This window comes from Spinacia oleracea, chromosome 4 (assembly GCF_020520425.1).
Source record: "Spinacia oleracea cultivar Varoflay chromosome 4, BTI_SOV_V1, whole genome shotgun sequence".
Taxonomy (NCBI): Eukaryota; Viridiplantae; Streptophyta; class Magnoliopsida; order Caryophyllales; family Amaranthaceae; genus Spinacia; species Spinacia oleracea.
In genome coordinates, this window is record NC_079490.1 from 40,488,535 (window position 1) to 40,560,623 (window position 72,089).

The following is a 72,089-nucleotide window of genomic DNA, read 5'->3' on the forward strand; positions in this document are numbered from 1 at the left end:
AACAGGTCGGTCCACGTGGAAGTTCACCAAGAGAGAAGCATTGACTTGCTACCCACCACAGTATGCAGTTTACGTACCGAACCCAGCTGGATGGACGCAGTAGTTGCATACAAAGAAAGGGGAGAACTTCCCGAAGATAAGCTGCAGGCGAGAAAACTGAAGAGATTCAACAAATGGTTCATCATCAGCGCCGAAGGAGAGCTCATGAGGAAATCATTCTCTGCTCCGCTGCTAAAATGTGTGGGTCCAACAGACGCTGACTACATCCTAAGGGAAATCCACCTCGGGATATGCGGAAACCACATCGGAGGCAGGACATTGGCACATAAAGCCCTTCGGGCTGGGTACTGGTGGCCCACTATGGTTTCCGAGGCAAAGCAGATGGCAAGGAAATGCGAGAAATGCCAAAAGTTCGCACCAGCCATCCATCAACCAGCTCAAACCCTACAATCAACACTGTATCCCTTACCATTCGCACAGTGGGGGTTAGACATCATTGGTCCCTTCCCCTCAGCGACGAACCAGAAGAAGTGGTTGATTGTAGGAGTCGACTATTTTAGCAAATGGATCGAAGCCGAAGCTGTCTCCTCCATCACCGAACCTCAGGTCCGCAAGTTCATATGGCAGAACATCATCACAAGGTTCGGCATACCAAGACTGATGGTCTTCGACCACGGGAAACAGTTCGACAACACCCCGTTGCAAAAGTGGTGCAAACAGTTCGGCATACACCTAGCTTACTCGGCAGTCTGCCACCCACAAAGCAACGGGCAAGCCGAAGCTGTTAACAAACTCATCCTCAATGCACTCAAGAAAAGAGTCGAGGATGACAAAAACAAGTGGTTAGAAGAGCTACCCGGAACGCTATGGTCCCTTCGGACCACTGAGAAAGAAGCTACCGGGCAAACACCGTTCCACCTTGTATATGGATCCGAAGCTGTAATCCCTGTGGAAATCGGAACATAAAGCCTGAGGATCCAGGCATACAACAGGTATGATGGGCTCCAGGGAGAAAGCAACAACCAACTTCTGTCTGAAGCTCTCGATCTACTGGACGAAGCTCGGAACGATGCAAGGACACTCAACGCAGCCTATTTGCAGAGGGTCAACAAATATTATAACCGAAGAGTCAACGCCAGACCCCTAAAAGTCGGTGATCTAGTGCTCAGAAACGCCGCCTCGGTCCAGAAAGGACGGATCCATGGCAAACTCTCAGCCACTTGGGAAGGACCATACATCATCCATTCCGAAAAGAGGCCAGGCACGTTTATGCTGAAACAGTTAGATGGGACAATTTTGAAGAACCATTGGAATACCGATGTTCTCAAAAAATATTTTGTATGATCTCTGTCTGTAGACCAAGTAAGTTGATTAATGAGAAGAGGAAAGCCATTGGCACCATGTGTTTCATTAAACTTATCTCTATATTTATGGTCCCCTTATATATATATGCAGCCTCGGATCTGATCAATCCGAGACTAAAAACAGGTCGACTTTGCCCATTCCTTGATAAAATGCAAGAAATGACCAAATCATACACTTCAGGGAATCGTCCAGAATCCTCGGATTCGCGATAACCAAATAAAACTTGTTCGCCACAAACAGTCGCTCGAATCAACTTATAAAACTCCGGCTCAGATCCACGGATCGCCGAAGGCATAACTAAGAGGCAGACTAGCGATCTCTTGCCCAGGTTTCCGAACCACAAGAGATCGGAAGAACAATCCAGACCTCTGAGCAGATCGACGGATTTGAAGAGTCTGGAAACTAAAGAGTCTCTTAGCAGATCTACGGATTTGAAGAACTCGCAAAACTAAAGAGTCTCTTAGCAGATCTACGGATTTGAAGAACTCACAAAATTAAAGAGTCTCTTAGCAGATCTACGGATTTGAAGAACTCACAAAATTAAAGAGTCTCTTAGCAGATCTACGGATTTGAAGAACTCGCAAAGTTAAAAAGTCTCTCAACAGATCTACGGATTTAAAGAGCTCGCAAGATCAAAAGGTTTTTAGCAAGTCTACAGAAAAGAGGAGCTCGAAAAATCTACGGATTCAAAGACCTAAAATTGCGAAAGTACAAAGTTGAAAAGAAGCAGCCAAGTAACAAACATTCATTTTTTATTCAATATTTGGGGGGAGTACAAATACATTGAAAACCTCAAAAATTGAAAACAAAATGAAACAGTTAAAATCGGCAGCCATCAACAGACAATACCGGCCTACCGAAGTACTAAAGAAAACAAAAAGAAATGAGTACAACGCAGCGCCGAGGCAAAAGGGGGAAAGGCAAGCACATGTTCGGAAGTCCTCAACTGGAACCGACCGACTCTGAAGAAGACGACTGCCCGAATCCCTAACTCTTGGGAGTCTCAGGAGCAGCCCCTAGGGGAGCATCCTTCGAAGAACCCCAGCAGTAGTGTCACCTTCGGAAGACGCCTTCTGGGCCCGAGCCTCTGCAAGAGCAGCTTGACGTTCAGCTTCAGCTTCGTCTCGATCGGCCTGGCACTCCACCAAGTGATCCTGGGCCCTCATCCAGAGCGGAACCTTCTCATTCCAAGGGAAATGAGGCATGTGCTTCGCAAACATGCGCCGAGCACCCAGGATGCCATTCCAGTATTGCTCTCTACACTGATCAGCAGTGTAGAGGTCAACTCTCTCTTGCTCCAACTTCCGAATGGCCGCATCCTTCTCTCGGATCTTCAGCTGGAGAACGGGCACCTTATCAGCTTGATTCTGAATAATCTCCCGATGCTTGACAAAATGCTGGAGCCTCGCCTCCGCTTCCTGGCTCTGCTTAATGGCCGCCTCAAATTTAGACGTCATCTCCTTGAGAAGACTGTCTTTTTCTTCAAGTTCGCTCGCAAACTTGGCGGCCATTTCTTTCCTCTCCTTGTCGAAGGAAGCTATCTTTTCAGCATCCTCCTCGACTTGGAAATGAGCTTCCCAACTTCGGCCCCGATCCGCTCAGCCGACTCCCTAGCCTCACGACTGTACTGAAGGTACAGTTGCTTGACCTCCACCAGCTCGGCGAAGAGCTGCCCAGCCTTCTGGTCCAAGATAGGGATATCACGAGCATAAGCCTCCTGATATCTCCTCAGTTGTCTCTCCTCAACCGAGCTACACTCGGAAGCGAACGAGGACCAGAAAACAGCCTAGGAAAGAAGAAAAGATGAGAAAAGATGAGGAAAGAAGAAAACAACAAACCAAAAACGGAACTCAAAAGATAATTTCCAACACTTACCTCATTCAGATAATATTGGGCCATCATAGCTGGGTTCCTCTCCTCAGCTCCAGGAACCCTCCACTGCGGGTTGGCCCGAAGAAGATTCTCCCGTGCAGCTTCGGGACCCACCAAAGATCCCACGTGAGCCATGGGGTTCTCCCCCAAAACCGGAGCTCTAGCATAGCGAGCCATCGCCTCCCTTACCTCCTCGAGGATCCGTTTCAGCGGAACATCCGAGCAAGGGTCGGCGTGGATCAGTCTATCCAGGGCCGAGGTCGAAGTAGAGCCCAAGGTCGAGTGGCGCCTCTTCCTCGTCAGACCCTGTTCGGGTTGCTCCTCCTCAGCAGAAGGGACCTCCTTCTCAGCTTCGGGAACCTCTATGTGAGCTTCGGTGAGATCCACCATCTCCTTATCTGGACTTTTCTCCCTTTCGAGAGAAACGTCAGCAGATTCCTCCTTCTGCTCGGCCACAATAGGGACATCCGAGCCAGGAACAAGGTCGGCTTCAATCGCCTCCATCACCTTGGTTATATCCTGGATCTCGATCCCTAAAGCAGCAGACGGCTTCAGCGGAGAGGGGATGGTATCTTCCTCAGCCAACGGTTGGTCCACGGGCGGCGGTTCCGCAACCACCACACTCTTCAACTTCTGCCCTGGCAAGGGCATGAAGTGAAGGAGATTTTTGGGAGGAGGCATGACTTCCGAAACCGCTTCCTACAGGGCAAACGCTCAAAGGTCAGTTTCGGAAAAAGAGAGAACGGACTACAAAAAGCTCCAAGTCAGAGCAAATACCTTCTCCGAGGACTGAGAAGCCTTCGCTTTCTTCGGATGCGCGGAAGGCCTCAAAAGAGTGCTACCCTTCCTTTTGCGCTGATCCTAAACAGAGGAGACCAAGGGTCAATAAATGTAAAAGAAGACAAAGGAAGGAATAAAGAAAAAACGGTGAAGTACCCGGTTCCTAGATAAAGAGATATCTATCCGAGCCGGAGATGAAACCGAAGGAACGGCACGCGGCACAGCGTCAGTCCCAGGACCCTAAAAAGATGGTCCAGGACCAAGACGTTAGCCGACGGCCAACCAGAAAGAAAGACAAACAAAAGACTTCGAGATATAGAAACACTCACCGGATCCGAGGTTGTCCTCAAATCAGGGAGCACGACCTTCACTGGAACAGCTTCGGGAGAAGAGGCAGAATCCCACGGATCAGCTCGAACTTCAGATATCCGAGCGACACGCGACGGAGACAGCACGTAATCCTTCAAGCGAGGATTACGAGGATTCTCTTTCCCGAACTTGTAATAAGGAGCCGAGTCGTGAATGGTCTTCAGATCCAAAGAAATGCCCAGAACCACAGGATCAACGCAGCTAAAGCCGTACTCTGCAGAAACAAAGCACGAAACAAAGTCAATAAAACGAGACAAAAAGGAGGAGGACAAACTTACTAAAGCACGGTCCCAGCCGAAGGACACCTACCCCTGTCAAAAATCCTGCTGAGACCGGCAACAGCAAGAATGTCCTCCCGCAAGATATAGTTGAGGTTCGGGAGCCAGTTGGACGGCAGTTTGTAGTTGTCCTCCCGAGCCAAAAACCACTGGAGGAGATCCACGTAGTGGTGATGGTTCCGATCCGGAGCAGCCACGCTTCGCATATCAGGATCAGGAGTCACAAACCACTTCGGAGGGCGGTAGAAATGTGGATGCTTCGGATCTGTCGGCACACGAACGAACAACCACTCCGTCTTCCAATTATGGTCAGAGCTGAGGTAAGGGTAGGCCGTAATGTAGTTCGGCTCCCCCTTTCTTCGGGACCTTTTGTTGATGATGGTCCACCAACCATACCCATCCCCCTTGGAAGCGTGATTGAAAGACAGATCGTGGAGATCCCGAAACACGGCAACAGAACAAGGAAAGTTGATAAAGTCGCACACCCATCTAAATCCGATGATGTGCCTCATAGATTTGGGGGTAAGTTGGGCCAAGCTGATGTTGTACGACACCAGAAGCTCGGAAATGAAGGGATCCAAGGGAAAGCGGAGACCGTTCTCCAAGTGATGAGTATACACAGAGATGAACCCCCTCGGCGGATGAGTCACCCGAGGACGCTCCTGATCGGGAAGCTCGCACCAGTACCCCAAGGCGTGCTGGATTCCGTATAACTCTTCGGCCCTCCGATGGTAGTTCCCCAGCTTCGCCTCCACCAACCAGTCACCACTGACCGATTTTTCCAAAGGACCATCGATCTTAGTGGTCTCATGCAGGATCGGGGCATACTTGCCCTGCGGATCAGCTTCAGTCCAATGAACTGGAAACTCAGGGTAAGGACGGCGCACACCCGAAGAACCAGCTTTCTTACCAGAAGTTGCGCGTTCAGACACGCTAGACCCGCCAACAACATCATCTTTGGAAGCATCCCAACCAGTCGAACGCCTCTCCGCCGGCCTCTCCGAAGGCCGACCCCTCGAAGTTTTCGGTAACCTGCCCGAAGGCACGTTCTCCCTCTCACTAGAGGACCCAACGACGAACTTGCTTTTGCCCCTATTCTTTGCCATGGTCGCGAATTCTCGGCCTAGGGTTTAGATTGAGGGGTAGAAGGAAAAACGAAGAGGAAAAGAAAATTCAGAAGCAAATTACCTTTTTCCGAAGCGGAATTCGCCGATAAAACGAATAACCCAAGTTCCCGAAGTCTAAAGCTGGCCGAAATTCGTAGATCTGAAGAAATTCGAAAACTGCGATCGCCGGAATTTAGAGAGAGAATAAGTTTGAAAGAAGGAGTAAAAAATTTGAAAGAAGCAAAGCACCCAGTATTTATAGAAAAGAAAGGGAGGCGCATCAACTTCCTCAACCCACGATCTCCACGACACAATACAACTCCCAACACTTGTCATCAATGCAAATCATCCCTTTTCAAAAAAGAGAGGGAACTTTCGGACTTCTGACAGCTGGAAACCCACCAATTTAATTCTAAATGGACCGGGTCTGGGGGGCATGTTGTTTGGGCTCCCAATTGATTCTCAATTGGGCCACTAAGTCCAAAGCCCAATGGCTCTAAACAAACAGCATCAAACCTACCAATGGCTAGCCAGCCATCCATCAAGGCCCAAGGCCCAGAAGCAATAAATGACCTATGGGCATTTATTATGCAAACACTATAAATAGGCCGCCAAGGCTCACACCTCAAGGTACGTCCAATTTATCGCCTTAAGACTACTCTTCTAGAGAACTTCTCTCTAGAATCCGAGCATCGTTCTTACTTAGGCATCAGAGGGGCTTTCCTCGGAAACACTCCCGAGACTAGTGACTTTGCTCTTGTGCAGGTGAATTCGGACTCTACTCATTCAAACAAGCAAGATCTTCAACACATACGAAAGAGCCTTCATTCGAAGCCCATTGTTTCCATATTTACAACACCGGAACAATTATCATCAACGAGAAGCTTTATAAATGACTCCGTAATTATCATCAAAGTAGGTCGGTAGTCATGTGTACGACATACCAAAATAAATTCGTTCTAAAATAGGATTATTTAAAAAATACACAAAACCCAAGTAAGTTCGGTAAATCACATTATTGACGGGCTTATTATAAAAACACAACTATTCAATCATGAAAAACAGTCCATCTTCCTCCAAATAGTAGAGAGAGAAAACGCAACCCAACAAACACAAATTTTAGAGAGAGAAACCACATAAAAAGATCAAACAAAACTAATTTCTATGCCATCGAAGATAGATCAATTGGATTCTAAGGGAAACTTCGTAATCAACGACCACAGCTTACAATTATTTGCAGAATTGAAAAATCCTTATGAGCTTATTTGATAAACTTCGTTGCTCTCCTCCTAATATTCATAATTGCCGCCTTATTGCTGGCATTCTTCTTTTTCTTTTGTTTCATTCTTCTCAATTGATTTCCAATTTCTTGCTTCCTATAAAACCCTAATCCAGATTAATCTTAGCATAGTTTTCATTTTATTTGATTTCATTTCATTAGATCAATCTCCCCCTTTTTTTTTGTTGATTTTGATTCGTCGAATTTCGTCTAATGGAGCATAATCAACCCGTCGATCACATTTTGAACGGTGCGTTTTTCTGTCTTTATGATTATTTTGTTTGAATTTTGAAGGAATTTTTGTTTTTGCGTTTGATTATGATTTTTTTATTGATTATTTTAGTTTAGATCAAATCTTGATTTTGCATTGTTGGTGGTAATTTTGACTAGTGAATTTACTAAATTCGTTAATGTTTTCGATTTAGGGGCCAAATATTATGGTTCTGTTGAACAAATCGCAACACATGAACACTTGGATATAAAGATGATGTGTGTGTTGTTTAAGAAGCTGGCATTGGAGTGTTATACAGATTACTTCTGTTTTTTGTTTACTTAAATATTGAAAATTTTACACCAATACACTATTGATATAGTTAGCTTCAAAAAAAATAAAAATAATAACATTATTGATATAAGTATGGTGGGTTGGGTTGTTGACCCTTTTGGAATTGGAGGGTAGGTGGGTTGGAGAGAAGGGGGTTGTTTTAACATAAGCTAAGAGGAAATTTTGTGAGTTAAATGATTTATCAGTTAAGTTAAGAGGAATTTGTTTAACAATTTTGTTATCCTTATCGTTCAATGATAAGAAGAGTAGTATGGAATCGGTTTGTTGAATTGTTTGATAAGATATGCCGAAACCGGAAAGTATGGGCTGTGTCCTGGATTATGTATGAATTGCATAGAATCTAGGAGTGGTAGGTTTATGGATATCGTGACTAATAATTTTCTAAATGGAAAAACTGAAACTTGAGTTGAGAATTTGAAATACATGTTGTATTATTGGTTTGTAAAGAAAAGGTTTGTGTGGATTGCTTTGTGATTGAGGGTCACTGGTTTTTGCTTATTATCAAGTCACTCTGGAACTACAGCAGAAGTGCTTCGTTATTTTATTATTCCTCATCTTGCTTGATTTCTGGTAGTATTTTGCGAAAATTTCTTCACATTCAAAGACTTCTTTACTGGTGATCACCTGCAGCTTCCAGTGATGGATGCATTGAGAGGCGAATTTGTGCAACTCCTTCTGTCATTGTCATTGGTGGTGGTATTTCTGGAGTTGCTGCTGCCCGTTTTCTCGCTAATGCGTCATTCAAGGTAACTTGTTCCGTAACTGGTGTTCTCCTTGCGTTTAGTCTTCCATGCGCTTACTCATGGTGTCCTCCTTGCTTTTAGTCTTCCATGCGCTTACTCATAGTGTCCTTCAGTCCTTCTGTTGCTTACATTGTTCCCTGATATTTTTTGTTCAGGTGATTTTGTTGGAATCACGTGATAGGCTTGGTGGCCGAATTCATACTGATTACTCGTTTGGCTGTCCAGTTGACATGGGGGCCTCATGGTTAGTTCCTTATCTACTCTACTATTCTTTTTGCAGCTTAATTTAGAAATGACAGATAGAACCTATGGGATTTATTGAACACGTAGAATTAAATTCTCCCCACTCATAGACCTCATGGATTTCACCATTTACACCCATGATAAAATTACTGGACCTGCAGCATTTAAGTAATACTGACATTCATCACAAGCTTACATCTCACAACAATTTTCTGGTATAAGGGATAGATTTCTGGTTAAAATATCCTAACATGTGGTTGCTGTACCTGGCTATACCTATAAGCTCCAAAAATTTGAGCAGCAGACATAATAAGTTCTTGTGTGTATGGTCAATCATTCATCATTATCATTACCCCATTGCCTCAAAGAGGCTCGCACAAGAAGCGGGGTAGTTGGGGTCGGACGTACGCAACCTTAATTGCAGAGAGGTTGTTTCCAACTGACCCAAAAGCGATAACGGGACGACCATCTTCTACTTAATGGAAAGGAAGCGAAGAGGTATTAAGAGCCATTTTGATTTAGTTCATTACATACCACAGCCAAAAGAACAAATCTTTGGCTCCATCGAAAATGGACAGATGTGTGTATGGTCAATCTTTGACTACATTTTGTTTGACAGTTTTTGCTGTCTTCCAAATAGGCTTATGTTTGTTCTTGCTTCGTATTTTCTTTTGGGATGATTCTGTAGATGTACAGTTAGGGAAAAGTTTGAACTTCCAACAGACAAGTACCTCTGAGTTAGTGTATGACAACTGATTTTTTAAAATTTTCTTACAGGCTACACGGTGTCTGCAATGAAAATCCATTGTCTCCGTTGATACGTTCTTTAGGGCTTAAATTATATCGTACCAGTGGTGACGACTCTGTGATCTATGACCATGACTTAGACAGGTACATTTTCATGTGCCGTCAAAATGGCATTTTTCTTTGACATGGTGCTGCTATACGTTCGGCAGTGGTTTGTTCCATATGCTACAACCATTGAGAATACTGCTGCAAGCATTTATTTGATCCTTGAATTTTATTACATTTTCTCGTCTATTCTCCATTTCTACCTGTCAAAATTTCCTGAGGATGTGAACTTCGCTTTTCAGCTGTAGCCTCTTCACTAAAGATGGGCAACAGATTCCGCAGCATTTGGTCATTGAAGTTGGCGAAATATTTAAAAGTATCCTCAAGGAGGTTAGTTTCACGGTGGTTAAATTCAATTTTTTTTTCATTCTTTTCTCTTTATTTCTTTTTTGTTTGCGAGACATTAATTAAATGTTGTACTTGCATCTCTAGACTGAGAAAATTAGGGATGCCCACAGTGATGACATGTCTGTTCTTCAAGCCATTTCAATTGTGCTGGATGCCCATCCACACTTGAGGTATTAAAAGAAGAAACTAATTAAAATGGGCAAAACCCTACCATGTTATCATCTTGTTCACATATGCGTAATTTGCTTTTGCAGACAAAAAGGGCTAGCTCATGAAGTACTTCAGTGGTTCTTGTGTAGATTAGAAGCTTGGTTTGCTGCTGATGCAGATATGATATCCTTGAAAACTTGGGATCAGGTAATCTATTTTTCCGAAATGGGAGCATGTAGTCCTCTGTACAACTGCGAAGTAGGGGAAGAACCGAAGAACCATTCACTTTGTTATGTTGCATAGAAGTTTAAGTTTAATAACTTTGCATTTATTTGTACTACAGAGTAGTATTTTCTTCTCTTTTTCTTTTAATTTCTTTTACTAAATATTTTGTTGTAAAGAATAAATATACGGGACTAGCTCACTCAACTTGGGTCCACTCATCCCACTTTGATATGTTGATTAGTATCTAGCCTGTGTAGGACTATTAACTGCTTAGTTGTTGTTCTTGTATGGATGTTCACTTTTTGTCCTGTGTTATTACATGTTCGTCATGGGCAGGAACAAGTTCTTTCTGGTGGTCATGGACTAATGACGCAAGGTTACTACCCTTTAATAGATACGCTTTCCAAGGACATTGACATACGGTTGAATCACAGGTATCTTTTTTGTACATTTAATTTATCTTCAGGAGATTTTGATATGAAAAGCTGGATAGGCACTAAAGTAAATTGACTTGCCACTAGCACAAGTTTTCGTTGCGTTATCTTCATTCCTATTTCATAAATTTTATTATCAATGATGATTAGTTATAGTCTGCTCTTGGGCCTCTTGACAAATATGTAAGAGAAGAAATTTTTAAGCTTATCATTATGTGTTAGGGTGAAGCATTGACGACTTGTATCACTAATTGGAAAGGAATTTGGTTTCTGTAATGAGAGGTCTAATTATCGAAAATAGATCTATGGGAGTGCAGAAACCTTGAATAGAAAAAAGCTTCTTAGGAAATAGAATAATACAATTATCGGATGCAATTTACAGCTCCTTCGTTGTATTGGACTTGTTAACCTTTGGAAAAAGATAAGCTTTCTAAGGAAACATTATGTGTACGTCTTTTGAGCTGAGTACAGAATATGAACTGGAATGATTTTGTTTTTTGTTTCAATAGGGTTACAAATATTTCTAGTGGGCTGAATATGGTGAAGGTAACAATGGACGATAGCACTGAATTGATTGCCGATGCTGCAATCATTACAGTGCCTCTCGGTGTTCTGAAAGCCAACTTGATTAATTTTGAACCGAAGTTGCCAGATTGGAAGATGTCTGCAATATCAGATCTTGGGGTGGGAAATGAGAACAAAATTGCTTTGAGATTTTCGGAAGTTTTTTGGCCCGATGTTGAATTGTTAGGAATGGTCGCTCCGAATTCTTTCAGCTGTGGTTATTTTCTGAATCTGCACAAGGCGATTGGACGCCCTGTCCTTGTCTATATGATTGCGGGAAGGTGTGCTTACGATCTTGAGAAGCTTTCAGATGAGGCGGCAGTAGACTTTGTAATGTTACAGCTCAAGAAAATGTTTCCAAACGCCACTGAGCCAGTAAGTTAATGTTTTAGAATAAGCAGGATTTCATCTTCTTTCCAAATCTTTTCAACAATTGGAAAGATTTGGTTTTAAAGAAGAAAATTATTCCTAGTAAATGCTTTTAATTCCAGCTCATTGATAATTTCAGGTCCAGTATCTTGTTTCTCGTTGGGGAACAGACCCTAACTCTCTCGGTTGTTATTCATACGACTTAGTGGGAAAGCCTACAGATGTATATGACAGACTAAGAGCACCAGTTGGTAGCCTCTTCTTCGGTGGTGAAGCAGTTAGCACGGGTGATCACCAAGGTTCTGTGCACGGAGCTTACTCAGCAGGAATAATGGCTGCTGATAATTGTCAGAGCCATCTCTTAGAAAGACTTAGCAACATGGAAAAGTTCCACCTTATCCCTTGGACGGAACAAAGTCATGACGCTTCTATTCCTCTTCAAATTTCTAGGATGTAAACATTATGACAAACTTGACCCGGGGGGGATTTTGATGTTTTGTTGTTAAATTAACTTTGTTATATATGTTCAGCAAATTGTTGAACTTTGTATTTGCCTATCATCTTACCTGTGTGATATTTTAATGTTCGCAAATGTAACAGTTTTAATTGCACATCTGAAGAGTTTCTAGTTTCCACTACATTGTCATTGTATTCAACTGTTATGTTGAATGTAACAGTTTTAGTCACCCCAAATCACGCAAAAATTCACCTGATGCTATGGTTATTTTATGAGGTTTGGGGTGACAGTCTATTGTATTCCCAAGATGCCGATATGCAGGTCCAGTTGATTGAGTGAAAGTATTGTCTTCGATCCATGATAAGAGAGAGTTGCCAGACTGCCATGGAGTTGTAAATGAGGTTCTAGAGCTTGAAAATTCTTTCAACTGCTGGCGTCTATAATGTGCTGTTTTAATCAACGTTTTTGGTCAAAGGTCAAACATGGCCCGATTATGATATAATTTGGTCCGCTCGTCTGAGACATCTACATTCAAGCTTTTTTTTTTTTTTTTTTTTTTTTTTTTGTGTTAGGGTGAATTCAAGCCTAATTTTTGTTGGCAACAATATTTTGAGAGAAGATTTCCTGTGTTCGGTGATTTTTTTTTTTTCAAAATAAATTGCTTAGTACCTGTGGCTTACGTTGAGTTCATATCTCGTACTCAACCTCAAATTTTAGACTGCCACATCAGTTTTTCACTAATTTTTACTTACTTTTTCATTATTTAGACTTACAAAATTCTTCGTACTTTTACACATTATTCTTAGACTCACCTCATGTTTATGGAGAATGGCGAGAACATCAGATATGTATTACAAAATACTCCCTCCGTCCCATAATTATAGTCCCGTTTGACCAAAAACACGAATTTTAAGAAAACTGGAATATAGTACATGAAAAAATAGAATAAAGTATAAATGATGATTGAGTTGAATGGAAAAGTGCAATAAAGTACATTGGAAAGAGAATATAGTACATGGAAAAATGGAATATATTACATGCGTGGGGTTTTGAATGCATTTTTAATTAATATAGTACATGGGAAAGTGAGACCTTAATAGACAAAATTAGAAATAGGACTATAATTTTGGGACGCTCGATTTAGAAAACAGGACTATAAATTTTGGGCGAAGGGAGTACATCTCAGTCCACAAAACGACAAAATACAGAAAAAACAAGCAATAAAAACAAACGCCATTTTTTTTAAAACGTCATTTTTTTTTTTTAAAAAAAAGGCCATTTTTCACTTACAAACACCATTTTTCACCTAAAAAACAATTTGATTGTTGTGTTTTGCCCTTTAATGTTTTGTCCTTTAGTGCTTGTCTTTAGCCTATTTTGTCTTTTTGTTGGTTGAGATGTCTTTTGTAATACATAACTAATACTTCCTCCATTTTTTTATTATTGCACCATCTACATTGGGCACAAGAATTAAGAAATGTGGTAAAAGGTGAGAGAGTGACAAAAATACCCATGTGATTAAGTACAAGTTTTTAGGTAAAGAACAAGTGGGGTTTGGTCCCCACCACCCATATAAGGATAAAAATGTCATTTTATGTAAGTAAACTTACTAAAAAAGGAAATGGTGCAATTAATATGCAACTTCCGAAAAAGGAAAATGGTGCAATAATAAAAAAATGGAGGAAGTATTGGATTTTACTTCCTTCAAGTTCATGCACCCAAACTCCTAAAAAAAGATAATTAAGTAGTATAAAGTGGGATGATGTGGGATGATTTGATTTGATTGGAGAAGAAAGTGGAGTCTTAAATGAGACTTGAGTGAGTCTTGGATTTTCAAACCCGGCCACCTCCTGATTTGTTGTAGTCTTTTATCACATCATCACAAAAGTCGGGCTCCAAACTCCCTTCGAAACCCACCTCCGGACTAGGGATAAACTCACATTTAGGTGAATTTGATACACTAGTAGAATAAAGGGGATTCACCGCGCATTAAAAACCCTCATTTGCCTCATTTGTCATGGTGCGACAACATTGGGGGCAGCAAATGTGACATATCATTTTCCGCGCCAAAAAATTAGAAATTGCAGCGTTTTCACACAAAAATGAGGTAAATACAAATGTTTTTTGCAGTATTTTTTTTGTTATAAAATGTAGTAATTGTCATCGTTATGACGGGGAAGAACAATATAATTAATAATGAGTCATACGACATTACAATAGACCTGATCAAATGGCGGGCCGGGCTTGAGCGTAAAAAATCAGTCCGCTATGTCGGGGTCGGGCCGGACCGGGCCAAGATTCGGGCCAAAATTTTGTGCCCAAACCCGTTATTTTCGGGCCGGGCTTACCGGGCTTTTCGGTCCATTTTCGGGCCAGGCCAAATTTATAACTAAAAAGTGTATTTTTGTGTTTCCCAAACCCGCCCAAAAAAATAAAATTTTCGGGTCGGGTCGGGCCGGAAAATTCTGCCCACACCCGCAAAAATTTCGGGCGGGCCGGGCTCATCTTGATCAGGTCTACATTACAATGATAAAATAGATCCGCATACCACAGATGCAAAGAAAATACATAACTGTTACAATCAAAACAATTACTATTATGCATCTTAAAGCACAACTCGTACTCCACCGCTCCAGCTTGACGCAAGCAGTGATTTTTGATGTTTTCGCATCTTTCCAAGTAGAGCCCTTCACAATCTGCGCACGAATGGTTCCGATCGACGAGTTGATGATAAACCCTAAACCTGTATGAATCCAAATCTCATTCCCAATTATTGAAACCCTAAAAATAACATTCATCCATGGATGAGAATCAAGAACCTTGAAAAATCTAGGAAAAACCCAAATAAATTGGGAACAACCCAAGAAAAATTTGGGAACAAAATCAACGGAAAAGAAACAAAAAAAAAGACAAACATGAAGAGAAAACAATGAAAAAACAAGAAGAAGGGTCGAAAATAATCTAATTTCCAAAGAAATTAGACTATTTCAGGCCTAAACGACTAAGAAAAATGAAACCCCAGGAGATAAGAAAGATGGGAGAAAAAGGAGAGCGAGAGAGAGAGGAGCGGCAATGTTCGTCAACACTTAAAAAAATATAATAATTATAATAATAATTTAAAAATAGCCAATTCTGCCTTTTTGTAACCCAAACTAAGTACTACAAATTTTGGCAAAGTTTCCTTTATATTTGGAGACAACCTGTAGACACCTAATTCGTATCTCCCTTAATGGGATGATGACGTAAACAATATCCTTGCTAGGTGGTTGGTACAACTACATGCGGAAGTCCCAATCACTAAGATATATTCCAAAATCCAAAATCCAAAGTCCAATTCCCGAGCCCGTTCCCATTCTGGAATCGGTACTAAATTCAATTTCCAAATATCAAATTCAAAATCCAAACAAAATCTCACCCAATGGACCTCTCCATTGGTTTTACAAGGTCATTTGCAGTCGAAATGCCATTAAGCAATTCAAAATCGGGCGCCGACCCCTAAAACCGAGCATGTCACGTCTCATCCCGTAAAATCGAGTCCAAAATACAAAACCCGAGTACAAAAAAAAGGAGTGTTTTTAGTCGCAAAATGCCTTAACCTCCATGCAAAGCTACGCTCCAAATTCGTACTTGTTCGTACAAAGGTACAAAGCCACAAAACAAAGCAAAAGGACGGTGTCATCGTCCTTGTTTGGCGGGACCTGAGACACGTCACCAGCGCCAGGCGCTGGTCTTGCGCTGGGCGCTGACGTGTCTTGGAGTTTAGCCGGATAATCTTCTATTTAAAACCCCATTCACCCCAAATGGAGGGGAACAATACAATACAACGTCGTAATTTTGGTTTTTCCTCTCAAATTCCAATACAAAATTCAAGCTTCAAACTTTCAATTCTCACTATAATTTTCTAAAATATCAAAGCAATTGGGAGTACAAATCGGAAAACTAACCTAATCCTAATATAGGTAAATCCGAATCCCTAATCAAATTATCATGATATTCTCTACTTTTCTACCTTTCTACCTAAATTCAATATTCAATTCATATGATGTTTTCATTTGAGTGCACACTCATGATAAACTAGGAAAAGTGTTCAAATGTGCAATCTTTGGGAGGATTTCACTCTTGAAACTCATCCCAAATGATTTTCTAAGCACATTTTCAATATCAATATGCAAGATTGAAGCTTTATTTTCGAAAACGATTAGTGAAATGAAGAACTTTCATACTTGAAAGGTTTCCCTTTTACAACAATCATCATACAATTTTACAAAATACAAATCTTTTCAAAGTTCAAGGATGTTTGGGAAAGTGAAAACCCTTTTGTTCTTTTGTTCAAGGGGATTGTTCTTTGTTCAAGGGAATTGTTCTTTTTTTTCTCGGGATTTAATAAAAACGCGTGTTTTGTGTTTAATGTTGGTCGTTTTGATCCCGGTGCACCTAGAGCTACGTGCACACGCCTGCACCATCAAAATTGCGGAGTTGTATATGCTAGTAATTGATTAATTAAGATATCCACATAGCACCTAAATAATTATCTACATGGCACTCGATTTTTTTAATTCAAAATAAATTAGAAATCTTATTTTTCATTGGTCGAAACCATAATCCTATGTGACGTTCTAATAATTCAGCAAATATGCCTCTTTTATCTATTACTCCCTCCATTCCTAAATGATCTTCCTATTTGGAGTTTGGGGTGGAAAATAAGAAAATGGAATCTTGTAATGATTGAGTGTAAGAATAATGATTGGGTGTAAATGAAGGAAAGTAATAAAGAAATGAAGGAGAGAGAAGATATTTTGTTTAAAGTAATAAAAAATCATAAAAGTGGGGTTGTGTGGGTGAATGGGGAAATGTGAATGAATTAAATAAGGAATGATGGGGAAATTTATGGTAAAAAGTCATGTCCAAAAATAAAAACAGGAAGATCATTTAGGAACGACATTTATAGAAACAGGAAGATAAAAAAGGAATGGAGGGAGTACTATATACTAAAAGAAACACCAGAAATGACACGTGTCAATTCCTGGTGCGATTTTTCCCCGCCAAAAACCCTTTCCTAAAAAATATATTTTATTTATTCTATTTTTATTTTCACTCCTTTTGAATAAATGTTTATAAATAGAAAAAATTATTGGATTATTAAATATGGCATTATTAGACAATTTTGGTAATGATGACATAACGTACTCCATAATATTATTTTCATCATTTAATTCATAGTTGTAATATGTCAGGAAATAATAACACATAATATCACTTACTAACACCTACTGAATTCGAGCCAAGGATATTGACGACATAACGTACTCCATAATATTCAATTTATCAATACCCATAAAATACTAATGTACTCGATATTGACGAAATAACGTACTTGAAATACATAGAAAAATAAAAAACCAATAATACTATATAAAATTAATCGTTCATACGTACCTAATAAATATTATTATCAAAGGTCGAATGCTCTCGTTCATTGATATGTTCATCATATTTATAAAGAAATTTGTCCTATTTCTAATATGCATAGGAAACATTATATCTATATAACTCTAACTCTAGAATCCTAATACATACAAACCAAGACAATAATATTTGTAGTATCAAATAATACAAGGAGTAAAATTATATCTTGGTCAGCTATATAATTATATATTGCGTGTGATTATACGTTGAGATAGATTATTAAGAATATTAAATAAACTAGTACACTTAGAAGTGCATAAGATGTAGGACTAGTTAATAATTCCTTATTAGAGTAGTTGTAGGAGGCAACTACTTATAATATACGAAAATAGGGTATCCTTAAAAGTTAAAACAAATATGTAAGTAAGGGGTATGTAATATAATAGAGTATCCTTCAAGAAAACAAAAATATAATAGAGTAAACTAATTATCTAAACAAAAGGTAAAGTAATTAGGGGATGCCAAGCCCAAACAATGCCGTGTGTTAGCATCAGCATATTCCGTATCTAATCCACACTATTCCACTTTTTATTTAATATTTTTTATTTTACTAATTAGGGATATAATGGTAATTTTTAATTTCTGCACAAAGTAAATATTTTCTGCATTTAAAAGCTATGTAGATTTAAGGGATAAATATTTCAGTTAAAAAAAATGATCAATTAATAATTTTCAATATAACCGTGCATGTACGGGACCTAATCTAGTATATTAGATATATTAGATTTGACACGGCCAAAAATAGCATATTTTGCCCAGTAAAAAGACTAAAAACCAACGACCTAAACTTTGGCCCGGAACAGCCCAGCCCGACATGGCCCGTAATTTGATCATGTGTTGGCCCGTTCAGGACGAAGGGAGTATGTGGAGAAGCCGTGTTTTGTAGAAAGACTTGTACTCCTAAAAACTACAGAATACTGTAGCAAGCAGCAACCATAAGTTGGGTCAGAATTTAAGAAGGAAAACGTGTCGATCAAAATTACTCCGCAGAAACTTCCGACTCTCAACAACCCAACATCAAAAGTCATCCTCTTCCTCGCAAAAATCCCCAATCTCTCTCCTCTCTCTTTCTGAAATCGCATAATCACTGTCTATCAATTTCCTCTCTTTTTCTTTGATCTCATCAGTTTTCTGCTATGGCGACAATCGGACACAACAATCTCAATGCAAAATTGGTATGCTTCTCTTCCCTAATTGCTCTTTTTTACAGCTTTCCTTGCAATTCTAGGTTTTTGATACTCCGATCCTTAAAATTCAGTTCCTTTCCTTCGTTGTTAATGATTCTTACATCGGTTACCACTTCGAATTCGCGATTTTTAGGTACTTCTCGGTGACATGGGAGCTGGAAAATCCAGCGTTGTTCTTCGGTTTGTCAAAGGTCAATTTCTCGAATTCCAGGTAAAATCAAGGGTTTCTCTTTTAAACTTGTGATTTCCAATTAGAAATCTTAATTTTTGATTTCCTTAATTGCTTTTAATTTGTGTTGCAGGAATCGACGATCGGAGCCGCGTTTTTCTCGCAGACATTAGCAGTAAATGACGCCACAGTGAAGTTTGAGATATGGGATACTGCAGGTCAAGAAAGGTACCACAGTTTGGCTCCTATGTATTACAGAGGTGCTGCCGCCGCGATCATCGTATACGACATTACTACACAGGTACAATTTTATCTCCCTTTTACTTGTATGAACTACTCCTGTTTTGTTTGATATTTTAGTTTAGTATGTTAAGTGAAGTGAGCATTAAATCATTAATGTAGACTGGATTCGATCCTAGGCTTTGGGTTCCATTTTCTACGAAAAATAACCAATTAAGCTAGTTGGCATACACACATTTGGACTTTGAAGTGAAAGAGGGAAATGATCCTATGTGAATTTCATGCTGCATGTGAGGTATACAATTTTTGGGGTTCAGTATAGACTATATCAGTCTGAGAGGAGAGTAACTTGGTCTATGATACTGGTTAAGGTATGGAAGCATATATGGTATAATCATGCTTAACTATTTTTCCCCGTGTTTTGCATGAAACGATGTTAAATAAATGAATATAAATTTGAATGTATGCACTATATCTGGTTTGTATAGTGGTATCTAAGAACAGTCAATGCGAATTTGTTCGGTTATATCTTCTTACTTTCTTAGCGCTTCCATGTCTCTCTTTGGGTATGAGGAAGGCTGCTTTGTTTGCTATGAACAGCCACTGTGGTGATTATTTGTGGTATAGGAAAATGAACATTGCATTTGATAACCTTAATTTCTTGTTTAAATGTCCCAAGTAATTTGTATAATAAAAAACTAAGTTTTATCTATCACTCTATCAGTTTCTTTTATGTTTTTCTGTGAGAAGGTTGTGCTGTTTGGAATTTTCTGTATATAGTAGTATATGTAATTCATATCGTTTCTTTCTAAGTTCTCCTCGTGGATTGTCGCATTTATTGAGTTTCTGATTGCCAAAATTCTTTCAGGAGTCCTTTTCTCGTGCTAAGAAGTGGGTACAGGAACTTCAGAAGCAAGGTATGTGCAGCCTGGTTACGTTTCTTGTTTAATTTATCGTTTTGTTTTGAGAGCACTAGTAACATCTTATTTAATGCTTTAAATGTTTTCTGTATATCAGGACTCCTAATTGTTGTGGTCTACTGATGGTTTATTATGCAGGGAATCCAAACATGGTAATGGCACTCGCAGGGAACAAAGCTGATTTGGAAGAGAAAAGGGTTGTTTTAGCTGAAGTAAGTGTGGTACCTGTTACTTATTAGTGTGGTTTATTATTATCCATCTCTTTTCAAAGTATTGGTGAATGTTCCTTCTCAGTTTCTTTATTACCCCTAATTTTTTTATGTCGACGCCTCTGTTTTTTTTTGGGGGAAATTGATCTCCATTAGTCTTGATTGGTTACGAGTAAGCCTGGGCGTGTTGAATCTCCTTGTGAAATTAACTGGAAATCAGACCTGAACATGTTTACTGTAGTTATTGAATTCACTCATAACCCCCTCGCTTCTGGTGACCTTATTCGTGTAACATGGATTTTTACTTGTTGCTGTCTGTTAAGTTGGCTGTTGATTAGTTGTCAATACTCAATAACATAATGCCTAAAAACAATTAATGTTATTGAGTATTGACATTTGACCTAGTCATCCCATTTAGTTCTTTTGAAATTCTACTTTCGTTGGAAAAATATTGTTCCTGTATGCCTGTATGGTTGAGGACTCCAATGCGTGGGTTATTCCGCTCCTTACTGTTTTTGGTACACACTTGTTTGAGGAAGAATTTGTTTCTCATAGTTGTAAAATATACTCTACACGTGGATAATTTTGTTCAGGGATAACTATAATTTTGTTCAGGGATAACTATCTCTCTGCATTCATGTGTCAGACTGTTTATTTCACCTCAAGTACATGTGTTAGTTACTTGACGCCCCGACTTGGATATGGACATTTGACATTTGTGTTGGTCTGAAGCGTTTTGATTTGTTTAATAAAATGTCAAGTTTGACATGGTGGTGGACATGATTTGTGGAATTTGGGCATCATTAATCTGCATTGACTAGAGTAATTTTGTTAAAATAGTAACAGTTTAAACGTACATTTATTCATTTTGTAGGAGGCACGTACGTACGCTGAAGAAAATGGTCTTTTCTTCATGGAAACATCGGCGAAAACAGCAAAGAATGTGAATGAGATATTTTATGAAATAGGTGCGTGACAGATATTCTGTACCTATGAATCTTTTCTTTATGATTGCGGTTTTGACATGTACATGCAGCTTTGTCAAAGTGGAATTGACAGGTTGGATATTAATTGTTAGCTTTACTGTTGGGATAAAGCTTGGCAAGAATCATGATAGATGGCTCTTTATGCTACATAATGATTTGTTGCATAGTTGTGCATGACATAATTTTATTTTGTAAGGAGACTGTATTATTGGTTTACTTTTCTGAAAAACATTATGTTTGCATCTTACATGATTTGTTTTTGCGTTGAGCTACACTTTTGGCAAGGAAGACCGTATTTGTTCAAGTGATAATCAATCACTTTGCAGTGTAATTTTTTTTGAAATTATAGGAACAAAATTTAAAGAAAAGGTCATGCACCCCACCTTAGGTACTGCTTTTCTTGGTTGAACATCATAAGCTACCTGGACCTGCATAGTTCTAGCCATCAGTCTCTTGTTAGGATTGTTTGCCTTCTACGTCTGCTTTCACTTTACTTCTGCAGAAGCTTAAGCATATTTTAATTTCCTTCTGTCAGTTCAAACTTAAGAGTTTGGAAATCCATGTCTTGTAACCATATATTTTGCCTTCAGTTATCTTGTGTTCTTCATCTCCAGTTTCGGCATTGCTACTAGTGGCTCTTGTACCTTATAATCTTTTTATTGAACTAGTAAAGTTCAGAAAGAAACAATTGTCACTAACTTTGCTGTCCTCATTTGTGGCAATGTCTTTTCTAGTGGTTTTCTTGAAGTTGTTTCTTGCTGCCCTAGGGCATTTAATGCCAATTATTTCTGTCTTTTCTGACATAATTTGCACCTGTAAAATAGCCAAAAAATTACCGAGGGCTCAAGCGCCACAGAATCCAGCTGGAATGGTTCTTGTCGATCGGCAGGGAGATGCGGCCAGAGCTTCATCATGCTGTTCTTAAGTATTCTGCATCGAGCTTTGCATCAAGTACGTTGGTGACATGGTGAAATATTCTATTCCAGCTGATGACTAGGAATTGCTTTCTAAATTCTGAGATGTGTATACTAATTTGTATGCTAACATTTCTGGTGGAGATGCGTGTGCTGTTTGATATTTACTTTCTAGTTTTCAACATTCTTTCCTCGTGGGATGTCCGTACACTATTTCTGTGTCTATAGCTGTAAATAAAGTAAGGGTTTTCTTTTAGCAGGAATAGGTGTTTCAGAATAGGAGAGATGCCAAGAACTCCGGGGCTGCTTTAAGCGGGCAACATGTGTGCGTAGCCGTAGCTGTTGTTTCTTCAGTGTCGTATAATCTGTACATTTGGTGCGACTTAGTCCTACTGAATCTTTTTTTTATATATTGTCACGCATGAATTTCATCATTCCTGTTTTTGTATGAAGATTAATGGCTTGTTAGCGGAACAAGAGTTCATCGATTCATAATTGTGGATAGCCAGAAGCTTAAGTGTATACATCTCTTCCCAGTTGCACACACTTTGGGGGTTCTTTTTGTTTTTTTTTTTTTTTAAATTTTTATGTCCCAGTTACCGGAACCAATGCCTTCATTTCCATACACTTTTGATATTAGAGCTGATTGTCCATTAGTTGTCATATTTAATTGAGTTTGTAATTTTAATTTGTCATATTGGGTGATGCAAATTGACCAACTTGATACCCATTTCAAGATTGAAAATAGAATTAAGTCCAAAGGATCGAACATGTTGGTTATGAACCACAACAAATCTAATCTCAAGGCCTACTTAAAGTCATACACATTATTAATTACTTACGACCTTGAGATTGTGACTACACAAACAAAGCACTTTAAGAAACATAACCTGAGGTTCAATAGAAACTTTAACTCGGTGTAAACTCTAGAACTATAAGCGTGACATAGTGATTAATTGATCTGTTTGATGCTCCTTTTTCGTGGTTGATTCGTTGATACACTTTTTTGCAAAATCCCTCAATATGTCCTTTTGTGGTTTTCCGGTGGCTGTCTTAGGTATCTCTGCTACAAATATCACCTTCTTAGGTACCATATAATGTGGAAGGTTACTCTTACAATGTCCCATGATCTCTTGTCCCGTCCAGTTTTCATTTTTGACCCTTTTCACTACAAACGCGCAAGGAGTTTCTCCCCAACGCGGATGGGGGATTGCCACGACCGCTACATCCAACACCTTTGGATGACGGAATATCACAGTTTCCACCTCCAAACTACTAATATTCTCCCCACCGGATATAATCACATCTTTCAACCTATCTTTAATTTCTACATACCCATCTTGATGGATAACACCTACATCGCCCGTATGGAACCATCCATCCTTAAAAGCCTCCGATGTTCCTTTCTCATTCTTTAAGTATCCTTTCATTATACCACTACCACGAAGTACAATTTCCCCCTTTGTTTCCCCATCACGAGGCACACTTGTTTGTGTTTTTATATCTTTGACATCAACATCCACCATGCTTAATACGCTGACCCCTTGACGTGCCTTTAGTCGGGCTTGTTCCTCGTGTGGTAAAGGGTCCCACTTGGTTTGCCACTCGCATACTAAGGCGGGTCCCGTGGCCTCAGTAAGCCCATAAGCATGTACTACGTGAAACCCTAGCTGCCCCATCTCTTGCAGTAACGCTGCAGGAGGTGGGGCACCACCTGTTAAGATTTGAACCCGAGACTTAATCTGAACTCGCTCTTCAGGCTTTGCCTCACGAATGATGTTGAACACAACGGGTGCGCAACACATGTGTGTAACCCCATGTAGGGCAATGCTCCGATAGATCTCGGACGCAGTAGTCTTACGGATACACACATTAGTCCCACCTCGGGCCGCAATACCCCATGTGAATGTCCACCCATTGCAATGAAACATGGGTAATGACCACAAATAAACAGGTTCAGTTCCCATTTCCCACCCTAATAGCATACTCAAAGTGCTAAGGTATGCCCCACGATGACTATATACCACACCTTTAGGTGCAGATGTAGTACCAGAAGTGTAGTTAAGAGCAATTGGATCCCACTCATCAACCAAGTTTGGAGGCACAAAATTAGGATCCCCCATTAAAATCAATTGTTCATACTCCAAAAGACTGCTATGATGACGCTTAAGATTGTAGCTTAAGGGCATATCAACATCCACCAAAGGGAGGGAAGACTCTGTCACCAAATCGCGGTTGCTGCTCATAAGTAGTTGCTCATATTTGAGTTCACCTTGTTTGATACTACTACCATCATCATCTTTCATTGGAAAACCAATCTCAGTGATAAGGATGACAGATGGTATGGCTACTGATGGATTCGCTTCAGCTTTAAGAAGGCGCATAGCTTTACAAGCTAAAGAGATATACTCATAGTCAACAAACAGAATCTTGGCTTCAGAATGGGAGAGGATATTCTTGACAGTGTTGGCATCGAGCATAGTATTGATGGTGTTTAGTACCCCTCCTGCCATTGGTACTGCAAAGTGCATCTCGTATAATGCTGGTATGTTTGGTGCTAACACTGATACCTGAATTCAGTTTACAAAAATAACTCATTATTTTTCTACATTTTCATTGTGCAGTTGCATTTCATGGACCAACAAGAATTATTTGTAAAATGTGTGGACCATAATATATAATAAAATATTCTACATAATGAAAGGCTGAAAGGTCACGGTCAATCCAAAGAAAATATCAGACATGATTTTAAAGAAACACCAGTAGTTGGACTTGGGTTTTAGGCATGTACTATGTTTCATTAATTGTTTTGGGGACTTGATCATAATTAATTAAAAACTTGTACCAACAAGTAGAGGGAGAAAGAATGGTGAAAATGAAACTGACCACATCATTCTTGGCAATACCAAGAGAGTTAAGGGAAGAGGCGAGGCGACGACAACGAACATAAGTGTCTCTCCAAGTGAAGCGGGCTTGACCATAGATAATGGAAGTCCGGTCTGCATAACACATAGAAGCTCTTTTCAACATGGTTATTGGTGTAAGAGCTGCATAGTTCGCCTCACACTTGTTTAACTTCTCCATTTACTAAATATGCACTACGTACGTATATAATATATATTAATTAACTAGTAATGTGCCAACAACAAATAATTAAACAAGGAAGGAAGTTTAAGTATATAAGTATGTAGTATGAGAGAACGAAACAAATTTAAATTAAGATTGATCTTTTCTTTGGACATGCATAATGGAACAAGTATGTGGTCGAGTTTATATAAGGAGTTTTTAGTGGGAACGATGTTATAATGTGGGCCCTTTGAAAGACCCATATTTAGTCATTGTCTAGTGACTAACATAACAAGTAATAAAATGTTTCAACTTCTCTGAAATTATGTGGAAACTGGATGTGAAATTGCCAAGATAGTTTCACCACATTTTAGTCATTTTTTGTGGACGTACTGCTCCAATTATTCTACTCATTGGAACATTTATGCGTTTAAAAGTATGCTACCCATCTCGGTGAAACATTAATTTTTTCACTTACTTTATTACCTTGAAAAAAGTCATCCATTACTACCTAAAATATCTTCTTATGATTGTTACTGTTACCTAATTTAACATTCCAGCTAAATTGAGCGGAACATGAGATAGGTAGCAATAAGGTTGTAGGTAATCCACAAAAAAAATAATCCATGTAAAAGTGTAGATTTGTATAAAACACCCTAAGGGTTGGTAACCTTTTCAATATTGATTTTTGATTGGTTATAAATGCATTGAAACTTTACATACAATACTTTCTCTCTCCAATTAATTATGGCTATATATTATTTTATGTTATATGTATCTTAGGGGTTGCCAACCCTTAGAGTCAACCAAACATTTTCCCAATTTTACTATAAGTATATTTGTTTATTGGAACTTGGAAGAGAAAATAATAACGGAATAACAAATGTGTGAAAAATATGTGAAAATTCTTATACGTAGTTATAATTGATTCATTAAATTGTCCATACCTTTTCTCTCAAAATCAATGGAAAACAATGAAAATCTAAGTTCTCTTATTAATTTCAATAATTTCCCTCATAACTAACTAAACAATAAACAAAAAGGCTTTCGGTGTACAATAAATTTATCGTACAACTGAGTAACTTTTACCTATTTTTTGATAAATTTATCATGTTTTGATTAAATTTTTATATTATGAAGTACTCCCTCCGTCTCTTTTTGTTTTTTACGTTTGGTATTTTGCACGCGTTTTAACGACTAATTAATGTGCATTGAGATTCTTCCAAGTTTTTCATGTAAACGAGAAAAATTACGTTTATTTATAATGTTTTCACTCTTATCAAAATTCTGATATTGGGAAAATGAGAAAAAGTTAATGTCTTTATGGAAAAGTGTGATGGATTAAATGACTCAATTGATTTAATTGGTTAATATAATAAATGGGCACAAATTTTGATAGAATATTAAATCATTTATGTGATAATATAAAAAGAAATGTAAAGAACATTTTGAAATTCCCAAAAAGAAAACGTAAAAAACAAAAAGAGACGGAGGGAGTACTTTTTTATAGATAACTTTTAAGTATGTTTAGTTAAATTTACATCCGTCTTACAATAATTATTGCACACCAAACTTTAATAGTTTGTAAAGTATTAATTAAAATAGGTTTACTCATTTGGCGAGATAAAAATAACATTCCCGAGTTCAACCGGATGCATGTAAACATTTTTAGTACAAAGTAATCTGCAATACATATAGTAATGTAAAAATGGAGACGTTATTCACTTATTCCTCTACAAGAAATGCACACACGTTAAACGTTTGTCAAAAAAAGAAAGAAATGCAAACACCAACACCCTTTCTTATTTCTTCCGACCACACACAAATGACAACAATCATATGGAAATTAATATGATGAGTCATCTATCACAATTTAGAGATAGTAAGGCTTCTAAACTAAGGACACGTACATTTATAAACGACAAGTTTTTCAATGCATACAACTAGATCTGGTTATTAGATAGGCAAAAGTTTTTGTGTAAGATTGTCTAACGGTTAGACTATTTTTTGGTACTAACTAAAGTAGTGTAAAACATAACTAAATTAATAAAATCATAACTAATTGAATAAGAAAATAGTTAAGGTATAAAGACAAATAGTAAATTTATGAGTCGAATAGTTATTATTATTTAGCAAACTTATTGTTAAAAAATACGGTTTTTTCATGAAATACCCCCGAGGTTTACAAAAACGCACCAAATACCCTCGCGTGTTTCGATTCACATAATATACCCCTATTTATCCGTACTGTTCATGAGATGCACCTAACAGTTAACGGCGTTAGTCTACCGTTAGTGGAGTTTTACTATTTTGCCCTTAATTGTGTTATGACCCCCATTTACTTACCTTCCCTTTGACAAAAACTCAAAAAAAAAAATCTCATATTCTTCTATTTCTCTCTCTTCTCCCCTATTCTTCAAGCTTCAACCTACTCGAAACCCAGTAATTCTGGGTAGATCCTCCTGCTCTCTGGCCGCCGGCAGTGATCCGGTGTTACGCACTCACATTCGCTCTCTCAGTGTTCCTTCTCATCACTCCCTCCATTTCAATCTACGGTGATGAGGACGAATGGACGATTGCTATGATCTGCTTGGGTAATTAATATCTCTCCTTTTGTTTTTTTTGTTGTTAATTCTGTACAATTTTGTAGTTAGTGAGAATTATTTTCAGATTTTTGGTAAAAAATTTACTGATTTTTGGTAAAATTTTTTTAGGGTTTCTCAAAATGCGAACACTTCGGAAATTATGAAATGTTCATTCGTCGGATTACTTTCAAAATTCACATTCCTCAATTCACTTTCAAAATTCACTTTCAAAAGAGAAGAGAAGTCGGAAGTATCAGCGGTTAGGATGGAGATGTCGGGAGGTGGGGTCGGGTGGGTAGCCCAGATGAGAGATTGGGCGAGTTTTGTGGGGTTTCGACCGGCGATTGCAAGGGTTTTGAGAGGGGAAGAGGATGAGTTGAGGAATTTTAGGGATTCTTTGAGGACGTATTTACCTGTGAAGCCTGATGCGCCGAGTACGATGATGTCATAGGGTGGTGGTGGTGGTGGTGGAGGGTGGTGGATTTCCGCCATGGTTTGTGGTTGTTAGGGAGGAAAAGGGGAGGAATGTGAATTTTGAAAGTAATCCCACCAGGTGCACCTGGATTATGGCAAACTGAAATCAAGTGTTTGCCTCTCTTCCTTGGCAGCCTCAAGCTCTTCATGTGACATCAAGCTGATGCCTTGAATACGTTCTTCTAGCAACTGCTTCAATTTGTTATCTTCACTCATTGACTGTCCAGTGGTCTCATCAAGTTTTGCACGTGCTAGTTCCAACAAACCCTGTAAAGCAGCTTCTCGAACAGTTGCATCAAGTTCAGTTACTACAAAACCATCAGTTTAGTTTTCCCGTATAAGATAATGAAGTAAATTCATGAGTATGGTTGGCTTGCACTTGGGAAGAGAGTTCGTTCCTCAATGGTGGCTGCTGGATTTAGATGTAGTATTGCAGTGACTAATGCACTAGTCGATATGTATACCAACAGTATAATTCAATTCAATCAATTTCTTATTGGATTTGTTGTTTGAGCATTTCAATTTTCTTTGATTATTACTTCTATTTCTGTTTTAGGTTTAACTTTTAGGTTAATTAATTTGATTAATTAGGTGAACGATTTGTAGAAATCAAATTCTGCAGTTTAAAAGCAGTTTGGGTATTTGTTGCAACTTAGTTTCAAAATAGGCGTATATTGTGCAATAAGTTTATAAATAGGGGTATTATGTGAATTATAAACACGACTTAACGGAGGACTAACGGAAGGTTGGTTTAGGGGTATTTTGTGCAAACTTGGGAAAAAATAGGGGTATATTATGTGATTCAAAAGACGCGAGGGTATTTGGTGCGTTTTTGCAAACCTCATGGGTATTTCATGAAAAAACCGTAAAAAATAATAACTATTTATATATTTATTTATTTTGTGAATTCCATCTTTTATTTCCCTCTGTACCTATCATTTTCTCCATTTTATTCTCCTTATTGTGTTTTCTCATACAATATAATTCATCAGTTCCACATTTCGATTAATTTCAATATTATCACACTCCATATATATATATATATATATATATATATATATATTGTGTTCCGGTGTTGTAAATGTGGAAACAATGGGCTTCGAATGAAGACCCCTTTTGTGTGTGTTGAAGATCTTGCTTGTTTGAATGAGTAGAGTCCGAATTCACCTGCACAAGAGCAAAGTCACTAGCCTCGGGGGTGTTTACGAGGAAAGCCCCTCCGATGCCTAAGTAAGAACGATGCTCGGATTCTAGAGAGAAGTTCTCTAGAAGAGTAGTCTTAAGGCAATAAATTGGACGTACCTTGAGGTGTGAGCCTTGGCGGCCTATTTATAGTGTTTGCATAATAAATGCCCATAGGTCATTTATTGCTTTTGGGCCTTGGGCCTTGATGGATGGCTGACTAGCCATTGGTAGGTTTGATGCTGTTTGTTTAGAGCCATTGGGCTTTGGACTTAGTGGCCCAATTGAGAATCAATTGGGAGCCCAAACAACATGCCCCCCAGACCCGGTCCATTTAGAATTAAATGGGTGAGTTTCCAGCTGTCAGAAGTCCGAAAGTTCCCTCTCTTTTTTGAAAAGGGATGATTTGCATTGATGACAAGTGTTGGGAGTTGTATTGTGTCGTGGAGATCGTGGGTTGAGGAAGTTGATGCGCCCCTTTTTTTTTCTATAAATACTGGGTGCTTTGCTCTTTTCGAACTTTTTACTCCTTCTTTCAAACCCATTCTCTCTCTAAATTCCGGCGATCGCAGTGCAATTTGTTTCTTCAGATCTACGAAATTCGGCTAACTTTAGACTTCGGGAACTTGTGTTGTTCGTTTTATCGGCGAATTCCGCTTCGGAAAAAGGTAATTTGTTTCTGAGTTCTCCTTTTTTCTTCGTTCTTCCTTCTACCCCTCAATCTAAACCCTAGATCGAGATTTCGCGACCATGGCAAAGAATAGGGGCAAAAGCAAGTTCGTCGTTGGCTCCTCTAGTGAGAGGGAGAACGTGCCTTCGGGGAGGTTACCGAAAACTTCGAGGGGTCGGCCTTCGGCGAGGCCGTTGGAGAAGCGTTCGATTGGTTGGGATGCTTCCGAAGATGATGTAGTTGGTGGGTCTGGCGTGTCTGAACGCGCAACCTCTGGTGAGAGAGCTGGCTTTTCGGGTGCTCGTCGTCGTTACCCCGAGTTTCCAGTTCATTGGACGGAAGCTGATCTGAAGGGCAGGTATGCCTCAATTTTGCACGAGACCACCAAGATCGACGGTCCGTTGGAGAAATCGGTCAGTGGTGACTGGTGGTGGAAGCGAAGTTGGGGAATTATCATCGGAAGGCCGAGGAGCTATACGGAATTCAGCATGCCTTGGGGTACTGGTGCGAGCTTCCTGAACAAGAGCGTCCTCGGGTGACTCATCCACCGAGGGGGTTCATTTCCGTGTACACTCATCATTTGGAGAATGGTCTCCGCTTTCCTTTGGATCCGTTCGTATCCGAGCTTTTGGTGTCGTACAACATTAGTTTGGCCCAGCTCACACCCAAATCTATGAGGCACATAATCGGATTTAGATGGGTGTGTGACTTCGTCAATTTCCCTTGCTCTGTCGCTATTTTTCGGGATCTTCACGATCTGGTTCTCAACCATGCTTCCAAGGGTGATGGGTATGGTTGGTGGACCATTGTCAACAAGAAGTCCCGAAAGAGGGGGGAGCCGAACTACATCACGGCGTACCCTTACCTTAGCTCTGACCACAATTGGAAGACGGAGTGGTTGCTCGTTCGTGTGCCGACGGATCCGAAGCATCCCAACTTTTATCGTCCTCCGAAGTGGTTCGTGGCTCCTGATCCTGATATGAGGGGTGTGGCAGCTCCAGATCGGAATCATCGCCACTATGTGGACCTCCTCCAGTGGTTCTTGGCTCAAGAGGATAACTATCGACTGCCGTCTAGCTGGCTCCCGAATCTCAATTACATTTTGCGGGAGGACATTCTTGCTGTTGCCGGTCTCAGCAGGATTTTTGACAGGGGTAGGTGTCTTTCGGCTGAGACCGTTTTTTCAGTGAGTTTGTCCTTCTCTTTCCTGCTTCGTTTTGCTGACATATTTTGTGCTTTGTTTTTGCAGAGTACGGCTTTAGCTGCATTGATCCTAAGAAGTTGAGCATTTCTTTGGATTTGAAGACTATTCACGACCCGGCTCCCGAGTACAAGTTCGGAAAAGATAACCCTCGTAATCCTCGCCTGAAGGATTACGTGTTGTCTCCTTCGGGGGTTGCTCGGATATCCGAAGTTCGAGCTGATCCGTGGGATTCTGCCTCCTCTGTTGAAGCTGTTCCTGTGAAGGTTGTGCTTCCTGCGTTGAAGACAACTTCGGACCCGGTGAGTGTTCATTTGTAGGCTCGATTTTCAGTTTGTCTTCTTCTTTTCGGTTGGCCGTCGGCTGACGTCTTGGTCCTGGACCATCTTTTTAGGGTCCTGGGACTGACGCTGTGCCGCGTGCCGTTCCTTCGGTTTCATCTCCGGCTGGGATAGATATCTCTTTATCTAGGAACCGGGTACTTCACGCTTTTTTCTCTATTTCTTCCTTTTTCTTCTTTTACATTTGTTGACCCTTGGTCTCCCCTTTTTAGGATCAACGCAAAAGGAAGGGTAGCACTCTTTTGAGGCCTTCCACGCATCCGAAGAAAGCAAAGGCTTCTCAGCCCTCGGAGAAGGTATTTGTTCTGACTTGGAGTTTTTTTTTTTTTTTTTTTTTTTTTTGTAGTCCGTTTCTCCCTTTTTCCGAAACTGATCTTTGAACGCTTGCTATGTAGGAAGCGGTTTCGGAAGTCATGCCTCCTCCTAAGAATCTTCTTCACTTCATGCCCTTGCCAGGGCAGAAGTTAAAGAGTGTGGTGGTTGCTGAACAAACCGCCCGTGGACCAGCCGCTGATCGAGGAAGATATCATCCCCTCTCCACTGAAACCATCTGCTGCTTTGGGGATCGAAATCCAGGATATCACCGAGGTGATGGAGGCGATTGAAGCCGATTTTGTTCCTGGTTCGGATGTCCCTGAGGTAGCTGAGGAGAAGAAGGAGTCTGCTGATCTTCTCTTCGAGAGAGAGAAGAGTCCAGACAAGGAGATGGTAGATCTCTCGGGCCCCGAAGCTGCGGTTCCCGAGGTTCAGAAGGAGGTTCCCTCTGCTGGAGAGGAGGAGCAGCCCGAGCAAGGTCTGACGAGGAAGAGGCGCCACTCAACTTTGGGTTCTACTTCTACCTCGGCCCTGGATAGGCTGATCCATGCTGATCCCTGTTCGGATGTTCCGCTAAAACGGATCCCCGAAGAAGTAAGGGAGGCGATGGCTCGGTATGCCAGGGCTCCGATTTTGGGAGAGGACCCCTTGGCTCACGTGGGATCCTTGGTGGGCCCCGAAGCTGCTCGGGAGAATCTGCTTCGTGCTAACCCGCAGTGGAGGGTTCCTGGGGCTGAAGAGAGGAATCCGGCTATGATGGCCCAGTACTATCTGAACGAGGTAATTGCTAGGTTTTTCTCTTTGAGTTGTGTTTTTGTTTTATGCTTTCCCTATTTTTGCTTATCTTTCTCTCGTTCCCAGGCTGTTTTCTGGTCCTCGTTCGCTTCCGAGTGTAGCTCGGTTGAGGAGAAACAATTGAGGAAATATCGTGAGGCTTATGCTCGTGATATTCCCATTTTGGACCAGAAGGCTGGGCAACTCCTCTCCGAGCTTACGGAAGTCAAGCAGCTATACCTTCAGTATAGTCGCGAGGCTAGGGAGTCTGCTGAGAAGATTGGGGCCGAGGTTGGCCAGCTCATCTTCCGAGTTGAAGAGGATGCTGAGAAGATCGCTTCCTTTGCTGAGGAAAAGAAGGATCTGGCCGCTAAGTTCGCTAGCGAACTTGAGGAAAAAGATAGACTCTTCCAGGAGATGAAGTCTAAATTTGAAGCGGCCGATAAGGAGCATAAAGAGGCAGAGTTGAGGCTTTGCCATTTTGTCCAGCATCGGGAGCTGATCCAGCAGCAAGCTGATAAGGTGCCTGTCCTTCGGCTGAAGCTTCGGGAAAAGGATGACTATATTCGGAAGTTGGAGCAGGAGCGGGTCGACCTCTACACTGCTGATCAGTGTAGAGAGCAGTACTGGAACGGCATCCTGGGCGCTCGGCGCATGTTTGCGAAGCACATGCCTCACTTCCCTTGGAACGAGAAAGTTCCCCTATGGATGCAGGCCGAGGACCACTTGGTGGAATGCCAAGCTGATCGAGATGAAGCTGAAGCTGAACGCCAAGCTGCTCTTGCAGAGGCTCGGGCCCAGAAGGCGACTTCCGAGGGTGATACTACTGCTGGGGGTTCTTCGAAGGATGCTCCCCTAGGGGCCGCTCCTGAGACTCCCAAGAGTTAGGGATTCGGGCAGTCGTCTTCTTCAGAGTCGGTCGGTTCCAGTTGAGGACTTCCGAATATGTGCTTGCTTTTCCCCCTTTTGCCTCGGCGCTCCGTTGTACTCATTTCTTTTTGCTTTCTTAGTACTTCGGTAGGCCGGTATTGTCTGTTGATGGCTGCCGATTTTAACTGTTTCATTTTGTTTTCAATTTTTGAGGTCTTCAATGTATTTGTACTTCCCCAAATATTGAATGAAAAATGAGTGTTTGTTACTTGGCTGCTTTTCAATTTTGTACTTTCGAGCTTTTCTTTGAATCCGTAGACTTGCTGAAAACCTTTTGATCTTGCGAGCTCTTTAAATCCGTAGATTTTGTTAAGAGACTTTTTAACTTTGTGAGTTCTTCAAATCCGTAGATCTGCTAAGAGACTCTTTAACTTTGCGAGTTCTTCAAATCCGTAGATCTGCTAAGAGACTCTTTAGTTTTGCGAGTTCTTCAAATCCGTAGATCTGCTAAGAGACTCTTTAGTTTTGCGAGTTCTTCAAATCCGTAGATCTGCTAAGAGACTCTTTAGTTTCCAGACTCTTCAAATCCGTCGATCTGCTCAGAGGTCTGGATTGTTCTTCCGATCTCTTGTGGTTCGGAAACCTGGGCAAGAGATCGCTAGTCTGCCTCTTAGTTATGCCTTCGGCGATCCGTGGATCTGAGCCGGAGTTTTATAACTTGATTCGAGCGACTGTTTGTGGCGAACAAGTTTTATTTGGTTATCGCGAATCCGAGGATTCTGGACGATTCCCTGAAGTGTATGATTTGGTCATTTCTTGCATTTTATCAAGGAATGGGCAAAGTCAACCTGTTTTTAGTCTCGGATTGATCAGATCCGAGGCTGCATATATATATAAGGGGACAATAAATATAGAGATAAGTTTAATGAAACACATGGTGCCAATGGCTTTCCTCTTCTCATTAAACAACTTACTTGGTTTACAGACAGAGATCATACAAAATATTTCTTGAGAACATCGGTATTCCAATGGTTCTTCAAAATTGTTCCATCTAACTGTTTCAGCATAAACGTGCCTGGCCTTTTTTCGGAATGGATGATGTATGGTCCTTCCCAGGTGGCTGAGAGTTTGCCATGGATCCGTCCTTTCTGAACCGAGGCGGCGTTTCTGAGCACTAGATCACCGACTTTTAGGGGTCTGGCGTTGACTCTTCGGTTATAATGCTTGTTGACCCTCTGCAAATAGGCTGCGTTGAGTGTCCTTGCATCGTTCCGAGCTTCGTCCAGTAGATCGAGAGCTTCAGACAGAAGTTGGTTGTTGCTTTCTCCTTGGAGCCCATCATACCTGTTGTATGCCTGGATCCTCAGGCTTTCTGTTCCGATTTCCACAGGGATTACAGCTTCGGATCCATATACAAGGTGGAACGGTGTTTGCCCGGTAGCTTCTTTCTCAGTGGTCCGAAGGGACCATAGCGTTCCGGGTAGCTCTTCTAACCATTTGTTTTTGTCATCCTCGACTCTTTTCTTGAGTGCATTGAGGATGAGTTTGTTAGCAGCTTCGGCTTGCCCGTTGCTTTGTGGGTGACAGACTGCCGAGTACGCAAGGTGTATGCCGAACTGTTTGCACCACTTTTGCAACGGGGTGTTGTCGAACTGTTTCCCGTGGTCGAAGACCATCAGTCTTGGTATGCCGAACCTTGTGATGATGTTCTGCCATATGAACTTGCGGACCTGAGGTTCGGTGATGGAGGAGACAGCTTCGGCTTCGATCCATTTGCTAAAATAGTCGACTCCTACAATCAACCACTTCTTCTGGTTCGTCGCTGAGGGGAAGGGACCAATGATGTCTAACCCCCACTGTGCGAATGGTAATGGATACAGTGTTGATTGTAGGGTTTGAGCTGGTTGATGGATGGCTAGTGCGAACTTTTGGCATTTCTCGCATTTCCTTGCCATCTGCTTTTCCTCGGAAACCATAGTGGGCCACCAGTACCCAGCCCGAAGGGCTTTATGTGCCAATGTCCTGCCTCCGATGTGGTTTCCGCATATCCCGAGGTGGATTTCCCTTAGGATGTAGTCAGCGTCTGTTGGACCCACACATTTTAGCAGCGTAGCAGAGAATGATTTCCTCATGAGCTCTCCTTCGGCGCTGATGATGAACCATTTGTTGAATCTTTTCAGTTTTCTCGCCTGCAGCTTATCTTCGGGAAGTTCTCCCCTTTCTTTGTATGCAACTACTGCGTCCATCCAGCTGGGTTCGGTACGTAAACTGCATACTGTGGTGGGTAGCAAGTCAATGCTTCTCTCTTTGGTGAACTTCCACGTGGACCGACCTGTTTAGGTCGATGAGTGTTGAGCTTGCGAGTTTTGACAGTGCGTCTGCTTGCGTGTTTTGTCCTCGGGGGATGAGAATGACTTCAAAGGATCTTAACTTTGACGTTAAGGATTTAATTTTTGCTAGGTAAGCTGTCATGCTGGGCCATTTGGCCTCATACTCCCCTCGGATCTGGTTGGCTACAAGCTGGGAATCAGTTTTGAGGCAAACATGTTCGGCCTCCAGGGATAAACAAAGCTCTATCCCTGCGATTGCGGCCTCATATTCGGCCTCGTTGTTAGTTGCTTTGAAGCCGAACTTCAATGCATACTCTATGCTTTTCCCCGTCGGGGGGATCAGTACAACTCCTGCGCCTGAGCCGTTTATTGTGGAAGATCCGTCAGTGAAGACCTCCCAAGTGCTTTTCGTATCATCCAACATTTCTTGGTATGAGCACTCGGCCAAGAAGTCTGCCAATGCTTGTGCTTTGATTGCTGTCCTCGGCTGATATTTGATGCCGAACTCTGATAGTTCGAAGGCCCAGGCAGCCAATCTTCCTGACCTCTCTATTTTGTCGAGTACTTTCTCGAGCGGTTGGTCAGTTAGTACTGTGATCTGGTGGGAGTCGAAGTATGGCCTCAGTTTTCGTGCAGCTACCACTACTGCATATGCGACTTTCTCGATGAGTGGGTACCGGGTTTCGGCCCCTGTGAGTGTTCGGCTGGTGAAGTAGATTGGCTGTTGCTTCTTTTCTTCTTCCCGAAGAAGCACTGCGCTGACGGTTCCGGGGCTAACTGCGACATATAGGTACAGGGTTTCCCCCTCCTTTGGTCTGGCCAGTGTCGGCAGTTGAGCTAGGTGGGCTCTGAGTTGCTGAAAAGCTTCTTTTTGCTCCTGTTCCCATATCAGTTCGGGATCCACTTTCCTCGGGACCCCCTTTTTCTTGGCTGGTTCTGCTTCTCCTCCGGGGAGGTTCTTTGGTTTCAGTGCTTTGAAGAAGGGGGCTCCCTTGTCCGAGGCTTTTGATATGAACCTTGTTAGTGCGGCTAACCTGCCGGTTAGCCTCTGCACATCTCTCTTGGTCTTTGGCTCGGGTAAATCCAATGCCGCTTGGACTTTGTCTGGGTTCGCATCAATTCCTCTTTCGCTCACCATGAATCCGAGGAACTTCCCTGACTTCACCCCGAAGACGCACTTTTTTGGGTTCAGCTTCATGCTGTATTTCCGCAGATTTCCGAAGGTCTCTGCCAAGTCTTTGACATGGTCTTCTTCCTTGATGCTTTTTACGATGGAGTCATCCACATAGACCTCCACATTCCTCCCTTTCTGGTCGGCGAAGACGTGATCAACTAGCCTCTGGTAGGTGGCTCCGGCATTTTTCAAGCCGAAAGGCATCATTTTGTAGTTGAACACTCCTGCGCTTGTGATGAACGCTGTCTTTGCCCTGTCATCGGGGTGCATGAATACTTGGTGGTAGCCTGAAAAGGCATCCATGAAGCTGAGCAGTGCATGGCCGCTGGTGGAGTCAACCAATTGATCTATCCTTGGCAGGGGATAGCAGTCTTTGGGGCAGGCTCGGTTCAGATCTGTGAAATCCACGCACATTCGCCATGAGCCGTTCGCTTTTTTGACCATCACCACGTTGGCCAGCCACTTCGGATACATGCATGGTTCGATGAATCCGGCCTCTTGCAACTTTTTCACCTCCTCGGCGATGGCTTTGTTTTTCTCCGAGGAATAGTTCCTCTTTTTTTGCTTGATTGGCCGAGCTTCAGCGTTGACGTCCAGCTTGTGACAAATCAGCTTCGGATTTATCCCTGGCATATCTGCTGCTGACCATGCAAAGATGTCTTTGTGATCCCTGAGTAATCGGATCAAATCGATTCGGAGCCCCGAGCTTAGGCCCTTGCCTATTCGGACGCTCCTGTCTGAATCCTCTTCGAGGAAGATATCCTCCATTTCTTGATCTGGTTCGGGAGATAGGGTTTCGGGGCGGGCATCAACTTCTGCGGGAGACAAGCTGCTCGTGCTTGCTCTTCTCCTTTTTGCCTCGCTTTCCTCTCCCGTAGCTCCTTTTTCTTCCTCGGAGCCGTCCCCTAGTTTGGGCTTTCGGACAGCAGTGTGGCAGGTTCTTCTCGCCACTTCTTGATCACCTCTGATTCGTTCGGCGAATCCTGCATCCGAGACGTATATCATCAGCTGATGGTATGTGGAGGGGACTGCTTGCATCTTGTGAATCATGGTTCTTCCCATGATTACGTTGTATACGGAGTCGCAGTCCATCACCAGAAATTCGTCCCGAAGGGTTTTTGCTGCCTGGCCTTCTCCCACTGTGACTGGCAGGGTGACCTTTCCTCGAGGGATAGCTGCGGATCCGTTGAATCCGATCAGAGGATAACTGACTTTCGTCAGTGCTTCCTCTGGTTCTTCGAGGATCAGCTGCTCGAAGCAGTTTCTGAAGATGATATTGACGGCACTTCCTCCGTCGACTAGCACTCGATGTACGTTGTGGTTATTGAGGTCCATGGAAATGACTAGAGGATCGTCATGTTTGTACTGGACTCCGAAACAATCATCAGCAGTGAAGGTCATGTTCGGGGGGTGTGGCTGGTTGTCTCCCACCGCGCTGAAGTTGACCCGATGGGAGAGGGCTCTTAGGTGTTTCTTGCTGGCCTGGCCAGACTTCTGCCCCCCGAACACCACCAGGATGTCGTTTTTCTTGTGTCCGGTTGCTTCGTAGACCCTCTTCTGGGGTTGCTCATGTTGTTTGCCACTAGCGGCCTTTTCTTTTTCCTCCCTTCGGTCTAACAAGTACTGTTTCAGGTAGCCTCGGCGAACGAGGTCCTCAATGTTGTCTTTCAGCGAGTTGCATTCTTCGGTGTGGTGACCGAAGTCATCATGAAACTCGCACCACTTGTTCTTGTTTCTCCGAGCTGGGTTGGACTTGAGCTTCCCCGGTAGTTTCCACTTTTCATCATTTCTGTTGAGGCTAAAGATCTCTTTTCGGGGCAGAGCTAGTGGAGTGTAGTTAGTGTATTTGGGTTGAAGTTCACCCCTTCTCCCGTCTTTCTTCGGGCTCATCTCTCTAGCTCCTACTTTCTCCTTCCCTTTCCTTGAGCCGCCCTCGGGCTTGCTCTGGGTATTCTTTGTGTCTCTCGGATCCGATGATCCCTTCAATCTTGCAGCGGCTTTGTTGAACTCTTCGGTTCTGATGAACGCATCAGCCATTTGGAGCACGTCAGCTATTCTGGAGGGGTTCTTCATTGAGAGTTCGTCACGGAACTTCCCTTCCTGGAGCGCGTGCTTCAAGGCGAAGATGGCCACGTCTGGCTGCAAGTTTGGTATGTTTGTTGATTCCTTCATGAATCTGGCCATGAATTCTCTCAGACTTTCATCTCTTTCTTGCTGGATTGAGGTCAGTTCTGCTGTGGTTCGCTCGGGGAGATTGTTGCTCACGAACTGTGTGCAGAATCTCTTTTTCAGCTTTTTCCAGCTCTTGATCGATCCCTTCGGCAGCGATCTAAACCACTCTCCCGCCACTCCGGTTAGCGTGGTTGGGAAATATTTACACCAACATGCTTCGGAGTAGGGACTCAAGAACATTTGCTGCTCGTAGGAGATGACATGATCCCTCGGATCTGTGATTCCGCTGTAGGTTAGATGCGCTGGCAGTCTTACCTTCGGTATTTCTTCCATGATCAGCTCGTCCGAGAAAGGGGATGACGTGGGAGTCATGATTCTTTTCCCGAGTCTAGCCCTGATGCCTTCGTTTGCCGAGGTTCTGTGATTAGAATGTTCGGGCGTACGATGGGGGCTAGGGGTTCGATCATGCCTCCTGTCTCTTCTTCTCTCTCGGCTACTGACCTCGGGTCGTTCGCCAGATCTGCTTGGTTCGCCCACCCCGAGTCTCGTATGGATCGAGGGTCTTAACCTTGAGTGGACCGAGGGCCTCAACCTGCTGAGCACCGAGCTTCGGACCCGAGTGTTACGAGTAGTCGATTCGCTTTGGAGAGCTGTTGGAGTAGGCGATGGTCTCGCAAACCAATCTGGTTGCTGTTGTGCCCTTTTTTGGGTGTCCCACGTGCTTTCCATCCACCTCGACGTCAAGTGAGTACCTGTCAAGGGAAGGAGTTCTCGTTCGGGTCTGGACACTTCTGCACTGGGTGGCTCGTTCAGCCTTCGCCTGGTCCTCCTCTCTTCTCTGCGGTCATTTGCCAGTCCTTGCTGCTTCTCATTGAAGAGGAAGTTTTGCATGATGGTCATGGCCGCAGTGAGCTCTTCCCTAGTTGGAATCGGAGGTCCTGCATTTGTGGCGGTCGTAGTTCTGCTTGGCTGTGACCTCGCCATCGATTGAGGGTGCTCCTCTTGGTCAGATTCTGAATCTGACCGCACCATCATATCGTCATCATTGTTGTTAATAACATCATTTACCATTTTCGCGGAAAGAGGTGATTGATGTCTTTCAAAGGCTTTGAAGTGTTCTTCCCCACAGACGGCGCCAAATTATTCCGGTGTTGTAAATGTGGAAACAATGGGCTTCGAATGAAGACCCCTTTTGTGTGTGTTGAAGATCTTGCTTGTTTGAATGAGTAGAGTCCGAATTCACTTGCACAAGAGCAAAGTCACTAGCCTCGGGGGTGTTTCCGAGGAAAGCCCCTCCGATGCCTAAGTAAGAACGATGCTCGGATTCTAGAGAGAAGTTCTCTAGAAGAGTAGTCTTAAGGCAATAAATTGGACGTACCTTGAGGTGTGAGCCTTGGCGGCCTATTTATAGTGTTTGCATAATAAATGCCCATAGGTCATTTATTGCTTTTGGGCCTTGGGCCTTGATGGATGGCTGACTAGCCATTGGTAGGTTTGATGCTGTTTGTTTAGAGCCATTGGGCTTTGGACTTAGTGGCCCAATTGAGAATCAATTGGGAGCCCAAACATATTGTTTTATAAACTTCGCATCATTTATTTACTGTAATATACATGTAAACAATATAAACAAAGTTTTAGATTAAGAAATAAGTGCATATATTGCAAGGATTTAAAACTAGTGTGATTTAAGGAGGAAAGAAATGGGTATATCTGAGCATCAAAATTCAAATTAAATTAGTTGCGAAGTGCTCATTTTCATTGTGTTTAGCGACTTAACTTTGATGAGGAAAAATGAGTACAAGTGTAGATTTGTACGTAGTATGTATGTTTGTTTATTGGAAGAGAAAACAACAATGGAATAGGAAATGCGTGGAAATATATGGAAATCTTTATAGTTATAATCGAGTTATTTAGTTTTCTATACCTTTTTCTCTCAAAATCAATGGAAAAATATGGAATCTAAATTTGATAGAATATGTATTTAATATTCTTTCCTATATTCTGTAAAGATAGATTTTGTGTAATTAGTGTTCTCATAGAATAGGATTGTAGCATTGTACACCTATAAATTATCGATTATGAGAATACCCAAATCAGGGAGAATTACACTATTCAACATGGTATCAAGAGTCTAATGAAAATCTCTTTAATCTTCTTTTCCTTTTCTTTGGTCCTGCCTACCCCTCGTGCACCATACTCCAACTCCCGCAGTTATGTTGCAATCAAAATCTCCGTCCTCCTCTGGCGACGAGTCCTTAATTACCCCTCCTCCTCCTCATCCTCCTCCTACAACCTTTCACCCCGCCTTTGTCATTAATAACATAAAAAACTCCATACCCACAGTTCTTGATCAAGAAACCTGTCACTATGCGACTTGGGTGGAGTATTTCAAAATTCATGTGTGCGCGTTTAATTTCATTGATCACATTGACATCACTGTCCCAAAACCCACAGATGTTGACGACCGTGCATGGACGAGGCTAGATGCCATTGTTAAACAGTGGATATACGACACAATCTCACAAGACCTTGCCCATACAATCATGAGACCCGGAGCGGCGACATACGAATTATGGAAAAGATTGGAGGAATTGTTTCACGACAATAAAACAAACAGGCAGTTTACTTGGGGGATCAATTCACAAACACAAAGCTGATCGATTTCGCCAATATAACTGAATATTGTCAACAAATCAAGCTTCTTGCCGACCAATTAGCAACGTGGATAACCCGATCTCGGAAAAATAGATGGTTTTACAGTTGGTCAAGGGACTCACAAAGGGTGAGTATGACACAATAGCCACCATGATACAACAATCCAAGCCACTGCTGACCTTCTCTGAGGCTCGTTCGTCGCTGCAAATGGAGGAACAATGACTGGCAAATCAAGAAGATAACCTTGACACGACACTTGTTTCCCCACAACCACCGTCGTCTGGAAACGATGCGGCAACCCAGACGCACAGCCAGCCGCAACCCAGCTTGGGCGGGGGTAGTAACCATGGCGGTCGGTCAGGGCGGGGCCTCGGTAATGGACGTGGTGGCAGAGGAAAATGGAGAGGGGGAGGTCGTGGAAACAACAATAACAACAATCATAATCATAATAATACTTCCTCCAACAATGGGCAACCCTAACATGCCCAATCTTCCCAGGCCCAATGGCAGCCTCATTGGAATCAGGAACAAACTTGGGCCAGACCACAAAAAAATTGGATCACCCCCCTATTGGGCCACAACACCTTGCCCTTACCCAAGTGCTGGACCAACGAACCAATTCAGACCCTCTCCTGGCATTCTTAGGCCTGGTCCACGAGGCCCAACACCTCAGCAGGCCTATTCAGTCCAAAATTATGAGTACGAGCAGCCCATGCCCTCACCGATCTTAGAGCCGCGCTCAATTCTATGACTATGCAACCACCCGATGATCAATGGTACATGGACACCGGGGCCTCAACTAATCTCACTCGAAACTCAGGTAATCTCCCTCACATGTTGCATTCGAATAATTCTCAGGTAATTTTGGTTGGTAATGGCAATCGTATTCCACTTAAAGGTATTGGAACCACCACCACACCCCCACCACACCCACCCTTCACCCTGAAAAATGTCCTCTATGCATCCAATATTATCACTAACCTTATTTCTGTTAGAAAATTTGCTAGTGACAATAATGTATCCTTTGAATTTGACCCTTTTGGTTTTTCTGTGAAGGACCTCAATACGGGGACACCTCTTACGAGATGCAATAGTGTGGGCGATCTCTATCCATTCTTAAAGTCTTCCGCTGTCAACCAACCAATTGCACTCTCCGATGTGTCACCGTCCACTTGTCACTGTCGTCTTGGGCATCCTGGAAACCCAGTTTTTGATTATATTAGGCATAATAATTCTATTTCTTGTTATAAAAGACTCGATCATACATCTTGTCCGTCTTGCCCTCTAGGAAAACATGTTAGACTTCCTTTTTATACATCAATGAATAATACAGTTAGTGCTTTTGACATTATCCACTCAGATTTGTGGACATCTCCTGTTTTAAGTCAATATGGTCATAAATATTATTTGTTGCTTCTAGATGATTTCACTCACTTCACTTGGGTTTTTCCTCTAAAATTTAAATCCCAATCTTTTTCATTTTTCCTAAGCTTTAAGATTTATGTTAAAACTCAATTTGAAAAAGATAATAAAAGCTTTTCAATGCGATAATGACCGTGAGTTTTGTAGGGTTATGAATAATATAAACAATATAATTCATGCGGAAAAACCATAAAGCCAGGAATCCAAATTAATTGCCACATAGTCAATTAACATAATTTAGTATACATACAATGTGATGCGTGCCTTCCCTAGCCGCTCCCGAACCGAACAAGAACAAGAATAGGACTCCAAATGTCGTCCCTCTATAGTCCACAACACGTTCTTATCCGCCTTAGATTCAACCAACTAGAATATTCTCTAAGGTTTTATGTGCACTAGGGAAACTCACAATGGTGATAGGCAAGTATTAAATTCTCCCTTGAATTTAATGTGTTGGAATTGTATTATAAATTGTGATCATGAATCACATATTTATAGGGTGGAAATAAAGGAGTTGTAATCCTACTGGGAATCGATTAACTAAATCCATTTAGGACTCTAGTTAACTAATAACATTAAAATTCTAGGGACAATCAAATACTAAGTATTTCAGATCTACCCTTAATGCCTAATTTTAGTAGAATTAGGAAAACAATAACTTGTGGACCAAACTACTTGCCGCGCAAGTAGCTTGGCACACAAGCTTGCTTAGCTTACAAGAAATCGGCCGGCCAAGGCTCTGGAGCGTGTGTCCTAAACCCACGTTGCTGCGCTGAGCTTGGTGTCCAGGAACAGCACGCGGCCCATGCTGGGCGCTGCTGCCTTGCTTCGGCTCAAGCGCGCTTGGCGTCCAACAACAGCACGCGGCCCATGCGATGGGCGCTGCTGTCTTGCTCGGCCCAAGCGTTGCTGCTCCGCGCGGGCTTGCTTGGCGCTTGGCTTGGCGCTTGCGCTGGGCCTTGCGTCTCGCAAGCTCGTTCGTCGAGCATTCCACATCGCGCTTCCGATTCGTTTATCGATTCCGGAATTTATTTCCGATTCGAACAAATATTTACGCTTGCGTTAATATTTCCGATTCCGGAAATAATTTCATTTTTCGACAATAGTTCCGATTCCGGTAATATTTCCGTTTCTGGAAATATTTCTATTTCTGATAATATTTTCCGATTCCGGCAATATTTCCGATTCCGGTAATATTTCTATTTCCGATAATATTTTCCGATACGAACCATGTTTCCGTTTCCGGCAACATCTAAGACTTAGATAATATTTATATTTTCGTCATGATCCATATTTCCGTTTCCGGCAATATCATAATTTCCGGAGTATTCTTTATTTTTCCTTTTGACTATTTTAGCTCCTAAGATCCGTCGTTTCAAATGTTCATAAATGGAGTATTTATTGAATAATATATTCACTTAAATACTTGATCCATTCACGTACTATTTGTGTGACCCTACGGGTTCAGTCAAGAGTAAGTTGTGGATTAATATTATTAATTCCACTTGAACTGAAGCGGCCTCTAGCTAGGCATTTAGCTCACCTGATCTCACTAAATTTATTAACTTGTTTAATTAATACTGAACCGCATTTATTAGACTTAGCATTGAATGCGTACTTGGACCAAGGGCATTATTTCCTTCAGTGTCCCACTTGTCCTTAGGGACAAGTGTGCATTTCCTAATTCCTTTGTCGCTTGATGCCTGCTCATGAACATAAGGTAAGAGTAATCATCCTTATTATGTCCAGAGGTATTTCTCGGTTTCAGAGTGCAACTGATCAAATAAACAGATAACCATGCCTATGATTCATCTGAGCACATCCATGCATTTTTCAGTTTCTAGCTCTACGAGTGGCCTTGTAAAACTTTCAGCATCTCATCCCGATTTATGGGAGGACAATCCCAATTTTGTGATCTTAAGTTTAGACTTCTTTTGATAGGTGATTACCTGAGCGTTCCCGTTATAGTCTCCTTTTACGGTGCGACGCTTGACAACGTCAAAGTAACCAGTTCTCAAACAAGTAATCTCAAATCACTCAGGTATTGAATAGGATTAGTGTCTAATAATGTAATGAAATTTACTTATGACGAATTTTCATCTCTTAAAGTAAAGTTTCATAGGTATGTCCGATACTAATCTTTTCAAGCAAGTATCTATGCAAATGATTGCGACATTTCCATGTCCACATAGTTCAAGAAACAGAACTACTAGTCAACTTGCATTCTAGTCGTCTAGCGTTTTCTATGCGTCCACCTTTATAGAAAACTTACGACCAGGGACCTTTTTCAACTTTTGACATTCAAGTTCACTTGATAGAAATTTCTTAGTCATAGGACTGGTCCTGACAGTCTATCTTGAATATATCGTCAAATTGAAAGGAATCATCATTTAATACTAAACCAAGATTAAATGGAATATGAAAATACATTTCATATATGATAAATGTTCAACCCCAATGTTTTACAACCATGGGAATTTAAGCCCATCTTTAAAACAATTAACGGAATTCAAAGATGTGCTTGATTTCCAGTGCCACAATGTGAGTGTTGTTTCTCACTCGTTGCATAGGTTTAGTTATCATGCTTTGCCAATCTTAATATCCTTTTCATCGAATGCCTTTCGAGATAGAATGATTAGATATTTTGAGTATGTGTATTTTGTGATCTAGTCTTTCTTGCTTCAAGAGTGGTTCTACGTATTTTCCAATGAAGAACCATCAAGCCAGAAGACATGTGATCTACCCAAGTTCAGTGAAGAACTCTTTGACATAAAAAACATTGTTTCATTGCTTCTTAGGCAATAATTACTTTTACTTCAACTATATAGGTTGCTAGTGATGCTTTGTTTGGATTTACTTATCCAAGCAGTTCATAGATATGTGGAAGACTTTCCATTTGTATCTCAGAACATAGAAATTAATACTTAATTTCCCACGCAACAACTCATGGTCTCCAATCCATGTTGCCATTTCAAACCATGATGCATATACCTCGTTCTTGCCAATGGTTAACTCCAAAGGGATCTTGCTTGATCCTTTGCCAGTGTTTATACGTGTAGCATCAATATTAGCATGTCTTCATGTCCTTGAATCAAGAACTATTCCTATGTACCTTTTCAAGTACCATAGGTTTTTCTTGATCTCCATCTAGTTGATGTTCACTTAGACCAATAGAGATTGGTATATGTTCGTCATGCCTAAAGCCATACGATACATTTTTGGCTATCCTCATATTATATCATACATGATAAATTCTTTTCCAGAATAATTCCCAATTGAATTATATTCATGTTATATTAGCTCATCTAGTTTCAGTAGATACTAAATCCAGCTAAATTCTTTGACATATAATATAGATTAAGAATCTCATTTAGACTCTTTGATGTTTAACTTTGTAAATGCTTATACATAGTTCAAACATCTATTACTTAGATTTATTCACATGAGTCGAATGTTTCCAATGGAGTCTTTCGTGTTTGATTTAGTAAATGCCATTACTTAATCCAAAACAATATTCTAAGATCTTTGTAAATAGATATTAGTACCCAGTATGTACTAAGTTGCGCCTTGGTCCATCATTGATGAATAATTTCAAATCTAAGTCATTAGCATTTGAATGTTATTTCACAATAGAGAGATATGTGTGTGATACACATAGGACCAATTAAGTTTTTACGTACTCGCACTAAACTTCTTATATATCTATAAGAATTATATACATTTTATGAAACTAAAGTACTTATTAGCTTCACTAAAATACAGTTCCAATTCCCAATTGCTTGCTTAAATCCATGCCCGAATTTCATAAGCTATCATTCATTTTAAGCATTATTTGGATCCACAAATCCTATAATATACCATGTACATAGTTTCTTCCAACATTTGATTGAGGAATTCGTTATGTCATCCAATTGCCATATGTACCAATATGCAATCATTTCTTGATTTATAGACTTGAGCATTATGATTATGCATGAGGTTTCAACACAATCCACGCCATGAATTTTCTTATAACCTTTAACAACTAATATATATTTGTGTGTGAACACAATTCCATGTTTGATGGTTTTTATCCTTAAAACCAATTTGCAACCAATAGATGTAAACAATTCTTGCAAATCAAAAAAATTTCAATTTTGTTATCAAAACATTTGTTATGTTTTGTGGCCTTTAACCATCTAAAACATCTGAGACTATATATGGCCTCTAACCATTTTAGGGAATCTTGGTTTCGTCATAGCTTTCTTACAAGTCACAAACTCATTAATCTACATGATAATAGTTTGACAGTAAGTTGTAGGTTTCTTCATTATCTAATAGAAGAATCTCATAGTTTCAGTGACCTTAACTCTATGCCTACTTGGGTATAGAACATCAAACAATAGAATATCAATAGCCACTTAAAAGTCCTTTGAATATTCTGTTCTCCTTGAAGCACTTGTAAAGTCTTATAAGAGATGTCTATTCTTTACATCCATTTCTAAAATCCTTAAAAATAAATGTTCGGATATTCTGAAGAACTTCTAAAAGCCTCCGGAATGTCCGTTTATGTTTGTTGTTCGCCTCGAAGACTTTCGAGGTCCATTTTCCCCTACTTGTAATTTTGGAAATGAATCTCCAAAAGGACATTATTTCGAGCAAACAAACATTATGTTCTCAAAATTCGTGGTAGAAACAATACCCTTGCGTCTCATTTGAATAAATTACAATGGAACATATATCTATACTTGGGCCTTAGTTTGTCGAATAACAAGCACTAAGCTCCCACTGAGTTTAGAAACTCTTTAGATATATATATATATATATATATATATATATATATATATATATATATATATATATATATATATATATATATATATATATATATATATATATATATATATATATATATTATTGAAAAGATATTATGAAATTACTTTTCAATAGCTTTGACGAATTTGGTTTAGTTTGGTGGTAGTTGTGCATTTTGTTTTAGAAATTATTGGAAAAAACTTTATGATTCATCATTGATCGAATCAAGTACTAATTGACTTTGATCATTCCAATTTAGATAAACCATATCTTATGGAGCTAGATTGTGAAATTACAACACACAATCATTGATGATCATTCTTGGTATAAGTAATCATCAACATGATCTAACCTAGATCTTTATGATTTCTTGCCAAGTGGACGTTTTTATGCTTTTCAAGAATCTTTGAACTAGCCAAACATATTCAAACTTATATCACTTTGAGTAAATAAACCAATATTCACTCAAATCTGGGTGAAATAATAAAGTCATAAAATCTTTCTTTAGCTTTGAACTCTATTGTCTAGGTGTTCTAACAATAGTTCATATCCTTTTTGTTACTTTCAACAAGTAAGACTTTCTTTTTCTTGAATGATCTAGAAATCAATCAACTTTCAAAATTCCATCAAAATAGAGCTTTTGAATGTTAACTTTTTGACATGGTCTAAGCAACAATGCTAAAGGTTTGTGGAACAAATCAAGAGATTGATTTAAACCTAGTAAAGTTCTTATTGTTAAAGAGTTGTTTGTTTTAATCAAGCACACATGACTCAACCCGTAAATGACCATTTCATTCAAATAAATAAACAAACATAGTTTGTATTTTTCTTGAATGTGAGTCTTACTGTGTTTGAAGCAGAAATTTAAGTATGCTGATTATAGAACAAAATAGCCATTAAGTTCCAGCCTTGAAATTAAAGGACTTAAAACAAACTAGATGACCCTACAACTATGTAGCATTGCCATGCTTCATTTCCCACTTGCAGGTCATTAGTGTATCATAGCTTCCATCATTTGAGTTATTACCGAAGTAAGAACCTCAAGCGGTATATGACACCAAGGAAGTTTGATTGCTAGGTTACTTTTTCTTTAAACATAAACTTATAGGTAGAAACGTAATTGTAAGTTCCTTTCACTTGTTCCTTGTTTTCCTATTTCTTGTACCCGTTCTTATAGTCTTAAGAATTGAATTCTTTAGTGTTGACTTTTATACTTTGTTAAACATGTCAAATGTCACTCCAACAAAGTTCTTACCATTTTATTTATGTTGAATGTTTTTCTTCAACTTGATGATCTTACCAGAAGCTTCTAAAGTTCTCTAAGCATCGATCTATTCGAATGTCTAGTAGCTAGACTCATTCGAGAATTAATTGGATAAAAGATGTTAGGTTGTTAACCATTGGTAAATCTGAGTGTTAAACTCAATGCTTTATGGTCTCAAAACTACATTGTATTTTGAACTCACAAGCACCAATCGGTTTTCCAATCGACTTTGATACTCGAAAACAACCATAAAAGGCGCTATAAGAAACGTACATTTAAATTGCTCATTTTCTCTCATTTCCGTGAATCGTCCTTGGATTCACTACCAATCGAGGAAATTTACTGTTACCTTTCTAAAAGGATTTACTGCAGTGCAAGATATTTAATTATAAACAATAATTAAAACATACATTGAAGCATGCAAAGTCTAAACATTTATCATGAGTAATAAGATGAAAATTAAAGCAATCATGCAATTTAAACAAGTCATTGGCATTTTATTTGAATTTATTATTCCGGCAGGTGTGAATAAAATGAATCCAACATCCTTAAATAATTGAAGAATTAAGCACATTATGTATTTTGACTCAATTATAAAATATTTTAGGTAAACAAATCCTTTGCTAATAGTCTAGAAACTGCTCTTGGTTGATAGGTACGTTTAAGAAATAATTAGGTAAACCTATCCCATTTGCCACGACATAAAAGGACTCCTTACTTATATCGTTGAGTTTTACCAAAACTAACATGTACTCACAATTTATTTGTGTACCTTACCCCTTTAGAATCAACAAGTAACACCTCGTTATGGCAGAAAACTATTACTTAGATTGATGTAAAGGTTATCCAAGTAAGTGTTATTTTTTCATGGCACCTTTTAACTCAATTTTTCCAGTTTGGAACTTAAGGCTCTTACTATGTTGGTTAGATTTTAAGTGAACTCAAGTCCTTAATCATGCAACATAATCAAGCCATAATCTCATGCATAATTAAGACATATTCAAAGCAATCAATAACTTAAAGCATGCATAAGATTTAAATGTGATCTAGTATGGCCTGACTTCATTTTGAAGCTTCAACTTCAAACTCCGTCTTTGAAAATGGATTGGAAACTCCGTCTTGAATTTCACCATGGGAGGCGCCATTTTCTTCAAATAGGATATGCTATAATTAAAGCTAATTACAACTATTTGATGGTACGCAGACCATATTTAAAATAAAAACTTTGGAGCATTAGACCAATTTTACATTCAAATTAATGGTACGCAGACCATATTTTCTATCATATTTGGGCCATACTAGTCACTTTTCATAACCTGCAAAACAGTACATATACAATATACCATTCACCCATTCATTTATCAATGAATGGCCCACATAGCAAGTTAGTAGAAAAATCACGCACCACATAAACATTTGCATCAACTAATCAAAGGTTCCAACAATCTACAAATTATTCAACCTTATTAGTTCTAATCGAGTTGTTTTAACCTTAAAGGAATGTAGACCTAATCAAGAGTTTAATGACTTAAAGCTCCCACTAAAACCAAGAATTTACATGCTTTACAAATTTTAAACACAAAATTGTATTTCCTAGTCCAACCGGAAACATACAAATTTACTTAAAATTTAAAGCTCATATAAAATAATATTTAAATCCCGTAATTTTATTTTCAGTTGATTAAAATTAATTAATTAAATTTTATCAAGGTTTTCATTTTGGTAAAATAATTAGTATAAACTAATTTATAATAATTAAATTAATCAAAATTAAATTCTGAGAAAAAATTAAATTACGAAATTAAATTAATTAAAATCGTTTTCAACCGAAACATAAACAAAACGGCCCAACGTGCCAAGGCAAGGCCGTAGACCGAAGCCCACGCCTCGCCCTAGCAGCCACGTCGCAACGCCCATGGGCCGCGTGCACAAGGCAGCGCCCATGGCGTGCTTCATTGCTGGCCGAGTGACGCATCACAGCAACGCACCAGCCATGTGATGTGCTTGCAGCCTTCGCGCTGGGCAGGGGCTTGCGCAGCGGCACACGAGCTCCCTTGCTCGTTGTGCTGCTGCCTTGCCTCGTGCCTTGCGCTATGATGCATCGTCGCCTTTGGTCGATCACCCGCACCGCACACATCGCACAGGGACGTGCCTGCCGCGCATGCTCGTGCTTGCTCATTGCTTCGTACCGCATGGGCGACGAGCTCCCTTGCTCGTCGTCGCATGCCCGCACTATGCAACACCCCTTAAGGGTAATACTTAGCTTCCATTGCTTCGTGCGTGCAAGATTGATGATCGTTTTATAAAAATTAATAACTTTTATATTTAACTTTAACGCCAAATTAATAATTCATATTAATTTCACTAAATTTAGGCGAAAAATTGAAAATTTATTATTCAAATTAATTTTCGATTACATGTATTTTTAGGGATTAAAATTTAGGTCATAAAATTTTAAAACTTTTCAACTTTAACAAATTTTATGGTGGTTTTTAATCATAGGATCCTAATCAAATTATCAATTAATTATGAAATTCAAAACAAATTCTAAATTATTTGAAATTTAACAAATTAATTACAATTACAAATTAGGTTGTATATAATTAACAAGATTAGGCCTTAAAATTGTTAAACATATACAGTAGGTCAATCATAGATTCAAGATTTACATACAAGATTCGCAAATATTTAATTTAACATCATAAAAATTACAAATTTTGCATTTGGAAAACTAAAACCTCCGAAAAGTCATAGTTAGGCTTCGAATTTAGGAATTATGGGTTCGGCGTCAAATCTTTGATTTTTCTCAAAATTTTAAAACGTCGTTTACATGCGAAATTCACTATAAAAACATAAGAATCCGACCATTATTGACAAAACAGCCGAAAAATCATGCGAACATATAATCAAAAAATCGCACGAATTTGCAATTAATTACATACACAAAATTAATCACCCCTTTAATTCATTGCAAATTTATAAAATTTAATCCATGTTAACTATAATTGATTATAGAATTAATTAGAGGCTCGTGATACCACTGTAGGGTTATGAATAATATAAACAATATAATTCATGCGGAAAAACCATAAAGCCAGGAATCCAAATTAGCATAATTTAGTATACATATAATGTGATGCGTGCCTTCCCTAGATGCTCCCGAACCGAACAAGAACAAGTATAGGACTCCAAATGTCGTCCCTCCGTAGATAGTCCATAGCACTTTCAGATCCGCCTTAGATTCAACCAACTAGAATATTCTCTAAGGTTTTATGTGCACTCGGGAAACTCACAATGGTGATAGGCAAGTATTAAATTCTCCCTTGAATTTAATGTTTTGGAATTGTATTATAAATTGTGATCATGCACATATTTATAGGGTGGAAATATAGGAGTTGTAATCCTACTAGGAATCGATTAACTAAATCCATTTAGGACTCTTGTTAACTAATAACATTAGAATTCTAGGGACAATCAAATACTAAGTATTTCAGATCTACCCTTAATGTCTAATTTTAGTAGAATTAGGAAAACAATAACTTGTGGCCCAAACTACTTGCCGCGCAAGTAGGTTGGCACACAATCTTGCTTAGCTTGCAAGCAATCGGCCGGCCAAGGCCCTGCAGCGTGTGGCCTAAGCCCACGTTGCTGCGCTGAGCTAGGTGTCCAGCAACAGCACGCGGCCCATGCTGGGTGCTGCTGCCTTAGTTCGGCCCAAGCGCACTTGGCGTCCAGCAACAGCACGCGGCCCATGCGATGGGCGTTGTTGTCTTGCTCGGCCAAAGCGTTGCTGCTCCACGCGGGCTTGCTTGGCGCTGGGCCTTGTGTCTCGCAAGCTCATTCGTCGAGCATTCGCACGTCGCGCTTCCGATTAGTTTTCCGATTCCGGAATTCGTTTCCGATTCGAACAAATATTTACGTTTCCGTTAATATTTCCGATTCTTGAAATAATCTCCTTTTCCGACAATATTTCCGATTCCGGTAATATTTCCGTTTCCGGCAATATTTCCAATTCCAGCAATATTTCTATTTTTGATAATATTTTCCGATTCCGGTAATATTTCCGTTTCCGGCAATATTTCCGATTCCGGTAATATTTCCGATTCCGGTAATATTTCTATTTCCTGTAATATTTTCCGATACGAACCATGTTTCCGTTTCCGGCAACATCTGCGACTTGGATAATATTTATATATCTGTCATGATCCATATTTCCGTTTCCGGCAATATCATCATTTACGGAGTATTCTTTGTTTTGCCTTTTGATGATTTCAGCTCCCAGTGGAACCGAGATCCGTCGTTTCTGAATGTTCATAAATGGAGTACTTAATGAATAATATATTCATTTAACTACTTGATCCGTTCACGTACGTACTATTTGTGTGACCTTACGGGTTCAGTCAAGAGTAAGTGGTGGATTAATATTATTAATTCCACTTGAACTGAAGCGACCTCTAGCTAGGCATTCAGCTCACTTGATCTCACTGAATTTATTAACTTGTTTAATTAATACTGAACCGCATTTATTAGACTTAGCATTGAATGCATACTTGGACCAAGGACATTATTTCCTTCAAGTTTTACAATACATCATTTCTTAAGCTTCCATCTGATCACGCCATGATTTTCCGTTTCTCTTTCCCTCATATCTCCTCTCAAAACGGAAAAGCAGAGAGACTAATTCGCACCACAAATAATATCGTTCGAACCATTCTCATTCATGCAAATTTACCCCCATCTTTTTGGGTTCATGGGTTAGATATGACGATCTACTTATTAAATATCTATCCAACTAGGACTCTCAACAACAAAAATCCCATGGAAATTTTGTTCCGTAAAATTCCTTCTTATAGTCACCTACGGGTCTTTGGTTGCTTGTGTTACCCCAATCTGATCGCAACTACCAAACACAAACTCGCGCCTCGATCCACACCATGTGTGTTTTTGGGATTTCCGACAAGCCACAAGGGTTATAAGTGTTATGATTTATCGAAAAACGAAATAATACTTTCTAGGCATGTCACATTTATGGAACAACAACTCCCTTTCAGGAATCTGGCCCAATTCCACACCAAGTCATTCGATTTCCTCCAATCTCCTGGACCGTCACCCCTAGTCTCCCATATGTTGGCCCAACATGCTGTGAACAAGCCGAACTTACACCACCATGCCCCATTGCCCAATTACACTCCCCCCTTGTCAGTCAGAGTGTGGTGTCTCACAGTACACCAACAAACCACACGGCCCACGAGTCACACGACCCACCTCCCACTCCTGACAGCCTGGTCACGCTAGTGGGCCCAGTAAGCCAAACCAGTCCAATTCAGTTTGGATCTCTTCCACTTAACACCCCAATTTCCCAAATAACTCCCATGACTACACCCACCCAACCGACCCAATGCATGCAACCCCGAGCAAGCCACGGGATCTTCAAGCCCAAACAAATTTTTAATCTCGCCTCCATAGCCAATCCAAATCAGTCCATATCATCCTTGCCGAAAAATCCAAAGCTAGCCATGCTTGACCCTAACTGGAATGCGACCATGACTGAGGAATATAATGTTATCATGTCTCAACATACTTGGGATCTTGTCCCGAGACCACCTGAGGGGATTAATATCATTGGTTGCATGTGGCTGTTTCGTCATAAGTACAGGGACAACAAGGTTTTTGAAAGACACAAGTCTAGACTTGTGGTGAATGGAACGCCTCAACAAGTCGATATGGATTGCGACAAAACTTTTAGTTCGGTGGTAAAATCGGCCACCATTCGCACTGTATTGAGTATTGCTTTGGGTAAGAATTGGCCTATTCATCAACTTGATGTGAAGAATGCATTTCTTCATGGGGATTTGAAAGAGACGGTATACATGCATCAACCACCCAAATTTGTTAACTGCACCACTCCCACTCATGTATGTCTCCTTCGCAAGGCTCTATATGGTCTTAAACAGGCTCCTAGGGCATGTTACCAAAGATTTGCGACATTTATGCTCGGCATTGGATTTGTTTGTTCTAAAAGTGACACCTCCTTGTTTATCTATCGCCAAGGTAATGACACCGCTTATTTATTACTATATGTGGATGATATTGTACTAACAACTTCCTCTGATGATGTGAAAACAAAGATAATTGAGCTACTAAATTCCGAGTTCGCAATGACAAACTTGGGTAAATTAAGCTACTTCTTGGGGATCTCAGTCACTCGTACCTCAAAAAGTATGTTCTTAGTCAACAAAAATATGCCGAAGAAATTATCCATCGAGCCAAAATGGACAATTGCAAGCCTATGTCTACGCCAGTGGACGTGCGAAGTCCAAGCTCAGCGCCATGCACTGACGACGACCCAGTCCTCGATCCATCTCTCTATAGGAGCCTCGCAGGTGCGCTCCAATATCTAACATATATTCCCTCGCCGGGATATTTCTTATGCAGTATAACAGTGTTTCCTATTCATGCATGCACCGTGAGAACCACATTTAAATCACTAAAACGCATCTTCCGGTATATTAAGGGCACTCTTCATCTTGGATTACATCTTTATCCTTCTACACCCACCAGGTTGATCACCTGTACGGACGCCGATTGTGGCAGATATCTGGACACACGTGGCTTTAGTTTTGTGTATTGCGTATTTTTGGGTGATAATCTGATTTCCTGGTCTTCAAAACGGCAGGCTACACTCTCCCGTTCGAGTGCAGAGGCAGAATATAGGGGCGTTGCGAATGTCGTTGCCGAAACATGCTGGTTACGGAACTTACTTGTGGAGCTACATTGTCCTCTATGTAAGGCCACACTAGTCTACTGTGATAATATTTCTGCGGTTTATTTGTCTGTTAATCCAGTCCAACAACAACTAACAAAACACGTCAAATTGGATATTCATTTTGTGCGCGAAAAAGTGGCCCTAGGGTATATTCGGGTACTGCATGTCCCATGCGTTTATCAATATGCAAACATTTTTATCAAACGCCTACCGCGACAACTGTTCCTCGACTTCATATCTAGTATGAGCGTCCATCCTCCTCCCACTCTGACTGCGGGGTGTGATAGAATATGTATTTAATATTCTTTCCTATCCCCTGTAAAGATAGAATTTGTGTAATTAGTGTTCTCATATAATTAGGATTGTAGCATTGTACGCTTATAAATATCGATTAATGAAAATACCCAAATCAGGGAGAATTACACTATACAACAAAATTTTCTTATTAATTTTAATAGTTTTCGTCATTAGTTAAGCTAATAAAATAAAGAAAAATAGGTAAAATATTTTACTTTTCCATAAATTCATTCATTTATTTTCCTAGTAATGTATTTTCTCCATTCCATAATAATGTCTCACTTTCTACTTTTCACGTTTATCAATGCGTATTTTATATCATTTCAACTCTAATTACACAAAATTAAAATTATATACAATTTTATATTTTTAAAGTACTTATTAAGATGAATCAAACAAGACCCTACATAAATATGTTTTTTTTTCTTACTTCCTCCATTTTTATTATTATTGCACCATCTACATTGGGCACAAGAATTAAGAAAGGTGGTAAAAGGTGAGAGATTGACAAAAATACCCATGTGATTAAGTACAAGTTGTAGGTAAAGAACAAGTGGGGTTTAGTCCCCACCACCCATACAAGGATAAAAATGTCATTTCATGTAGGTAAACTTACTAAAATAGGAAATGGTGCAATTAATATGCAACTTCCGAAAAAGGAAAATGATGCAATAATAAAAAAGTGGAGGAAGTATATGTTTAAAAAAAAATTAGAATATTTTTTAAAATTGTGAATGGTGTAAAAAATATAAATTGGAATATTATTATGTAACAACGACGGAGTAGATACATAGAAAATGTTGTTTAATCATTTGAGTCGTCTTTGTTTTTTGTTGGAAAGAAGAACAATGTATATGGACGCATTACAGAGGTTACTCATCAATATATTAACAATGGCTAGGAAATTATGATTCTCAAGTCTCAACTATTTAGACCATGTGTTGAGTGACGTGTCTTAAATTTAATAAATTTCACCATATAGGTAGAGTTTGTCTTTTATTTGTAGTCTTCTAATTATGGTGGAGTTAGTTTTAATATGTTTGATTTGTTACGTTGTTCACTCATAGTGGATTCATGTAAAATTGGTTCGCCCATAAAATTTTATGCTGGTCACAACAAAATTGTCAATTTTTCGAGTGTATTCAGATGAATCAAGTGGAAATCATCATCGCGGCTACAAAAACGACCCTCTTCTTGAAAAGATAATATGTTCCAACATTGTATATGGGAAAGAAAATCTTTATTTAATTCAATTTGTCATGTATTTTTTAAATTAATATTTTTATTGTAGATATCATATGACTTTTTATTGATGAATTAATTTTCCTTTAAAAAAACAAATCTCATGATCAACATGCAAAACCATACTAACGTCGGAATATTCTTCGCACATTCTAACTCATGGATATTAATTGAAAATAATATTGATCGAAAATAATGGGTTTTTGAGTGGCTCTCGATCTTTACATGAAAAATTACTTGATTATTTTTTTCAAGAGCTAACTCTGTCTATAATTGTGTGACATTTTCCATGACACTTCGTGATCATCTTTTCAACATCTTTGTTGGCCCACACATCACACATGGGTAGACCAATACAGAGAAACACTCGCGGCTCATTACCTTTGGGATTTTTTGCGTATGTAGGTTGAGTACGTTCAAGTTATCTTAGCTTGTAGTGCGGTAATCTATTAATCATAGAGAGATTAATCAACATAAGTTGGTGGAGTTCTCACCTTGTGACTTGAAGGTTACAAGATCAAGCCCTATCAACTGCAAAAATACTTGAAAGTGGCTCAAGCAAAGACCTGTATAACTAGACTGTTTAAACTATTATTGTTGCCGGAAAGTTGAATGAAGTTGTACTGCTAATTAAGGCAGGTGATTAAATTGTCAAAGCTAGAAGAACAAGTGTAGATTATTTTCTTGTTTACTCCGAGTCCTTGAATGCCAAAAAGAAGTCATGCATGAATGCCAATTTATTCAGCAATCAACAAAAGATTAATAAAATAATAGTCTACGTTGCTACTGTATACCAAATATTAGTATGTATTTAGGGTCAATACAAGCTTTAAGTCAAGACTCAACTAAGGGTACGTACCTTACAGGATAGATAGCTAGTCCAATTATCACAACAGTTTTTACCACCAAATTCATCACAAAAGTAAGTCAAGAACTTGCTAGTATTTGCTATGCCTAAAGCCTTATATATAATCAGCCACACAATTAAGTTGATGGTGTGACTTGTTCACACTTGTAAATAAGTTCAGCGTGTTTAAAACCACTAAAGAAGGTTAATGGCAGTTTTGTTGTAGGCCTGTAGGGTAGTTACTTTTATAGTTATAGGTTAGTTACTTTTACAGTTTTAGGCTAGATACTTTTATAGTTTTAGTTAAAGTACTTCTATAGTTTTATACTCCCTCTGTCCCAGAATACTCGCACCGGTTCGAGTCGACACGCTTGCCAATGCACAACTTTGACCACCAATATCTTTAACTATATATTATAAAAACTTATGAAATATTAATATTTTGAAAATATATGTCAAGATGAAGCTAACAATATATTATATGCTAACTTTTGTTTTCATATATACCAGAAATAAAATAGGGTCAAAGTGAATTATGTGAATAGTGCAAAAAGTCAAACCGGTGCGTGTATTCCGGGACGGAGGGAGTAATTTCATGGAAGGTACTTTTATAATTTTAGAGCAGGTATTTTATAGTTTTTAGGTCACATACTTTAATAGTTTTATTTCAGATACTTCTATAGTTTTATAGTTTTAGGAAATGTACTTTTATAATTTTATTAAAATAAGAAAAATAACAGCGAATACAATGTACGAAAATGATAAAGGTCGCAACATGCGACCTTTAAGCCGTGTCACAATGATGACATGACATGCTTATGTGTCATTATTTTAATTGGAAAATAAAATATTTAATTTATGTATCCTACTTTAAATGTTTCAAAAAAAACTAGGAAAATCTTAATATTCTAATTTATTTCCTTATTATATCGACTACCTTATTTACATATTTTCATGGTAAAAATATTGCATTGATAGTAAAAATATTATTATGACTCATAGCCTACGTGTCTCTTATATGTACCAATTAAACTACGACACGTAAGATTGCGACAACTAAATGTTGTCACAACTTGCGACCTTTATCATCACCCTACAATGTATAACTAACACCAGCGTAGAAAATCAAGTAACACCCGTCAATAACCTTTCCATCGAACAGGCCGGCCTGAGGCCGGAAATGACCCGACACGGGCACGGAAAAAGTATGGCCCGACACTTTCAAGGTGCATACTTTAACGTTTATGTAATCTCGAAGTCATGACAAGTTTCCATCTCACACTATGTAAGATTGTAAGGTACCGACAGCTTTGTGAAACGAACATATTCCCAAGTTAAAAGGGAAAGAAGGCTCAACTTCCCTTTCACATGGTTCCCTGCACTTGTCGTATGTTTAATTTTCTTCTCACTTTCTCAGCTCACTGTACATATAGTAACTTTCTTGTTTATCATGTGCATATAGAAATTTCCATCAGTCAGTTACTAAGGTGATTTCCCGAGTAATTAAGGTGAAGTTGTTACTAAGGTGATTTCCATCAGTCAGTCAGTTACTAAGCATATAGAAATGAGTTTGTGACTCTCTTTTGCTTTTAGCCTCGAATAAGTTGGTCTAAGTTCCACAACTCGTGGAAATTGAATATGACGAAGAATTGCAATTTGTAAAAGAAAATAATAACACATTGAACAAGACTTTTATAAACAACGAATTTTCTATCATTTTATTTATTGACCATCAATTTTTTCCTTGTTTTTTCCTGTTACTTTCTTTTTCTTCGTTGTTTCTTTTGTCTCAAGCTATTGAATTATTTTTAATGACTTCTCTTTCTTCCTTGAATAAATTTTCTTAGTTCTTCCTGAGATTTTCACTTGAAGTTTAATGGAATTCACATAATAATTAACAAGTCCAACTTTAATAGTGACAACATTTCTTTCCTCGGTACGTAAGTTAAAAGTTCTGTGAAGTTCCACTACAAGAATTTGTATCTTTAACGACAACCTAATTATGACGGGTCAAAAATTCCGTCGCAAAACCTTTTTGCGACGGGGCTAACAACCAAACAAAGACGGGAACAACCATCGCAAATGTCTTTTACGACGGGTTAACGACGAGATTTTCCATTAACGGCGGCCCCCTTGTATGACGGGTTCGCGACAGGAAATCCCGTCATTAATCAACGATTATTGACCTTTAGCGACGAGATTTCTCGTCGTTAATGGCACAACTTTTTGTAGTGTTCGTCGACTAAAGACGACTAATAAAATACATAAGATCTGATCCGTTAGATTTAGTTATATATAAAATATGAACCATTCAAATAAGAAAAAGAAAAACATATTCTAAAGGGTTGTTTGCCTACCATTCTAAATGTCTAGGAGGGTAAAAATTTTAAGGGAAATTCTCTTTGGTAGCATCATACTTTTTTAAATTCTCATTGGTAACAAAATATTTACCACTTTCTCTAAAATAGCATTAACAATGTGCGCAGTGGACGAGCAAAAAACGTTTCGTTGCTGCCTACAATCAGGCAACTTCATTTTGCTTGCCAACCTTGCCTATCCTAAAATTCTTGACCCTCAGTAACCTCAAAGAGTTAACAGGTTTTATACCACCTGAAATAGGTAATTAGATCATGTGCATCCTTGACCTTCGGTCAAAAGAAAAATAATTTCTGTCTCATCCTTCTCCTTCTTCCACCTAATCTTCCACTAACTTGACATACCATTTACTTAAATTTCTCTTTTTTCTTCTACAATCTTGACTCAAGGTCATTAATTTTTCTTACCCACTTTTTCTACTTTTACATATACTCCACTTTAAATTCACCTTAAACACAATTATTAATTTTAACAAACAAATAAATATGAAATTAAATGGCATTGTAAAAAACTTATCCTGAAAATTGTATATATGTGACATTGTAAAAAACTTATCATGAAAATTTTCTAAAAAAAAAAGATGCATTGCATGCGTGGCAGCACATGAGCCCCCCCCCCCCCAAAAAAAATGCATTGCATGCATGCATACAGTACAAAATGATTTTAGCCAATATTAGCCTAAAATAATACTCCGTGTGCAAACAGGTAACAACTATTGCCTAGGCTTCATGCAAGTTGCGCTTTATTTGGCCCCACATCTCTTTTTAATTAACTTGACCTTGGGTCACATATACGACCCGGGTCAAGTTAATAAAATTTTGACCCTTGCACACTGTCAACATTATAGTCATTTTGTCTTGTCAATTATCACTTGACCTAAGCAACATGTTAAGGTTGTGTATGCTCTTAAGTTGTCTCATTTGACCAACCTTTCCTTAAAAGCTAATAAGATAAGTGGTTCGGTATCCTCTTCTCTTAATGGTTTACATAAGTTAAAATAAGCTCTACCTTAACCAAAATAACCTCCCTGGCACCATACCCAACTCTGTTTTTCAATCACTAATATTGACTCTTGAATTTGGTCTTTTGATTGTTGATATGATTTTACATACTAGACTTAATCTTCATGATAACATTCTATCGAGTATGATTCCTTACAACATTGGCAAATTAAAGAGTCTTACCTATTAGGATTTTGTTGTATTTGTGGAAACATACTTAATTGATTCTATTGGTAACTCTCCCATTTAAGTTATTTGACCCTCGAATATAATAATGTCATCGGACCAATCTTTTCTTCAATAGGCTGCTTGTTTCTACGCAAGTTTTAGATCTGGCTAACAATGAATTGAGTAGTGTTTTACCAGACCCCAAACATAAGTGTGATTAATCATAACTTATCTTGAACTTGTCTTAGCTTGAGTTCCCAATTTTATTCGTCTCCCTTCCCCAGGATGATTTATAAGTTACTGATTCATTATGCGTTTGCTGAAAACTCATTCATTCATTCACATAGTATTTTCTTTTCAATTTCTGTATTTAGGGTCGAAGATAGATATGTTTAAGGTGACTAATATCTTAGATTTAGCTACTGCAAGTGCACTTCTCAGAATATTATCAAGACATGGGTAGTGAATAGTGATCAATGAGGAAACTTATGAGGTAATTTAACACTTAGACTCCATTTCTTATCTTGTCATATATTTGGGAATTGTACAATCACTTAATGTAATTTGAGTGGGTGAATGTTTGTAGCTCAATTGGAGGGAGTATATACTATATACTACTCCCTCCGTATTTATTTAAGAGATACAATTGGTCGGACACGGGTATTAAGAAAAATAATTAAATAAAATAAAATAATAAACAAGTGGAGTTGGTTAGATATTTTAATAAGTAAAACAAATGGGGACCATGTCATTTTAAGGGATGGAGGGGTGGGGGTGGGGTGTAGATAGATTATTTAATTAGATGGTGGGGTTTATAAGTTATTAAAAATGGCAAGTGTATCTCTTAAATAAATACGGCCGGAAAAGACAAGTGTATCCCTTAAATAAATACAGAGGGAGTAATACATAGTATATGGTAGAGCTAAAATTTTCTTACACTTGATGTTTAGATATAGGAGCTTTATTTTGTCTTATTTACATGCTATTTTATATGTTAATGTTCTTGGATTTTGTTTGTTGTCAAATTTTTTCAGCCCCGTTTTCAAATTTGCAAATGGGTTTGTTTAGAAATGCAATTCCTTAAATTCCCATGAGTAATTATATAGAAGTATGTAGTAATTGTATTTTTTAAGTTGGTTTGTCTTATGGAAGTTTTAATCTGTTTATTATAGTACTCATGCCCGTTTTATATGTTCTATACTTATAAGTCCTCTTAGAGCTTGGTATAAGCGGAAAGAAGATGAAAGCTCACCTTTCTTTTGTGTAACCTTTTTCTTGAGAGTTTGAGAACTTGATAGTTGATGTACAGGAAATTGGAAATTGGCATGGAAATAGTACGTGGTTTCTTGGTATTTGAGTCCGTAATACTTCTTTTGCATCTTTCCCTGTCATTGTATTTCAAAGTAAGATCCTCTATTTGTTCAGGGAAATTGTGTGAACAATCTGAGTAAGCTAGTTCTATTTTGTTGTGGTGTAAAACTAAATACTTTCTAAACTCTTCCATGTCATACATGTTGACATGTACTAAGTTATTATTTTATACACTAATCATTTATGACTAATTTGACATTTTCCTGTCTATCATTAATACGGTTTACGAATTAGTTCGAGTTATGTTTTATTAAACCAAACCCAAATCATAAACCGTGTTTAGCTTAAATAATTAACCAAATCGTGGTTTGATCCGGTTTAAACCAAACTATGAACAACGCATGCAACCCCGCCTAATAGTATGGCCGTTTAGTAGTAGATGAGTGACAAACTTGAAATGTCATTTGGTCTGAGTAAGTTGTCAAACAATATTTTAGAAAAACTAATTGTTGGAACGCGCACTAGTACAATCCCCAAGTTATCAAAATCAACTATCAAACGAACTACTTAAATTATAAAGTAGGTTAACATAAAGCAGGTTGACATAAGGCACATTAGCAATAATTTGTTATTTAAAAATCAGAACGAAATGCAACATACCAAATTAGTATGCACATGCGATGCACATCAGTTTGCAGACCGATGTGCATAACAATATACTTCGTAGATTAGAAGAACATGTAAAGAAGCAGAACATGAATTAGCTGAATTTTGTTCTCTTTCTTTTGTTGATCTGTTTCTGTAATACCCCGAATTTTAAAAACTCGATTAATTATGCTTAATTATTTTTATTTAGCTTAAAATCGTTTTAAATCCTAAATTTGAACTTTATTTAAATTTAACGAAGCTTTATTTCGTTTGGAATTTTAATATTATTACACGATTTATTTTTCAGATTATATAATTTAATTTTATATTTACGAGCTTAACGACGTTTTTAAATCTTAATTATTTTCGGATTCTTAATAATTTCGGAACGTTCTCGTTTTATTCGTAAACTAAATTTATTTTTCGTTAACAATATTTTTATAAAGAATTATTTGAAACTTGATTTTAATTAAACATTACTATTCTAATTAATTTCCTAAAATAGCACCAAATTTTCAGACATTTGCCTAACTAAGGAAAATTACTAAAATGCCCTTGAAGAGCAAAATTCCATTTCTCATCTCTTCCTCCACTACACGTATGTTTTTACTCCCATTCCCTCAAATAAGTCTTGGTTCATTACTTGCTCCCCCAGGGGTGATCCTTCTTCTTCACTCTTCTTAGTTTTATAATCAGACACAAATTGCCATCTTGTTTATCAACCAAAATCAATCAATCGAGCTGAAAATCATCCCCCTTGTTCCTCCTTGTTCGAACCAACAAACACCCCCCACCATTGCCCACCGCAACCACCACCGTCCACCACTACCACCTCCGTCCAACCACCCATACTCGACCACCTAACACCACCCTAACATCCGTCGGCCACCGCAGCACCCCCACCAAACTCCCCTGCCCCTCTCATCCCACGCTACTCCCTACTCCTCTCTTCTCTCCTTCGCCGAGCCACCAGGGCCACAACCACCACACCACCATCACCACCGGCAACCACGTCCACCAGAACCACCACCACGCCTCACCGTACTCCCCCTGCTCTCTCCTCGGCCGAACTCCCCTACCCTCCCCTGTTCTCTTTCCTTTTCCTGCTCGCAACACCCCCCCACGCCACAAACCACCACACTCCGGCCACCTCACCACTCTCCAAACCCACCGCCACCCCTCAATCCCGTCGAACCGTTACCTCCCTCCGCCCAGCACCAATCGAAAAACACCCCCCTCGATCTCCTATGTTTCATCGGTTCGCAACCCCTATCCCCCTTCCCCGTGCCCTGCCGCCGCGAACCACAACCACCTTCGCCTACGGCGCAACCCCTATGCGCCGCCCAGCCAGCCGCCACCTCCCTTCCTCCCTCCTCTTCCCTCCTCCTCGTCCATCTCCTCTCCCTCCTCCCTGTTCGTGCCCTTTCCAGAAAACCCAAACCAGTTTCATTTGAAACTTTGGTTTGTTTTCTTAAAACCGTAAATTGAGTTGGGCCAAAATCATAATCATTTGGGCTTTGGGTAAGACCAATCTAAATATTCAGAAATTTCATAGTATTTACGTTTTAATAAATTGTTTTTACGATCCAATTAATTACTAATAAATTATTTATTATTTTCAGGTTTTATTATCGATCTTATAAGAATAAAATTCTAGTTCTATTTATCAAAATGAAATTTAAATATTATTTACATAAAAATCGATTTATAAAATATACATGATTTTCGATTTAAAATTCGATTAATAATAATATTTTCATTAAATTTCGAAATTATACTTTTTATTAAAATTCGTTAATTATAAATTCATTACTTATAAAAATTCATTATTTATAAAATATCGATTTTAGATTATTTATCGTTGTAGTACTAATTCAATAAATTAATATTTTGAAAGAAATTGGACTCAGAGCTCAGGAAGAACGATCCATCAAACAGGAAGGGTGAAACTACGGTTGAGGTAACGGCTATTGCTAGTACCCGCAATCCCCTTGTAAATATGATTTATGAAATTATGACGTTATGATTGAATTTATGAATTAAATGTTTTGATGTGTTTTATGGATTGTGGGATGAAATATGGTTTGATTGAATTGTTTCCTATAATATGATTTGATTGAGTTTTCTCATAAAATGATGTTTATGCAATGCTATGAAAGAAATGATATTTTTATTGATCCCAGGATCTAAATGATGTTTATGAGAAACCATGAACGAATTGATGTTTTATGGATCCCAGGATCTAAATGATGTTTTATGATCTAAAAAGAGTTATGTTATTTCAACCGAAATACAAAAGCCAAGGCTTAGTAAAATTACATAAAACATGATAAATGAAAGTGAAAGACCTGGTTTGTCTGGCGGTATATAAACTACCATCTTCCTATCTATCGGTCATGCATGCACCACGGACTCCTGTCCACCCATGGATTACGAGCCCAGGCTCCCATGGTTATGAGCCCAGGCTCAGGGCCCAGGCCCAATGTTATAGTTCGATGATGAGCCCAGGCTCTTATGGGCCCAGGCCTAGTGGAGAATTCCTTCACGGTTTGTTTAAAGTACTGCGGGGAACGATGGAAACGAGTAGTGACGAGGAATTTCACCTTAGTATTAATCACCTAGCTTATGCTTAATGTTTTAATAGTTTAAATAAAGACTTTTAGTAGGTTATGTACTTTTTACTTTGAAAATATAAAGGATTATTATGTTAATTTTGGAGTTTTAAAAGCTTAATTATGATCGATGGTTGCCTTGTAATTCCCAAGAGGGAGTTACGGCAGGTAATGTCCCGACCAAATTAGGTTAATTCCGCTGCTAATTATTCCTTATTAATAAGTGATTTAGAGGTCGGGGTGTTACAGTTTCTCTTGGGTAATTCATGAACATGCAAAGTTTTCCAAGCGATTAAAAATTAATTACAAAATTAAATTATTAAGTACTTTCATAACAATTTTTGAAAAAGAACCACAAAACATTTAGTTTAAACTAGTATTGCATGGGCGAATATGTGCAACATTTTCTTTTGGGTAAGGATATATAAGGGGCATCTTAGGAGGGTGGAGATAGGGTGAGGGAGTTTGAACATGAGACTTACCGTACACAGGCATAAATCTTAACTACTAACCTCATTGGTAGGAGAGTGAAACCCTGAAACTAAGGAAAATCCATGCGAGGTTAGGTTAGCAGGAAGTTTGCACACTCGTGCAAGTTTGTTTCCTCTAATACTACTCGTCAATCCGGAGAGGGATAATACCCAAGAATATATTAGGTGTCGGGTGCACTCTCTCATATTTTCCCTTTACATGTGAGGAGAAAATTAAAGGGACCACTTATGGGTATAAAAATACCTTTGGATGCATGATGCACCCAATTACACCTAATAATTTTCAATAATACCTTGCTAATCGATACCAGGAATATTATTCCTTCTTACTTCTTCCGTAGTATAACATTAACTTATCAGGATTCTTGAAAATCCGCTAACTAAACGATACTCTACCAACCTTAACCTTGGTTCCTTTATGTGAGCCGAATTCTAATTCGAGACATGATCCTAACATGATCTTTTCATTAAAAAGTTGGTTGAATAGAATTAAGCAAAGTAAATTTGGAAATGTTTTGTAGTCAATAAATCTACAAAAAACCCTAATTTTTATATTATTTTTTAAAGATGAGTTTTTGCAAATAACTCGGGGACAAAGGGGTATAGCTATGTGCATCATCAATTATCAAATACTCTAAAACAATCACAGAGTACGACTTGTATTGCCTTAACTAATAAGAACGTAAAATACATATGAAATTAATACTTGGTGTATCATTATAACACAAAATTATGCCTGTTATACCAGAATAAGCTATATAACGAAAAGAACAAAGTAACATGGGACTGTAAAATAATTAAGAAATCAGGTGTCCTGCTGGATTTCTGTTCCATGACAAATACGACGGATCACCAATTTCCCTGCATTATCGAAAATCCAGGCATCATATAAGAATCAAAAGACGACCAACTGATAAATCAATCTTGCAAATTCAAAATGGAAACAAGTTTATAAACAATCGATGACTGACCTTGGCTTGAGGATGTAAACCAGTATGAATCCGACTGCAAAGGTTAAGGACAGGCCCCCAACTGTGAGATATCCGACACCAAGGAATTCATTTTTCCCGCCAATCCAACTTGTTGTAGAAAGGACCAATTTCTTTTTGCCCCCAAAACTATATGTGTTGTAATTATTCTGTACAATGACTGATATCTTCTGATTAGCTTGCAGGTCCTGTTCTATCTTCCCATATAACTTCCTAAAAGTTGGAAGTGCTGCAGTTCGCATCCATACAATAAGATCCTCTTGTTCACTAAGCTGCATGACAGGAACAACAAAAATGGTTGTATTAGTAAGATTATTACAATATTTTTGCATAAAACATAATGGGGAATGAGCACTTTGATCAAGCCATCATGTAAAAATGTAAGAAAGATTAGAAAAATTAGAGTATTATGAGAATCAACATTACAGGCAAGCTGGAATCGAGTTGGGCTCCCCCAATAAGGCTTCCGTTCTGGAAATTTTTTGGATAAACATCAGATCCAAACTTGTGCTTACGATCACTCTCCCATGCTATATTTTTCTTGTTAACATCAAGCACCTTTGATTCAAAAGAGAACTTGAACGTATCATTGAACAGACTCCAAGCAATCAGGCCACAGGGAACAATAGGAGCTTTGTCAGGGCCTACTGCTGCAGTTTCTTCTGGATCACATCCACTCGTCATCTGTTCTCCAGCTTTGTTTCTCAATTGCTTGTCATTTCTGCTTTTTACATATCTGAAACAAAGGTTCCGTCAGATCATTTCTATCAACTCGGTCAGAATATTCAACACACTAGCATATACTACCAAGTACTGCATACGTAATACAAATTTAAATATTCAACTTTAATTTAGCTATATGACTGTTCAACTTGGTTAGGTGTAGTAGAAATACTAGTAACATTAAAACAAATCAAACCACTCCGGAAGAAAACTTATAAGAAACCTTTAATATATTACGGAGTAAATTCTAAATTGTAAAGCTCGGAACAAGAAACTTCTTCCTGCCACACACACACACACACACACACACACACACACACACACACACACACACACACACACACACACACACACACACACACACACACACACACACACACACACACACACACACACACACACACACACACACACACACACACACACACACACACACACACACACACACACACACACACACACACACACACACACACACACACACACACACACACACACACACACACACACACACACACACACACACACACACACACACACACACACACACACACACACACACACACACACACACACACACACACACACACACACACACACACACACACACACACACACACACACACACACACACACACACACACACACACACACACACACACACACACACACACACACACACACACACACACACACACACACACACACACACACACACACACACACACACACACACACACACACACACACACACACACACACACACACACACACACACACACACACACACACACACACACACACACACACACACACACACACACACACACACACACACACACACACACACACACCACACACACACACACACACACACACACACACACACACACACACACACACACACACACACACACACACACACACACACACACACACACACACACACACACACACACACACACACACACACACACACACACACACACACACACACACACACACACACACACACACACACACACACACACACACACACACACACACACACACACACACACACACACACACACACACACACACACACACACACACACACACACACACACACACACACACACACACACACACACACGAGGTTTCTTTTACTAATAACAATAAGAGTAGCTAATATTATTTCCTCTATATCATAGCAAACTTACCGACGATGGTTTTGATAGAAGTTCTCAAGCTGATAATAAATATACACAGGACTTCTCATTTGCTTTGGAACCTGAAAAATAGCAACGCTAGTACGGTTCAGAGAAAGATGATGGTAATGAATATAAACATGACTCTTGAAATTGTTACACTCCAATGAGAACCAATTAGGCCATTAACAATGTAGTTCAATCATTTAGAACCAAATACAAAGTACATATCAATTTGAATGATTCACAAGGTTCATTAATACTTTATAGTTAAATATGATCAACACCCCTCAAATTCATCATTCACATACTAATGGACTTTATGTGCCCTAAATGACCAATACCAACCTATATTTCAGTGTGCCACTCTTGTAGAATAAATAATCGTTCTTTTCACTTATCATAATCTCGGTCATAAGTTATTCAAATATTCCAAAATGAAGAGCAGAGTATTAGGCTTCTTAAACAAATAATTTTCACCAGGATTATTCATTTTGCAAATTACTATAACATAATGATCAATACGCAGAAATTAAGCGGAAAGAAATTGTGGAGATTAAAGAACATGAACTTCACAAAAGCACAACTTTAACTGCTATATATAAATCAAGAGTTTTGACTTACAGTCATACTTAATGTACATGTTTTGTTAGTTCTATCACTCTGAATATATCCAACTTTATCTTTTCTATAATCAAGAGGAATACAGTCTGCGTCATATTCCTGCACAATCTCCACAACCTGTTTCAACATAAAGGAGTCCAGTGTCATGCAACATATTAGTTCATTAGATAACTGATTTAATAAATCACATGGTTTGAAACATATTACGTGCTCTGATGCAGACAAAGAAACAAGTCCAACAGGAATAAAGATAATTCCGATTGTAACAAATACCGCTATAACCTGTAAATAACATTCAAGAAAAATCAAGGGAGGAAATAAGTAAATTGCAAACAAAAGTTTAGATAGAGATTTCCATTGCATTATGAGATCTAGTTCAACTGCTAATATCTTTGGATAACAATACCATATTACCATTGCACACAAAATTCAAATATGCATTTGAACAAAATTTTCATTCAAATCTGCCAACTTTATTTAGAAAAACCATGTTAAAGCTTCAAAGTTAATTGGAGAAACCAATGGCAAAGTGTTGAAATTTATTGTCTATAGCGATATGCAAACTTATTTATACCACCAGGAGCCAAACTACGAAATTCGGTTGGGCAGAAGTAATTAAAATTACATCAAAGTATCAACATATATTCTCAACCACGCAAACTAGTGTAATTGTGCGAATAATATTTGATACATGCACAAGAAGAAATGGGATACAAGAAACTAGTCTAACTCGTGAGAGGATTTGTTTATACTCTTTTTTCTTTCCTTCACTATTCTGTTTTATTTAGACAAATATGCAATGCTGGGTTAATGTTCATTACTTAAAAGCTGCAACCATGAGGTGTAAAGGTATATGTATGACTCATATAATATTTACTTTGGTACTTTATGCTTCTTTCTTTTGTCGAGAGTTATAAATTGCTGATACTTTGTAATCGCTAAAACATTCAAGAAGGAATGGTGTCCAACATTTATGAATCGGTTCAAAAGATAGCAATGGTCTTTCAAATAAACAGATAAAGTAAGTACAAACTACAAAGACCAACACTAGTTGCTTTTTGCATACTATATTGTAAAGTTTACCTACTTATTTCAAATATGCATGCTTATCCTCGCATTAATAGCATAATAAGTTTTTGATGCATAGATGATATACGTAAATTTAATATTATTTTATCTTAATCAGATCACCTTGATATGCTTTGGCAACTGGCATTGATTTCCTAAACCATACTAAATAATCTTCAATAGACACTAAATAAAAAGAGCATACAAGTCTGAATAATGTAAAAAGTTATTGGTACTAAACATTAGTTTGGGAGTACATGATTCTCTTATGAGATTTATTTAGACTTAAGGTAGACCATGTTACATATAACTATATCCCTATGTGCGGGAGTTTGTGCATGGGCGAAGACATAAATA

The 72,089-nt window shown here is 39.2% G+C and overlaps 5 protein-coding genes across 8 annotated transcripts in view; 3 read left to right on the forward strand and 2 right to left on the reverse strand.

Moving 5' to 3' along the window:
- The first annotated feature begins 6,821 nt into the window (after positions 1-6,821).
- Positions 6,822-12,180, forward strand: LOC110798217 (polyamine oxidase 5). Its single transcript, XM_022003386.2, has 10 exons — positions 6,822-7,299; positions 8,245-8,360; positions 8,513-8,601; positions 9,378-9,491; positions 9,695-9,782; positions 9,885-9,970; positions 10,055-10,157; positions 10,512-10,609; positions 11,119-11,548; positions 11,682-12,180. Exons 1-10 carry the CDS (start codon positions 7,263-7,265, stop codon positions 11,997-11,999), a joined length of 1,479 nt encoding a protein of 492 aa, XP_021859078.1. The 5' UTR covers positions 6,822-7,262; the 3' UTR covers positions 12,000-12,180.
- A 6,227-nt stretch (positions 12,181-18,407) lies between these two features.
- On the forward strand, positions 18,408-22,524 carry LOC110798215 (ras-related protein RHN1). 3 transcript variants are annotated; one of them, XM_022003383.2, is made up of 8 exons: positions 18,408-18,640; positions 18,786-18,863; positions 18,955-19,122; positions 19,930-19,978; positions 20,120-20,193; positions 21,065-21,158; positions 22,001-22,127; positions 22,348-22,524. In XM_022003383.2, exons 1-7 carry the CDS (start codon positions 18,602-18,604, stop codon positions 22,099-22,101), a joined length of 603 nt encoding a protein of 200 aa, XP_021859075.1. In that variant the 5' UTR covers positions 18,408-18,601; the 3' UTR covers positions 22,102-22,127; positions 22,348-22,524. The 3 variants fall into 3 exon arrangements, with proteins under 3 accessions (XP_021859075.1, XP_021859074.1, XP_021859073.1); XM_022003382.2 differs by having other exon boundaries at positions 18,409-18,640; positions 22,351-22,524; XM_022003381.2 differs by having other exon boundaries at positions 18,410-18,640; positions 22,001-22,524.
- Positions 22,525-22,784: 260 nt separating this feature from the next.
- LOC110798214 (trans-cinnamate:CoA ligase, peroxisomal) lies at positions 22,785-25,336 on the reverse strand. Its single transcript, XM_022003380.2, has 2 exons — positions 24,977-25,336; positions 22,785-24,660 (listed from the first exon to the last, which is right to left on the reverse strand). The coding sequence occupies exons 1-2, from the start codon at positions 25,172-25,174 to the stop codon at positions 23,023-23,025; spliced, it is 1,836 nt and encodes a 611-aa protein (XP_021859072.1). The 5' UTR covers positions 25,175-25,336; the 3' UTR covers positions 22,785-23,022.
- Positions 25,337-27,317: 1,981 nt separating this feature from the next.
- On the forward strand, positions 27,318-28,789 carry LOC110798223 (uncharacterized). Its single transcript, XM_056826571.1, has 2 exons — positions 27,318-27,750; positions 27,871-28,789. The coding sequence occupies exons 1-2, from the start codon at positions 27,725-27,727 to the stop codon at positions 28,190-28,192; spliced, it is 348 nt and encodes a 115-aa protein (XP_056682549.1). The 5' UTR covers positions 27,318-27,724; the 3' UTR covers positions 28,193-28,789.
- Positions 28,790-67,667: 38,878 nt separating this feature from the next.
- LOC110798225 (ALA-interacting subunit 1) overlaps positions 67,668-72,089 on the reverse strand; it is a 6,994-nt gene continuing 2,572 nt past the window's right edge. For both annotated transcript variants that reach the window (XM_056843845.1, XM_022003401.2), the window contains 6 exons: positions 70,872-70,946; positions 70,665-70,781; positions 70,053-70,123; positions 68,554-68,863; positions 68,110-68,399; positions 67,668-67,999 (listed from right to left, as the gene is read on the reverse strand). In XM_056843845.1, coding sequence (XP_056699823.1) covers positions 67,936-67,999; positions 68,110-68,399; positions 68,554-68,863; positions 70,053-70,123; positions 70,665-70,781; positions 70,872-70,946 — 927 coding nt within the window. In that variant the 3' untranslated portion in view covers positions 67,668-67,935. The remainder of the gene's footprint in view (positions 68,000-68,109; positions 68,400-68,553; positions 68,864-70,052; positions 70,124-70,664; positions 70,782-70,871; positions 70,947-72,089) is intronic.

Excerpts from the sequence above, each read along its gene's own strand:
- LOC110798217 (XM_022003386.2), top strand. The coding sequence starts at position 7,263 with ATGGAGCATAATCAACCCGTCGATCACATTTTGAACG. Across the intron at positions 9,971-10,054 it reads GATGCCCATCCACACTTGAG|ACAAAAAGGGCTAGCTCATG; the intron begins GTATTAAAAGAA and ends TTGCTTTTGCAG. Across the intron at positions 10,158-10,511 it reads CCTTGAAAACTTGGGATCAG|GAACAAGTTCTTTCTGGTGG; the intron begins GTAATCTATTTT and ends CGTCATGGGCAG.
- LOC110798215 (XM_022003383.2), top strand. The coding sequence starts at position 18,602 with ATGGCGACAATCGGACACAACAATCTCAATGCAAAATTG. Across the intron at positions 18,864-18,954 it reads GTCAATTTCTCGAATTCCAG|GAATCGACGATCGGAGCCGC; the intron begins GTAAAATCAAGG and ends TTTGTGTTGCAG. Across the intron at positions 19,123-19,929 it reads TATACGACATTACTACACAG|GAGTCCTTTTCTCGTGCTAA; the intron begins GTACAATTTTAT and ends AAATTCTTTCAG.
- LOC110798214 (XM_022003380.2), bottom strand. The coding sequence starts at position 25,174 with ATGGAGAAGTTAAACAAGTGTGAGGCGAACTATGCAGCTCTTACACCA. Across the intron at positions 24,661-24,976 it reads GTATTGCCAAGAATGATGTG|GTATCAGTGTTAGCACCAAA; the intron begins GTCAGTTTCATT and ends AACTGAATTCAG.
- LOC110798223 (XM_056826571.1), top strand. The coding sequence starts at position 27,725 with ATGGACGATTGCTATGATCTGCTTGG. Across the intron at positions 27,751-27,870 it reads GATTGCTATGATCTGCTTGG|GGTTTCTCAAAATGCGAACA; the intron begins GTAATTAATATC and ends AAATTTTTTTAG.